Source organism: Cherax quadricarinatus, chromosome 30 (genome assembly GCF_038502225.1).
Source record: "Cherax quadricarinatus isolate ZL_2023a chromosome 30, ASM3850222v1, whole genome shotgun sequence".
In the NCBI taxonomy this organism is placed as follows: Eukaryota; Metazoa; Arthropoda; class Malacostraca; order Decapoda; family Parastacidae; genus Cherax; species Cherax quadricarinatus.
In genome coordinates, this window is record NC_091321.1 from 33,355,818 (window position 1) to 33,427,906 (window position 72,089).

A 72,089-nucleotide genomic window follows, 5' to 3' on the forward strand; every position below is an offset into this window, starting at 1 on the left:
AACTTGAAAAACTCCTGTGAAGGAGTTTCCTAAGGGAAACGCTAGATACATATAACCCGCACGCAGGAGAATGAAACATGACGCTTCGATGTGGCTAGGACCATTAACATTAGTTTTGATGAGAATCCTGGTCTGAAAAGGCGTTTCCAGGTTTCTCAGTGTGTTTCCTTAGCTAGCATGTATCTCCCTCATCAGTGCTGGAGAGAATAATATTGGGATAGGCAAGAGACAGGAGTTGCTGTACAGTACAGGACTTCTATAGATTGAATTATTCCCAGGGGAAGATTTTTTTAGTGTAAGTTGCATTTTGCTTAGAAGAGAAGTGGAAAATTAATGAATTTCTAGGGCAGTTGGTATGAATTGCAGGCGAGGCAATTACTACTAAAAATTTACAATCTTGTTTATTGACAACGGTGATGCATTGCAAATGGGGTTGAAAAGAAGTTGGTACTGGGCCTTTTGATGCTCTTGTTAACTCAATTTATTAGTGCAAATCCTATCCACACAACACTTCAAGCAACTGCAAATAACCTTTAATACTCCAAACCGCTTATGAAGCTGCGAACGACAAATATCACTCAACCATACACATTAATCCTGCCTCAACTTAATCCATACTTCCCCAACACTAGTCTACCTCAGAGCAAAACACAACAGTAACTAGATAAAGGAACTGGTCATTATGTGAGGGTGAAATGAGGTTTCCCTTGGTAGGGAATAATCATTAGGGACATGTATTACTAGGATGATGAGATGAATGGGAAAGAAGTGAGATGAAAGGGGGACTTGATTTTAAGGTCTGGGCGAGGACGCAAGAGAAGACGGGGAAATGATGTGCATGAGATAAAGACTGAGAAGAAATTTATCAAGTTCAAGAAGGCTGAAAAAATGTAAATTGAAACAAACGGGAAAAATGCCAGAAAGAGCGTTAGGGACCCTAAAAATAAAGTCAGCCAGATAAGGCAGGTATTTGGAAAGTTAAGTAGTGATTGAACTGGAAGTATACCAGAGAGAAAAATGTAAATGGAGAAATTAGAGGATGTGAAGAAGTGACATACACTCAGCACATAAGGAGTAGATGGAAAAAATATGACCAGTGATTCTGAGGCATTGAAAGTGGATAGGGAAACTGTGAGATGAGAAAGTGTTTGGGCTATATAAGGCGAGAGAATCTGAGAAATGTAAGAAGGCAAAAGGAACAAAAAATAGAAGACCTGATGAAATAAATGGGAGCTGCAAGTGAGACGTGCAAAATTAGTGAGTACTAAAGAATAGGAATGAAGGAATGTAGAATAAAAGAAGTATATTACAAAAATCAGCTAAGCCGGAAAAAAGGAACTTGCAAAGAAATGAAAATCAAGTCTTCTTGTAAATTTGGCACAGTCTATGCCAAAGACCAGACGGAGGAAGTAAGAAAGGCAGAACGAGAAACATTCGGAAGGAGAAAGATGCAGCAGAAAAATAGAATAAGGACCAGTCTACCTATTTCAGAAGGGAGGAGGGATTGACAGACTAGCAAATCCAAGAAATGCCGCAACTAATCAAAGGGATTCCTTGTTCAGTATCTCCAGCAGTGAAGTACGAAAATAGCTTGTCTAGATTACAGTAAGAAGTAGAAGAATCAAAGTGTGGTACGTTAATATAGATGGAATCACCGACAGATAGATAGATTAGATTTTGCCACCGAAGTGGCTAGTTTATTGTGCACCCCATATCCATCCTGTGGACGGTAGCGCGAGAGCATGTGGATACACAAAAGGCCTAGGAACTAGGCCCCAAAGGGTTAACAGGAATACATATGGATTTATATCTACATATCTATAGTTCACTTATCTGTTACAAGCAAATTTAGGAAATTTGCTTAGTATATCTGGTATCTTATTTTCATTAATAAGATATCTTGACATGTCACATAGGTTATTATACTGTCTGTCTCTGTATTCCTCAATAAGTGGACAATTAAGCACATAGTGTTCAAGAGAGTGACCATATGCCTGATCACATAATTTACATTTAGTTTGATCATCATCTCAAACCGACAGATAGGAAGTCATAAAAGGAGTATAAGTTGAAAATCCTGATATTGTAGCAATTACTGAAACAAAATTCTCAATAACAAATGAGATACTCCCAGAAGGCTACCAGATGATAAGAAAAATAGGAAAACAAAGGAAGTGAAGAAGAACTGATGGTCCGAGACCACTGGAATTCAGAGGAAAAGGGAAACCTAGGAACTTGAGATTTGAAGGATTATGTATAGCAGCTACTGCAATGTCTGGAAGGACAATAGTAAGTTATTTTTTTTTTTTATTATTATCACACTGGCCGATTCCCACCAAGGCAGGGTGGCCCGAAAAAGAAAAACTTTCACCATCATTCACTCCATCACTGTCTTGCCAGAAGGGTGCTTTACACTACAGTTTTTAAACTGCAACATTAACACCCCTCCTTCAGAGTGCAGGCACTGTACTTCCCATCTCCAGGACTCAAGTCCGGCCTGCCGGTTTCCCTGAATCCCTTCATAAATGTTACTTTGCTCACACTCCAACAGCACGTCAAGTATTAAAAACCATTTGTCTCCATTCACTCCTATCAAACACGCTCACGCATGCCTGCTGGAAGTCCAAGCCCCTCGCACACAAAACCTCCTTTACCCCCTCCCTCCAACCCTTCCTAGGCCGACCCCTACCCCGCCTTCCTTCCACTACAGACTGATACACTCTTGAAGTTATTCTGTTTCGCTCCATTCTCTCTACATGTCCGAACCACCTCAACAACCCTTCCTCAGCCCTCTGGACAACAGTTTTGGTAATCCCGCACCTCCTCCTAACTTCCAAACTACGAATTCTCTGCATTATATTCACACCACACATTGCCCTCAGACATGACATCTCCACTGCCTCCAGCCTTCTCCTCGCTGCAACATTCATCACCCATGCTTCACACCCATATAAGAGCGTTGGTAAAACTATACTCTCATACATTCCCCTCTTTGCCTCCAAGGACAAAGTTCTCTGTCTCCACAGACTCCTAAGTGCACCACTCACTCTTTTTCCCTCATCAATTCTATGATTCACCTCATCTTTCATAGACCCATCCGCTGACACGTCCACTCCCAAATATCTGAATACGTTCACCTCCTCCATACTCTCTCCCTCCAATCTGATATTCAATCTTTCATCACCTAATCTTTTTGTTATCCTCATAACCTTACTCTTTCCTGTATTCACCTTTAATTTTCTTCTTTTGCACACCCTACCAAATTCATCCACCAATCTCTGCAGCTTCTCTTCAGAATCTCCCAAGAGCACAGTGTCATCAGCAAAGAGCAGCTGTGACAACTCCCACCCTGTGTGTGATTCTTTATCTTTTAACTCCACGCCTCTTGCCAAGACCCTCGCATTTACTTCTCTTACAACCCCATCTATAAATATATTAAACAACCACGGGGACATCACACATCCTTGTCTAAGGCCTACTTTTACTGGGAAAAAATTTCCCTCTTTTCTACATACTCTAACTTGAGCCTCACTATCCTCGTAAAAACTCTTCACTGCTTTCAGTAACCTACCTCCTACACCATACACTTGCAACATCTGCCACATTGCCCCCCTATCCACCCTGTCATACGCCTTTTCCAAATCCATAAATGCCACAAAGACCTCTTTAGCCTTATCTAAATACTGTTCACTTATATGTTTCACTGTAAACACCTGGTCCACACACCCCCTACCTTTCCTAAAGCCTCCTTGTTCATCTGCTATCCTATTCTCCGTCTTACTCTTAATTCTTTCAATTATAACTCTACCATACACTTTACCAGGTACACTCAACAGACTTATCCCCCTATAATTTTTGCACTCTCTTTTATCCCCTTTGCCTTTATACAAAGGAACTATGCATGCTCTCTGCCAATCCCTAGGTACCTTACCCTCTTCCATACATTTATTAAATAATTGCACCAACCACTCCAAAACTATATCCCCACCTGCTTTTAACATTTCTATCTTTATCCCATCAATCCCGGCTGCCTTACCCCCTTTCATTTTACCTACTGCCTCACGAACTTCCCCCACACTCACAACTGGCTCTTCCTCACTCCTACAAGATGTTATTCCTCCTTGCCCTATACACGAAATCACAGCTTCCCTATCTTCATCAACATTTAACAATTCCTCAAAATATTCCCTCCATCTTCCCAATACCTCTAACTCTCCATTTAATAACTCTCCTCTCCTATTTTTAACTGACAAATCCATTTGTTCTCTAGGCTTCCTTAACTTGTTAATCTCACTCCAAAACTTTTTCTTATTTTCAACAAAATTTGTTGATAACAGCTCACCCACTCTCTCATTTGCTCTCTTTTTACATTGCTTCACCACTCTCTTAACCTCTCTCTTTTTCTCCATATACTCTTCCCTCCTTGCATCACTTCTACTTTGTAAAAACTTCTCATATGCTAACTTTTTCTCCCTTACTACTCTCTTTACATCATCATTCCACCAATCGCTCCTCTTCCCTCCTGCACCCACTTTCCTGTAACCACAAACTTCTGCTGAACACTCTAACACTACATTTTTAAACCTACCCCATTCCTCTTCGACCCCATTGCCTATGCTCTCATTAGCCCATCTATCCTCCAATAGCTGTTTATATCTTACCCTAACTGCCTCCTCTTTTAGTTTATAAACCTTCACCTCTCTCTTCCCTGATGCTTCTATTCTCCTTGTATCCCATCTACCTTTTACTCTCAGTGTAGCTACAACTAGAAAGTGATCTGATATATCTGTGGCCCCTCGATAAACATGTACATCCTGAAGTCTACTCAACAGTCTTTTATCTACCAATACATAATCCAACAAACTACTGTCATTTCGCCCTACATCATATCGTGTATACTTATTTATCCTCTTTTTCTTAAAATATGTATTACCTATAACTAAACCCCTTTCTATACAAAGTTCAATCAAAGGGCTCCCATTATCATTTACACCTGGCACCCCAAACTTACCTACCACACCCTCTCTAAAAGTTTCTCCTACTTTAGCATTCAGGTCCCCTACCACAATTACTCTCTCACTTGGTTCAAAGGCTCCTATACATTCACTTAACATCTCCCAAAATCTCTCTCTCTCCTCTGCATTCCTCTCTTCTCCAGGTGCATACACGCTTATTATGACCCACTTCTCACATCCAACCTTTACTTTAATCCACATAATTCTCGAATTTACACATTCATATTCTCTTTTCTCCTTCCATAACTGATCATTTAACATTACTGCTACCCCTTCCTTTGCTCTAACTCTCTCAGATACTCCAGATTTAATCCCATTTATTTCTCCCCACTGAAGTAAGTTATATTGATATATAATCATACAATACATACAATAGGAGGCAAAGGGAGAAATATACCAAAAATAACAAAACATCAATACACCCCTACCCTCCACCCGGAGGGCCCAAGAAAGAAGACTGAAGAAAGATGATGAACGACACCCCCAACCCGGGGGCCACCGCCGGGTCACCATCTGGAGAAGACCCGGGCCGGAAATACCGGCAAATCCCTAATGAATGAACGAATGAATCGGTACACATACTGAAGACAGGATAGCTAGGACCACCATGCAGCAAAAAAGATACGATGAGCAAAAACTTATGGAAGCAGTAATAAAATTTTCTGAGGCAACACGTGGAGGAAACAGGAGTAATGGGTGGAAATAAGCAGACAAGACTCGACCTAATTTTTAAACAAAATTAATGTGACACAGCCGAAATTACTTTTGTGAACCACTAGGTACCGGTGATTCTGTGGTACTACGTTTTGAACAGGTGATCCAGTTGTTCTAAGTTCTGAATACCTGGTGGGAGGAGAGAAAGACATGGAGAAGTGAAGAGAAAATGGGACAACAGAAGCGGGAGGGTTAAGGGTTATGATGAAAAAAAAAATCTGAGAGAAATGAAATTAGAGAGGATACCGGAGGATAAAATTATATAAGAAAGGGTAAAGATATTAAAGTGTTAATAGGCAAAGGAAAAATTTAAGCATGATGAAAAGAAACGAGAAAGAAAATCGGGAAGTCCCATAATCCCGTAAGAAATACGCTGATAATATGGGGAGGAGCATAAGGGCTTGGAAAAAATAGAGTAAATCATCCCGCAAACTGAGAAACATGCAAAACTATGACTGAATTTGCCAGAAGAAGAATATACTGTCTGAAAATTATATATCAAACACTAAACCAGCACCATCGTTACTCCACAGCAACCCAAAACAAATTTAAAAGGACTAAATGATAAAGCTAAAAAAAAAAGAAAAAAAAATGCTTGCTGACTATGAATAACAGAGAATTATGCGAATAACTTAGCGAAAGATTTAGAGAAGTCTTCACAGAAGAGAGTGGAGAGGTACCAGAAAGCACCAGAGTCAGAATAGATCAACAGGTAACAGAAAGCACCAGAGTCAGAATAGATCAACAGGTGCCAGAAAGCACCAGAGTCAGAATAGATCAACAGGTGCCAGAAAGCACCAGAGTCAGAATAGATCAACAGGTAACAGAAAGCATCAGCACAACAATAGAAGGGATGAGACTACTAAGTGAGCTTGAAGTAACAAAAGCATTGGGACCAGATAACATATCATAGGTGCTGAGAGAAGGAACGAACATGCATACCAACTCTCCAGTCACAACAGAAACATAAGAGCAGAAGTCAGAGAGAGAGAGAGAAATGTGGTCAGAGAAGAACATCAACGTATGGAAGTGACGTCGACTTCTAGCGTAAATTAGGTCGATGGTTCGACCTGCTGTTTTTAATCTGTGTTATTTTACATAAATACATAAAGTTGCCTTGATACTGATGACTTATCCTACCCTTCCTTGGATCGAATCTGAATGCTTGCCATTCCACAGGCACTATATAACCCCTACTGCTTTAACGCTTTCCATTGATTAAAATTAAAATACCGTGAGCAACAACAATGTTTAATGGATAATTCGCATTAAAGATATGGTGTATGTGCACAATTTGTTGGATTCTGAGCAGTAACTGTGGAATGCCTCTTCCGGTAGATTTTAAACTTTAAGTGCTGATGCGTTTTCCTCAGTTTTTTTTTTTTTTTTTTTTTTGCCTTGATTTTATGTTTAGTAAGTTTTAACAAGTCAATTTTATTAATCAAATTGGTTTCTGTTAAATGACTGGAGAATGTCTCTTCTGATAAGAAATAAATCACAGTATTTAACTTCACTAGGTTATTCTAGGCTAAATCTTAATAATATTATTTAATAAAACTAATGGAATTAGTTGCATGCCAACTTACCTAGACGTTAAACACTGGTAAATATTACTTAGAAGTTTGTTTTATTTATTTATTTTGTGCTGTTGTTGCCAAGTTGTTGTTTTTTATGAAACAGGAAAAATCGGAGCAGCTTGAAACTTAATGATCTTGTGTATTTTAGAATGTCAGTCCTCTGATATGACAAGACCGTTCATTCTTAGTTGGACTTCAAAACTGGCGTTTCTTAGTGGTAGGTTTGATTTATTTTAGGTCTCTGTATGTCCTAATTTGCCATATTTATATAGGAAAAATGGGATATTAGTGTCGATGTGATAACTTGTGAATACCACATGTGATATTGACCTGCATCACAAAATTATGCCGCACTCTGCACTAATCTTTTCGCTTGCATTGACGTGCTGTTGTCTGGTGTTAAGGAGTATGGAGATACCTTTCTCAGTTCGCGCAGCTACCGAAATATATCTAATTTATTCCTATTTTTCATTCACACTCTTCAGTCATATCGCCCTTATTCTCCGCATTTACAGTGTGTCAATCCAGCACTGTCAGTCTATCATCATACGAAAGATTTCTGATAATGTGATCAACTTCATCATTCTCGTTTTGTTTTCCAATGCATTTACATCCGTCCTGTTACCTGAAAATCAAAATTTAGTAGCATAATCTAAGTAAGGACTTACAATGAATAAACAAATTTGAAGTATGACCCTCGGACTCCAATTATTTATCCTTGACATGAAGCCAAGTATTGTCTTAAGGTTACTACGATAACTTATGCTCCGTTGTCTTAAGGTTACTACGATAACTTATGCTCCGTTGTCTTAAGGTTACTACGATAACTTATGCTCCGTTGTCTTAAGGTTACTACGATAACTTATGCTCCGTTGTCTTAAGGTTACTACGATAACTTATGCTCCGTTGTCTTAAGGTTACTACGATAACTTATGCTCCGTTGTCTTAAGGTTACTACGATAACTTATGCTCCGTTGTCTTAAGGTTACTACGATAACTTATGCTCCGTTGTCTTAAGTCTTCAGCTACCTGGAACACCTAAATCTTTCTCAGTTTAACTTTGAGATCTACATTATATAGTTTATAAGTGCCATAACTAACTGCATTGGCCACTTCTCTGACCACTACGTTTTCCTGTTAAGATTTTCCTCTAGCATATGTTGTTATTTATTGGTTTCTGTGCCATTTAAGAAGCTTCTTCATTATGATTTGGAGCTGTTATATAAATGGTAGTCTTGTCTGGCCTTTGTAAGCTTTCTAACTTTGGGTTAATGACTAGGTGAGGCAAGCGAAAAATTTCCCTGGGCGCTTAGGCCTACACGGTCTACAAGCAGTATACTACAAAAAGTAATATCAGATGAAGGTATAATACTTCTGATCTCAATGGTAGGAATATTCTTGCTACATAACATTGTTCTATGGAAAAGTTGACTGCTTAGAAGAGTTGGGAATAAAAACTCGTAATTGTACTGAGGATTCAGAGAACGGAAATGCCTAAACGAGCACATGTATAACTGCTCCCAGACAGTATACATACACACACACAAGTTCTTTTGCACACCCGCAGAAGCGTGCATATGCAAACAAACATATGCAAACATACGCCCAGATTTTCACACACAAGTCCTGATTTTGATCAGTGGACGGAGGATAGAGCCTCTAAGACTTGTTGTACTGAATGACCCACATAGTTTGTGCTCTTAGAAAGAATGTAATAAACAGTTAACCATTGAAATGTTGGTGTGTTCTCCTTGCTGCCATGCAAGCTGCCATGCAAACTTGCTGCCATGCAAGCTGCCATGCAAGCTTGCTGCCATGCAAGCTTGCTGCCATGCAAGCTGCCATGCAACCTTGCTGCCATGCAAGCTGCCATGCAACCTTGCTGCCATGCAAGCTGCCATGCTTGCGATAACCAGGGAAATGGTGAAGACTGAGAGAGATCTGGAAGGAGAGACAATAAAAGGAAGAAAGGAGGTCATCGAGGATTTATGGTCTTCCGGAAGCTGTAAGAGGCCCAGCAAGTAGATGGGAGGATAAGAAACACGAGGTTGTGTGTGTGTCATCAGGTGCACTGGAGGAGAAGAGTCGATTGGGAAAGTGTCAGATTTTCAGAGGATCTTCTGAAGCAAACAGCGCCAGAGGGAATCTTGCAAAGATGAGGGAATTTCTAGATACAGTGCAGTGAGGAAGAAAACCGGAAGGAGAGTCAGTGAATGAGATGATAGAGTACATAGCTGGAAAATGTCGGCAGGAGGCCAGGTATACAGAAGGTCAAAAAGAAAAAGCATAAGAGTGCGGAAAAGTTATAAGAAGTGAAGAACAGATGAAAACAGAAGTGAGCAGACTAGCCAGAAATAAATGTGCAAGGGTCAGAAAAGAGGCAGTCAATTTGAGAATGGCACAGCAGCTAACGCCAAGACTAAACTAAAACTGCTTCACAACAGTAAAAGACCAGGTGATTTAAGATGGAAGAAAGATGTCTTCTCAGTGGAAACTGGAGCGGTGGCAGAGAGTCTTAAGTGAAATAGTACACCAACAGGTACTGGACGCTGTACACACAGCAAGGAAGGAGGTGAAAAGAAAAAAAATATTGGAGTGGATATATCAAAGGCAATGAGACCTGAAAAGGTGCCACCATGGATTCTGTGTAGGGACGCAAAAGCTTTGTCCGTACCACTAGCTGAGATCTAAGATTTACAACAAGTCAATGAACACACGACAGTTGCCAGAGATCTGGAAGACAGTGAATGTAATTCTTATATTCAAGAAAGGAGACAGGTAGGGAGCGTTGAACTACAGAAACCAAGCTTACAGGTATGATAACAGATGCCATCTTCCCAACGGGATACCAGATCCTGAGGAAAGACAGAAGGAACAGGGGAGGTGGAGGAGTGGCACTGCTGATCAAACACCGATGGAATTTTGACGAGCTGGAGAGAGGAGACAGTGGAGAAGAAAGTGATTGCATAGCGGGAATGCTTCACTATGGAGGTCCCAAGGTGGTAATTGCAGTGATGTATAACCCACCACAGAACAGCAGGAGGCCAGGGCAAGAGTATGACGAGAGCAATAGAGCGATGGTTGACACACTGACTGCAGTGGCCAGAAGAGCTCATGCATGCAGGGCAAAGCTCCTGATCGTGGGTGACTTTAACCACAAGGAGATCGACTGGGAGAACTTGGAGCCACATGGGGGCCAAGATACATGGAGGGCTAAGATGATGGAGGTGGTACTGGAAAACTTCATGTACCAACACGTAAGGGACACTACAAGAGAGAGAGAAGAGGATGAACCAGCAAGACTGGACTTAGTATTCACCTTGAGTAGTGCAGATATTGAGGACATCACATATGAAAGACCCCTTGGGGCAAATGATCATGTGGTTTTGAGCTTCGAATACACAGTAGAGCTACAAGTGGAGGGGGAAGCAGGAAGGCCAGGACAAATGAAACCAAACTACAAGAAAGGGGACTACACGGGAATGAGGAACTTCCTGAACGAGATTCAGTGGGACAGAGAACTGGCATGGAAGCCAGTTAATGAGATGATGGAATATGTAGCAACAATGTGCAAGGAGGTGGAGGAGAGGTTTGTACCCAAGGGAAACAGGAATAATGAAAAAGCCAGGATGAGCCCTTGGTTCACCCAAAGGTGCAAGGAGGCAAAAACCAAGTGTGCTAGAGAATGGAAGAAATATAGAAGGCAAAGGACCCAGGAGAATAAGGGGAGGAGTCGTAGAGCCAGAAACGAATATGCACAGATAAGAAGGGAGGCCCAACGACAATATGAAAACGACATAGCAGCGAAAGCCAAATCTGACCCGAAGCTGTTATACAGCCACATCAGGAGGAAAACAACAGTCAAGGACCAGATAATCAGGCTAAGGAAGGAAGGAGGAGAGACAACAAGAAATGACCGTGAAGTATGTGAGGAACTCAAGAGATTCAAAGAAATGTTCACAGAGGAGACAGAAGGGGCTCCAGAAAGACGGAGAGGTGGGGCACACCACCAGGTGCTGGACACAGTACACACAACCGAGGAAGAATTGAAGAGGCTTCTGAGTGAGCTAGGTACCTCAAAGGCAATAGGGCCAGATAACATCTCTCCATGGGTCCTGAGAGAGGGAGCAGAGGCACTGTGTGTACCCCTAACAACAATATTCAATACATCTATCGAAACAGGGAGATTGCCTGAGGCATGGAAGACAGCAAATGTAGTCCCAGTCTTTAAAAAAGGAGACAGACATGAAGCACTAAACTACAGACCAGTGTCACTGACATGTATAGTATGCAAAATCATAGAGAAGATTATCAGGAGAAGAGTGGTGGAACATCTAGAAAGGAATGATCTCATCAACAGCAGCCAACATGGTTTCAGGGACGGGAAATCCTGTGTCACAAACCTACTGAGTTCTATGACAAGGTGACAGCAGTAAGACAAGAGAGAGAGGGGTGGGTGGATTGCATCTTCTTGGACTGCAAGAAGGCGTTTGACACAGTACCACACAAGAGATTAGTGCAAAAACTGGAGGACCAAGCAGGGATAACAGGGAAGGCACTACAATGAATCAAGGGATACTTGTCAGGAAGACAGCAGCGAGTAATGGTACGTGGCGAGGTGTCAGAGTGGGCACCTGTGACCAGCGGGGTCCCACAGGGGTCAGTCCTAGGACCAGTGCTGTTTCTGGTATTTGTGAACGACATGACGGAAGGAATAAACTCCGAGGTGTCCCTGTTTGCAGATGACGTGAAGTTGATGAGAAGAATTCATTCGATCGAAGACCAGGCAGAACTACAAAGGGATCTGAACAGGCTGCAGACCTGGTCCAGCAATTGGCTCCTGAAGTTCAATCCCACTAAGTGCAAAGTCACGAAGATTGGGTAAGGGCAAAGAAGACCGCAGATGGGGGTAAGGGCAAAGAAGACCGCAGACGGAGTACAGTCTAGGGGGCCAGAGACTACAAACCTCACTCAAGGAAAAAGATCTTGGGGTGAGTATAACACCAGGCATATTTCCTGAAGTGCACATCAACCAAATAACTGCTGCAGCATATGGGCGCCTGGCAAACCTCAGAACACCATTCCGACATCTTAATAAGGAATCGTTCAGGACCTTGTACTCCGTGTACGTTAGGCCCATATTGGAGTATGCAGCACCAGTTTGGAACCCACACCTAGCCAAGCACGTAAAGAAACTAGAGAAAGTGCAAAGGTTTGCAACAAGACTAGTCCCAGAGCTAAGAGGTATGTCCTACGAGGAGAGGTTAAGGGAAATCAACCTGACGACACTGGAGGACAGGAGCGATAGGGGGGACATGATAACGACATACAAAATACTGAGAGGAATTGACAAGGTGGACAAAGACAGGATGTTCCAGAGATTGGACACAGTAACAAGGGGACACAGTTGGAAGTTGAAGACACAGATGAATCACAGGGATGTTAGGAAGTATTTCTTCAGCCACAGAGTAGTCAGTAATTGGAATAGTTTGGGAAGCGATGTAGTGGAGGCAGGATCCATACATAGCTTTAAGCAGAGGTATGATAAAGCTCACGGTTCAGAGAGAGTGACCTAGTAGCGATCAGTGAAGAGGCGGGGCTAGGAGCTCGGACTCGACCCCCGCAACCTCAACTAGGTGAGTACAACTAGGTGAGTATACACACACACACACACACACACACACACACACAAGTGAAGTAGTGGAGGCGGGAACCATACATAGTTTTAAGGCGAGGTATGATAGAGCTCATGGAGCAGGGAGAGAGAGGACCTAGTAGCAATCAGCGAAGAGGCTGGGCCAGGAGCTATGACTCGACCCCTGCAACCACAAATAGGTGAGTACACACACACACACACACACACAACACACAACACACACACCTACACACCTACAACAGGCCTAGTGTCTAATCGACATGTGCCTAGGACAAAATGGTAACTAACACACACACACACACACCACACACACACACACCACACACACACACACACACACACACACACACACACACACACACACACACAGACACACACACACACACACACACACACACACAGACACACACACACACACACACACACACACACACACACACACACACACACCACACACACACCACACACACACCACACACACACACACACCACACACACACCACACACACACCACACACACACCACACACACACACACACACACACACACACACACACACACACACACACAGACACACACACACACACACACACACACACACACACACACACACACACACACAAAACTATATATAAATATCTCCCCCGTCAAGCCACTCCATGATCACACCTCATTTAGCCAGGGTAACAAGACTCCCGTCACGGATATATGAGCAATATGGGTGGTCGTCTCCATAATGCATGGGCGAGCAATTATAGTCCCTCGGGGCCAGCGGATTAAGGGTGATACGATGCAGTGTTTACATTATTCATGTGGCCGCTGCGGGGTCGGGTCAGCTGATCTCGGCCGGTGGGTCTCTCTCTCTCTCTCTCTCTCTCTCTCTCTCTCTCTCTCTCTCTCTCTCTCTCTCTCTACTCTCCTCTCTATCTTTGTCTTCTCTCTATCCTTCTCTCTCCTCTCTATCTTTCTCTCTTCTCTCTCTCTCTCTCTCTCACTTTTTCTCTCTCTACAAAGCGATTCTTTCAGAAATGACGTGTTCACTGCATTACAATCTTCTGTGTAATTAACTCACTTTTTAGGTACATTGTTATTTATATATTTTTAATGCATACCACATACTTTAAACACTTAAGAGAGCATTTGAAGCAAAAAAAAAAAAAGTTAAGAATAAATCACGTTACTTGTGCGTTAAAGAAACCGAAGGAAATGTGTTAATTTTTATTGTTTTTGTCGTTGGGTTGGCCAAGCACGGCGGTGAGTTGTAAATGTTATGGCCATTTTGTCTCCTCTTCCATCCCTGATCCGCTGACCCCAGGTCCACTGAATCATATCAGTTATGTCTGTAGTGTCGTCTGAGAGTTGTTTATTGGCGACACACACACACACACACACACACACACACGCTGGTCCTAGGACCAGTGCTATTTCTGGTATATGTGAATGACATGATAGAAGGGTTAGACTCGGAAGTGTCCTTGTTCGCAAATGATGTGAAGTTATTGAGAAGAATTAAATCAGATGAGGATCAGGTAGGGCTGGACACCTGGTTCAGCAACTGGCTTCTCGAATTTAACCACGTCAAATGCAAAGTCATGAAGATCGGGGAAGGGCAAAGAAGACCGAAGACGGAGTATAGGCTAGGTAGCCAAAGACTGCAAACCTCGCTCAAGGAGAAAGATCTTGGGATGAGTATAACACCAAGCACGTCTCCGGAAACACACAACCAGTTAACTGCTGCTGCATATGGGCGCGTGGCAAACCTGAGAATAGCGTTCCGATGCCTTAGTAAGGAATCGTTCAAGACACTGTACACCGTGTACGTCAGGCCCATACTGGAGTATGCAGCACCTGTTTGGAACCCACACTTAATCAAGCACGTCAAGAAATTAGTGAAAGTGCAAAGGTTTGCGACAAGGTTAGTTCCAGAGCTAAGGGGAATGTCCTACGAAGAAAGGTTAAGGGAAATCGGCCTGACGACACTGGAGGATATGAAGATTAAGGGAGACATGATAACGACATACAAAATCCTGCGTGGAATAGACAATGTGGAGAGAGACAGGATGTTCCAGAGAGGGGACACAGAAATAAGGGGTCACGCTTGGAAGTTGAAGACTCAGATGAGTCAAAGGGATGTTAGGAAGCATTTCTTCAGTCATAGAGTAGTCAGAAAGTGGAATAGCCTAGCAAGTGAGGTAGTGGAGGCAGGAACCATACAAAGCTTTAAGATGAGGTATGATAAAGCTCATGGAGCAGAGAGAGAGAGAGGACCTAGTAGCACTTAGTGAAGAGGCGGGGCCAGGAGCTGAGTCTCGACCCCTGCAACCACAATCAGGTGAGTACACTCGAACACGCGCACTAACTCTTACACTCAGAGCGCCGTTAGAGTGTAAGCAAGGCAATATAAATGTATTTCCACTATTTTTGTGAACGATGGAATTACATTGGCTGCACTGTTTTAGTCGAGTGAACCCTATGTGGTTCGCTGTATCGCCAATAGATCGTCATGTTGGTTCCCTCTTTGACTCTGACAGAACCAGAGCATAAGTGAGGGAGATGTTTTCTTTTCAGCTCGTGGTGGGACACACCCTGTACACTGTTCACAGTAGAAACACACTTGGGGCGAAGCAATTCCCTGTTATAAACGACCTTAAGCTCAGTATACGTCTTTGGCAAGTCATGAGAGATACCAACTGCCTTTATACTATACCAGTAATAAACTTGATATTAGAAGTATTTTCGTTTTGTAAGACCCCCGGAAAGAATACTGAGATTTCACAATATTGTGAATGTAACAAATTAAAGAGGAATAATGATGCTGTGATTACTCACCTGTCAGTCACCCGAGATACAAGCTTATCATTGGATCCACTGAATGTTGATGTTGTACGTATTTTTTAGACACAGAAAGAACCATGCAGGAAAATATAAAATTAAACTTTGGAATGTCTGCATGTATAGCATTAGGAATAATTTTAGGAAAGAAGTAAATAATGAAACTGAATGCCATTGCTGTGCAGCTGGAAGGCTGAGTCGATCTATCATTCACTATACTCGCATTTTGACGAAGCAACTTGCGGTGTGAAGAAACAGGTGTAGTAAGAGGGTTCAGGCTTGGTTACAAGTGCCTACACATGGAGGAAGTACAGTGCCTACACCTGGAGGAAGTACTGTGCCTACACCTGGAGGAAGTACTGTGCCTACACCTGGAGGAAGTACTGTGCCTACACCTGGAGGAAGTACAGTGCCTCAACCTGGAGGAAGTACTGTGTCTACACCTGGAGGAAGTACTGTGCCTACACCTGGAGGAAGTACTGTGCCTACACCTGGAGGAAGTACTGTGCCTACACCTGGAGGAAGTACTGTGCCTACACCTGGAGGAAGTACTGTGCCTACACCTGGAGGAAGTACTGTGCCTACACCTGCAGGAAGTACTGTGCCTACACCTGGAGGAAGTACTGTGCCTACACCTGGAGGAAGTACTGTGCCTACACTTGGAGGAAGTACTGTGCCTACACCTGGAGGAAGTACAGTGCCTCAACCTGGAGGAAATACTGTGTCTACACCTGGAGGAAGTACTGTGCCTACACCTGGAGGAAGTACTGTGCCTACACCTGGAGGAAGTACTGTGCCTACACCTGGAGGAAGTACTGTGCCTACACCTGGAGGAAGTACTGTGCCTATACCTGGAGGAAGTACTGTGCCTACACCTGGAGGAAGTACTGTGCCTACACCTGGAGGAAGTACTGTGCCTACACCTGGAGGAAGTACTGTGCCTACACCTGGAGGAAGTACTGTGCCTACACCTGGAGGAAGTACTGTGCCTACACCTGGAGGAAGTACTGTGCCTACACCTGGAGGAAGTACAGTGCCTCAACCTTGAGGAAGTACTGTCTACACCTGGAGGAAGTACTGTGCCTACACCTGGAGGAAGTACTGTGCCTACACCTGGAGGAAGTACAGTGCCTCAACCTGGAGGAAGTACTGTGTCTACACCTGGAAGTACTGTGCCTACACCTGGAGGAAGTACTGTGCCTACACCTGGAGGAAGTACAGTGCCTCAACCTGGAGGAAGTACTGTGTCTACACCTGGAGGAAGTACTGTGCCTACACCTGGAGGAAGTACTGTGCCTACACCTGGAGGAAGTACAGTGCCTCAACCTGGAGGAAGTACTGTGTCTACACCTGGAGGAAGTACTGTGTCTACACCTGGAGGAAGTACTGTGCCTACACCTGGAAGAAGTACAGTGCCTACACCTGGAGGAAGTACTGTGCCTACACCTGGAGGAAGTACAGTGCCTACACCTGGAGGAAGTACTGTGTCTACACCTGGAGGAAGTACTGTGCCTACACCTGGAAGAAGTACAGTGCCTACACCTGGAGGAAGTACTGTGACTACACCTGGAGGAAGTACTGTGTCTACACCTGGAGGAAGTACTGTGTCTACACCTGGAGGAAGTACTGTGCCTACACCTGGAAGAAGTACAGTGCCTACACCTGGAGGAAGTACAGTGCCTACACCTGGAGGAAGTACAGTGCCTACACCTGGAGGAAGTACTGTGCCTACACCTGGAGGAAGTACTGTGCCTACACCTGGAGGAAGTACAGTGCCTCAACCTGGAGGAAGTACTGTGTCTACACCTGGAAGAAGTACAGTGCCTACACCTGGAGGAAGTACTGTGCCTACACCTGGAGGAAGTACTGTGCCTAAACCTGGAAGAAGTACAGTGCCTACACCTGGAGGAAGTACTGTGCCTACACCTGGAGGAAGTACTGTGCCTAAACCTGGAAGAAGTACAGTGCCTACACCTGGAGGAAGTACAGTGCCTACACCTGGAGGAAGTACAGTGCCTACACCTGGAGGAAGTACTGTGCCTAAACCTGGAAGAAGTACAGTGCCTACACCTGGAAGAAGTACAGTGCCTACACCTGGAGGAAGTACTGTGCCTAAACCTGGAAGAAGTACAGTGCCTACACCTGGAGGAAGTACAATGGATATGGTCGGCCTTATGGACACTTTTTTGAAGATCATGTGCATGTTATTCATTTAACTTCTCTACGATACTTTTACCATCTCTGTATCGGGATAGATTCAGAGGTGTCCCTGTTTGCAGACGATGTGAAGCTAATGTGGAGAATTCAAGTGGATGAGGATCAGGTAGAAGTACAAAGGATCTGGAGAGGCTGCAAGCTTGGTCCAACAGCCGGCTCCTGGATTTTAACCCCACCAAGCGTAAAGTCATGAAGATTGGGGAAGGTTAAAGAAGATCGCAGACAGAGTACAGGCTAGGGGGCCAAAGACTTCAAGTGTCACTCAAGGAAAAGAATCTTGGGGTGAGCATCATACCGAGCACATCTCCTGAGGTACACATCAACGAAATAACTGCTGCAGCATATGGGCGCCTGGCAAACCTGAGAATAGAATTTCAACACCTAAGTAAGTTCAAGACTGTAGATTGTGTACGTTAGGCCCATATTGGAGTATGCAGCACCAGTATGGAACCCACACCTGGTCAAGCATGTCAAGAAATTAGAGAACGTGCAAAAGTTTGCAACAAGATTAATCCTGGAACTAAGGGGTATGTCCTTCGAGGAGAGGTTAAGGGAAATTAACCTGACGACTCTGAAAGACAGAAGAGATAGGGAGGACATAACGACATATAAAATACTGAGAGAAATTGACAGAGTGGATGAGGACAGGATGTTACAGAGATGGAACACAGCAACAAGGGGTTACATCTGTAAGTTGAAAACTCAGATGTGTCACAGGGTTGTTAGGAAATATTTCTTTAGTCACAGAGTTGTCAGGAAATGGGACAATCTGGAAAGTGATATAGTGGAGGCAGGATCCACACACAGCTTTAAGAAGTGATGCGATAGAGCATATGAAGCAACCAAAGAAGAGGCGGGGCCAAGAGCATGCATGCACGCAGGTACATGCTGGCTCACGCGCGCGAGCACACACACACACACACACACACACACACACACACACACACACACACACATGTTTATAGAGGGGCCACAGATATATCAGATCACTTTCTAGTTGTAGCTACACTGAGAGTAAAAGGTAGATGGGATACAAGGAGAATAGAAGCATCAGGGAAGAGAGAGGTGAAGGTTTATAAACTAAAAGAGGAGGCAGTTAGGGTAAGATATAAACAGCTATTGGAGGATAGATGGGCTAATGAGAGCATAGGCAATGGGGTCGAAGAGGTATGGGGTAGGTTTAAAAATGTAGTGTTAGAGTGTTCAGCAGAAGTTTGTGGTTACAGGAAAGTGGGTGCAGGAGGGAAGAGGAGCGATTGGTGGAATGATGATGTAAAGAGAGTAGTAAGGGAGAAAAAGTTAGCATATGAGAAGTTTTTACAAAGTAGAAGTGATGCAAGGAGGGAAGAGTATATGGAGAAAAAGAGAGAGGTTAAGAGAGTGGTGAAGCAATGTAAAAAGAGAGCAAATGAGAGAGTGGGTGAGATGTTATCAACAAATTTTGTTGAAAATAAGAAAAAGTTTTGGAGTGAGATTAACAAGTTAAGAAAGCCTAGAGAACAAATTGATTTGTCAGTTAAAAATAGGAGAGGAGAGTTATTAAATGGAGAGTTAGAGGTATTGGGAAGATGGAAGGAATATTTTGAGGAATTGTTAAATGTTGATGAAGATAGGGAAGCTGTGATTTCGTGTATAGGGCAAGGAGGAATAACATCTTGTAGGAGTGAGGAAGAGCCAGTTGTGAGTGTGGGGGAAGTTCGTGAGGCAGTAGGTAAAATGAAAGGGGGTAAGGCAGCCGGGATTGATGGGATAAAGATAGAAATGTTAAAAGCAGGTGGGGATATAGTTTTGGAGTGGTTGGTGCAATTATTTAATAAATGTATGGAAGAGGGTAAGGTACCTAGGGATTGGCAGAGAGCATGCATAGTTCCTTTGTATAAAGGCAAAGGGGATAAAAGAGAGTGCAAAAATTATAGGGGGATAAGTCTGTTGAGTGTACCTGGTAAAGTGTATGGTAGAGTTATAATTGAAAGAATTAAGAGTAAGACGGAGAATAGGATAGCAGATGAACAAGGAGGCTTTAGGAAAGGTAGGGGGTGTGTGGACCAGGTGTTTACAGTGAAACATATAAGTGAACAGTATTTAGATAAGGCTAAAGAGGTCTTTGTGGCATTTATGGATTTGGAAAAGGCGTATGACAGGGTGGATAGGGGGGCAATGTGGCAGATGTTGCAAGTGTATGGTGTAGGAGGTAGGTTACTGAAAGCAGTGAAGAGTTTTTACGAGGATAGTGAGGCTCAAGTTAGAGTATGTAGGAAAGAGGGAAATTTTTTCCCAGTAAAAGTAGGCCTTAGACAAGGATGTGTGATGTCACCGTGGTTGTTTAATATATTTATAGATGGGGTTGTAAGAGAAGTAAATGCGAGGGTCTTGGCAAGAGGCGTGGAGTTAAAAGATAAAGAATCACACACAAAGTGGGAGTTGTCACAGCTGCTCTTTGCTGATGACACTGTGCTCTTGGGAGATTCTGAAGAGAAGTTGCAGAGATTGGTGGATGAATTTGGTAGGGTGTGCAAAAGAAGAAAATTAAAGGTGAATACAGGAAAGAGTAAGGTTATGAGGATAACAAAAAGATTAGGTGATGAAAGATTGAATATCAGATTGGAGGGAGAGAGTATGGAGGAGGTGAACGTATTCAGATATTTGGGAGTGGACGTGTCAGCGGATGGGTCTATGAAAGATGAGGTGAATCATAGAATTGATGAGGGAAAAAGAGTGAGTGGTGCACTTAGGAGTCTGTGGAGACAAAGAACTTTGTCCTTGGAGGCAAAGAGGGGAATGTATGAGAGTATAGTTTTACCAACGCTCTTATATGGGTGTGAAGCGTGGGTGATGAATGTTGCAGCGAGGAGAAGGCTGGAGGCAGTGGAGATGTCATGTCTGAGGGCAATGTGTGGTGTGAATATAATGCAGAGAATTCGTAGTTTGGAAGTTAGGAGGAGGTGCGGGATTACCAAAACTGTTGTCCAGAGGGCTGAGGAAGGGTTGTTGAGGTGGTTCGGACATGTAGAGAGAATGGAGCGAAACAGAATGACTTCAAGAGTGTATCAGTCTGTAGTGGAAGGAAGGCGGGGTAGGGGTCGGCCTAGGAAGGGTTGGAGGGAGGGGGTAAAGGAGGTTTTGTGTGCGAGGGGCTTGGACTTCCAGCAGGCATGCGTGAGCGTGTCTGATAGGAGTGAATGGAGACAAATGGTTTTTAATACTTGACGTGCTGTTGGAGTGTGAGCAAAGTAACATTTATGAAGGGATTCAGGGAAACCGGCAGGCCGGACTTGAGTTCTGGAGATGGGAAGTACAGTGCCTGCACTCTGAAGGAGGGGTGTTAATGTTGCAGTTTAAAAACTGTAGTGTAAAGCACCCTTCTGGCAAGACAGTGATGGAGTGAATGATGGTGAAAGTTTTTCTTTTTCGGGCCACCCTGCCTTGGTGGGAATCGGCCGGTGTGATAATAAAAAAAAAAAAAATAAAATATATATATATATATATATATATATTTATATATATATATATATATATATATATATATATATATATATATATATATATATACATGTACCGAATAGGTAAAACTTGGGATTTGGCTTACATAGCAACGCTCTTCTTGCCGAATAAGACAAGCGAAAATTTGTGTATGCAATAATTTCTCAAAAATCATTCTGAACCTAACGAAAAAAATATATTTCATTGTGTTTTTTTTTATTAAATTATTGTAAATTTGCGCTTGTTATAATAAGGTTAGATAAATTTTCTAAGGTTCTTTTGGTACAAAATTATTAATTTTTACATTAATATAAACGAAAAAGTATATCTAAACGTATAAGAGAAAATTTTAGAAAGGACTTAATTTTAAATGAGTTCTTGCTAATTGACCAATTTTACCTATTCGGCACGACGTATATATATATATATATATATATATATATATATATATATATATATATATATATATATATATATATATATATATATATATAATGTGTGTGTGTGTGTGTCGTGCCGAATATGTAAAACTGGCCAATTAGCAAGAACTCATTTAAAATTAAGTCCTTTCTAAAATTTTCTCTTAAACGTTTCAAGATATATTCTTCTCATTAATGTTAATGTATTTTTTTTAATTTTGTACCAAAAGCAACTTAGAAAACTTACCTAACCTTATTATAACAAGAACAATTTATTTTAGCCTAACCCAACTAAATATATTTTAGATTTGTTTACAATAATTTAATACTAAACAAACACAATGAAATATATTTTTTTCGTTAGGTTCAGAATGATTTTGGCGAAATTATTGCGTACACAAATTTTCACTTGTCCTATATAGCAAGATGAGCGTTGCTATTTAAGCCAAGATCGCAAGTTCTGCTTATTCGGCACGACATATATATATATATATATATATATATATATATATATATATATATATATATATATATATATATATATATATATTTCGTCCAACACTACTTACCTTTTATAAGTGGACTTCTAGAGGAGTCTAATGCAATGTTTGCAGCCTTCACAGAGACTCACACAAAAGATCACTTTGACAGTGAAATATGGATAAGTGGTTACAACCTTTTTAGATGCGACAGAATGAAGAGGCAACAAGGGAGGGGTGGCCTGTATGTCAAAGAGTCCCTCATCTGCACGGAGTTGCTGAACACCACAAATGAGGTAGTTGAAGTTCTATCAATAAAGATAGAGAACCAAAACCTAGTCATTGTGGTTGTATACAAGCCACCAGATGCAACCTCACAACAGTTCAAGGAACAGCTACTGAAAATTGATTACTGTCTGGAAAACCTTCCAGCTCCATCCCCAAACATCTTACTGCTTGGTGATTTCAACCTAAGGCATACAAAATGGAAGAATGTAGCAAATAATGTTATAGATGAAACAATCCCTGGAGGTAGTGCAGATGAAAGGTCACACACACATAAGCTACTAAGTCTCTGCGAAAAACACACCTTAAGCCAGCAGATAGTGGAGCCAACAAGACTAGAAAACCCACTTGACCCTATCTTTACAAATAATGAGGACCTGATAAGAGACATAAGAATATCAAAAGCAACTAATTCCGATCACAGCCTAATCGAAGTCCGGACGTACATGCATAGGGGTCCTGATCAGCAGAATGCATGTACCTGTGAAGGTGTCTTCACAAAATACAACTTCAACAACAAGAACATCAACTGGGACCAGGTAAACCATGTCCTAAATGAAACATGTTGGGAAGATATCTTAAATGACATGGATCCAGACCAGTGCCTTGAAATGATCAACTTCCTGGCAGCTGAAGCATGTTCTAGGCATATTCCCTTAAGAAAGAAGAGCAGGAGTAAACTGGAGAGAGAAAGACGCTCCCTCTACAGAAGACGACGAAGAGTCACTGAGCTCCTCAGGAGTGCTAGAATATCTGATACACGAAAGGAGGCGCTGACCAGGGAAGTGGAAACTATCGAACTCAAGTTAAATGACTCTTCCAGGAACCAGGAGAGACAGGAGGAGCTTAAAGCTATTAGTGAAATTGGAAGAAATTCAAAATATTTCTTTTCATATGCCAAAAACAAGGCAAATACCACATCTAGTATCGGGCCCTTACTCAGACAGAATGGGACTTACACAGATGACAAGGAAATGAGTGAAATATTGAAATCCCAGTACGACTCTGTGTTTAGTGAACCACTAATCAGTCTGAGGATCGACGACACAAATGATTTCTTCATGAATGAGCCTCAAAACTCCATAAATGTATGCCAGATTTCCGACATTACCCTAACTCCGATAGATTTTGAAAAAGCCATTGACAACATGCCCATGCACTCAGCCCCGGGCCCAGACTCGTGGAACTCTGTATTCATTAAGAACTGCAAGAAACCCCTCTCGCGTGCCCTAAGTACACTATGGAGGAGGAGCTTGGACATTGGTGAAATTCCACAGTCACTTAAAACAACGGACATAGCCCCACTCCATAAAGGTGGCAGCAAAGCATTAGCTAAGAACTATAGACCAATAGCTCTGACGTCCCACATAAAAATCTTTGAAAGAGTGCTAAGAAGCAGGATTGCAAATCATCTGGATTCCCAAAATCTTCATAATCCAGGGCAACATGGGTTCAGGGCAGGTCGCTCCTGCCTCTAACAACTACTGGATATGGCCTTGGATGCACTGGAAGAAAATCAGAATGCAGACGTAATATACACAGACTTTGCAAAAGCATTTGACAAATGCGATCATGGCGTAATAGCCCATAAAATACGTGCTAAAGGAATAACTGGGAAAGTGGGGAGATGGATCTTCAACTTCCTAACAAATCAAACACAAAGAGTAGTGGTCAAAAGAGTTAAATCGGAGACTGCAATAGTGAACAGCTCTGTTCCACAAGGCACAGGACTCGCCCCCATCTTATTCCTCATCCTCATATCAGACATAGACAGAGATATACACCACAGCACCGTATCATCCTTTGCGGATGATACTAGGATCTGCATGAGGCTGTCATCTGCTGAGAACGCGGTTAACCTCCAAGATATAAACAAAGTTTACCAGTGGGCAAAGGTAAACAATATGATGTTCAATGAGGACAAATTCCAACTACTCCGTTATGGAACACTGGAGGAGATAACTAAAACAGAGTATAGTACAGACTCCGGCCATACAAAAGAGCGGAAAAATAATGTAAGGGACCTGGTAGTAGTAATGTCTGAGGATCTCACTTTCAAGGATCACAACAGTGCCACGATCGCAAGTGCAAAGAAAATGATAGGATGGATGAGAACATTCAAAACGAGAGATGCCAAGCCAATGATGATCCTTTTCAAATCACTTGTTCTCTCTAGGTGCAATTGCAGATCTAGAGAGTGTACAGAGATCCTTTACTGCACATATAAGTTCTATCAAGCACTTTAACTACTGGAAATGCTTGGAAGCACTTGACTTGTACTCGTTGGAATGCAGGAGGGAGATATATATCATAATCTACACTTGGAAAATCCTGAAAAGATTGATCCCAAATCTGCACACAGAAATCACTCCCTACGAAAGTAAAAGACTGGGCAGGCAATGCAAAATGCCCCCAATTAAAAGAAGGGGCGCCATTGGTACACTAAGGAAAAACGCCCTAAGTGTCCGGGGCCCAAGACTGTTCAACAGCTTCCCATCAAGCATTAGGGGAATTGCCAATAAACCCCAGGCTGCCTTCAAGAGAGAGCTGGACAAATACCTAAAGTCAGTGCCGGATCAGCCGGGCTGTGGCTCGTACGTTGGACTGCGTGCGGCCACCAGTAACAGCCTAGTTGATCAGGCCCTGATCCACCGGGAGGCCTGGTCATGGACCGGGCCGCGGGGGCGTTGATCCCAGGAATAACCTCCAGGTAACCTCCAGGTATTCCAATAAAATCATTTATACTCCTATATAAACACTTAAACAAAAATTGATGCAAAAACCCATGAAGATAACTATACCAGAATTTCTAGGAACACCTGGTGAACACCTGGTGAACATATGGTGAACACCTGGTAAACATCTGGTGAACACCTGGTAAACTTCTGGTAAACATCTGGTGAACACCTGGTAAACATCTGGTGAACACCTGGTAAACATTTTGTGAACATCTGGTAAACATCTTGTGAACACCTGGTAAACATCTGGTGAACACCTGGTAAACACCTGGTAAACATCTGGTAAACATTTTGTGAACACCTGGTAAACATCTGGTGAACACCTGGTAAACATCTGGTGAACACCTGGTAAACACCTGGTAAACATCTGGTGAACACCTGGTAAATATCTGGTGAACACCTGGTAAACATCTGGTGAACACCTGGTAAACACCTGGTAAGCACCTGGTAAACACTTGGTGAACACCTGGTAAACATCTGGTGAACACCTGGTAAACATCTGGTGAACACCTGGTAAACATCTGGTAAGCACCTGGTAAACATCTGTTGAACACCTGGTGAACACCTGGTAAACATCTGGTGAACACCTGGTAAACACCTGGTAAACATCTGGTGAGTGACGGATCTCGTACTCATCCCTCACCAGGAATCACTCGTAAGATATTTATGTCCATATTTATGTCTCATTAGAAGACATAAATCTTCTGGTGCGTCACACGTCAGCATAATTACCATAATGATAGTGTTTCTTGGGTGTTGATGTGTGTTTCTTGGGTATTGATGATGTGTGTTTCTTGGGTGTTGATGATGTGTGTTTCTTGGGTGTTGATGATGTATTTCTTGGGTGTTGATGATGTGTGTTTCTTGGGTGTAGATGATGTGTGTTTCTTGGGTATTGATGTGTGTTTCTTGGGTGTTGATGATGTGTGTTTCTTGGGTGTTGATGATGTATTTCTTGGGTGTTGATGATGTGTGTTTCTTGGGTGTTGATGATGTGTTTCTTGGGTGTTGATGATGTGTGTTTCTTGGGTGTTAATGATATATTTCTTGGGTGTTGATTATATGTTTCTTGGGTGTTGATGTGTGTTTCTTGAGTGTTGATGTGTGTTTCTTGGGTGTTAATGATGTGCGTTTCTTGGGTGTTGATGATGTGTGTTTCTTGGGTGTTAATGATGTGTGTTTCTTGGGTGTTAATGGTGTGTGTTTCTTGGGTGTTAATGATGTGTGTTTCTTGGGTGTTGATGATGTGTGTTTCTTGGGCGTTAATGATGCGTGTTTCTTGGGTGTTGATGATGCGTGTTTCTTGGGTGTTGATTGTATGTTTCTTGGATGTTAATGATGTGTTCCTTGGGTGTTGATGTGTTTCTTGGGTGTTAATGATGTGTTTCTTGGGTGTTGATGTGTTTCTTGGGTGTTAATGATGTGTGTTTCTTGGGTGTTGATGATGTGTGTTTCTTGGGTGTTGATGTGTGTTTCTTGGGTGTTAATGATGTGTTTCTTGGGTGTTGATGTGTGTTTCTTGGGTGTTGATGTGTGTTTCTTGGGTGTTAATGATGTGTTTCTTGGGTGTTGTTGATGTGTGTTTCTTGGGTGTTAATGATGTGTTTCTTGGGTGTTGATGTGTTTCTTGGGTGTTAATGATGTGTTTCTTGGGTGTTGATGTGTTTCTTGGGTGCTAATGATGTGTTTCTTGGGTGTTGATGATGTGTTTCTTAAGTGTTGATGATGTGTTTCTTGGGTGTTGATGATGTGTTTCTTGGGAGTTGAAGATGTGTTTCTTGGGAGTTGAAGATGTGTTTCTTGGGGGTTGATGATGTGTTTCTTGGGTGTTGATGATGTGTTTCTTGGGTGTTGATGATGTGTTTCTTGGGTGTTGATGTGTTTCTTGGGTGTTGATGATGTGTTTCTTGGGTGTTGATGATGTGTTTCTTGGGTGTTGATGTGTTTCTTGGGTGTTGATGATGTGTTTCTTGGGTGTTGATGATGTGTTTCCTGGGTGTTGATGTGTGTTTCTTGGGTGTTGATGATGTGTTTCTTGGGTGTTGTTGATGTGTTTCTTGGGTGTTGATGATGTGTTTCTTGGGTGTTGATGATGTGTTTCTTGGGTGTTGTTGTGTTTCTTGGGTGTTGATGATGTGTTTCTTGGGTGTTGATGTGTTTCTTTGGTGTTGATGTATGTTTCTTGGGTGTTGATGATGTGTTTCTTGGGTGTTGATGATGTGTTTCTTAGGTGTTGATGTGTTTCTTGGGTGTTGATGTGTTTCTTGGGTGTTGATGATGTGTTTCTTGGGTGTTGATGTGTGTTTCTTGGGTGTTGATGATGTGTGTTTCTTGGGTGTTGATGTGTGTTTCTTGGGTGTTGATGTGTGTTTCTTGGTTGTTGATGTGTGTTTCTTGGGTGTTGATGTGTGTTTCTTGGGTGTTGATGTGTGTTTCTTGGGTGTTGATATGTGTTTCTTGGGTGTTAATGATGTGTGTTTCTTGGGTGTTGATGATGTGTTTCATGGGTGTTGATGTGTTTCATGGGTGTTGATGATGTGTGTTTTTGGGTGTTAATGATGTGTGTTTCTTGGGTGTTGATGATGCGTTTCTTGGGTGTTGATGATGTGTTTCTTGGGTGTTGATGATGTGTGTTTCTTGGGTGTTGATGTGTGTTTCTTGGGTGTTGATGTGTTTCTTGGGTGTTGATGATGTGTGTTTCTTGGGTGTTGATGTGTGTTTCTTGGGTGTTAATGATGTGTGTTTCTTGGGTGTTAATGATGTGTGTTTCTTGGGTGTTGATGATGTGTGTTTCTTGGGTGTTGATGTGTGTTTCTTGGGTGTTGATGTGTTTCTTGGATGTTGATTTTGTGTTGATGAGTGTGTCACTGTGTGTGTGTGTTTCATCAGTGTTGATGAGTGTGTCAATGTGTGTTGATGAGTGTGTCAGTGTTTTGGGTTTGAGGGTTACACCTATTTTTGGTGGGATTTATTTTTCATTAATAAATAAATTTGATTATATGACTTAACAAAAGAATGTTTTAAACACTTGTCTATGAGAGACAGAAACCCACATGGAGGTAGAAACCCACATGGAGGTAGAAACCCACATGGAGGTAGAAACCCACATGGAGGTAGAAACCCACATGGAGGTAGAAACCCACATGGAGGTAGAAACCCTCATGAAGGTAGAAATCCACATGGGGGTAGAAACCCACATGGAGGTAGAAACCCACATGGAGGTAGAAACCCACATGGAGGTAGAAACCCACATGGAGGTAGAAACCCACATGGAGGTAGAAACCCTCATGAAGGTAGAAATTCACATGGGGGTAGAAACCCACATGGAGGTAGAAACCCACATGGAGGTAGAAACCCACATGGAGGTAGAAACCCACATGGAGGTAGAAACAAACATGGAGGTAGAAACCCACATGGAGGTAGAAACCCACATGGAGGTAGAAACCCACATGGAGGTAGAAACCCACATGGAGGTAGAAACCCACATGTAGGTAGAAACCCTCATGAAGGTAGAAATCCACATGGGGGTAGAAACCCACATGGAGGTAGAAACCCACATGGAGGTAGAAACCCACATGGAGGTAGAAACCCACATGGAGGTAGAAACCCACATGGAGGTAGAAACCCACATGGAGGTAGAAACCCTCATGAAGGTAGAAATCCACATGGGGGTAGAAACCCACATGGAGGTAGAAACCCACATGGAGATAGAAACCCACATGGAGGTAGAAACCCACATGGAGGTAGAAACCCACATGGAGGTAGAAACCCACATGGAGGTAGAAACACACATGGAGGTAGAAACCCACATGGAGGTAGAAACCCACATGGAGGTAGAAACCCACATGGGGTAGAAACCCACATGGAGGTAGAAACCCACATGTAGGTAGAAACCCACATATAGGTAGAAACCCACATGGGGTAGAAACCCACATTGTGAAGGCTTACTCAGCCCTGTAATAACTTCAGACAGTATTACTCAGGCTGGCTCCTCCTCAGGAAAATTAATGAATATAAAAAGAAATAATAACAGACAAACATAAACACTTTATTATACAGAAAATATAAAACACTTAAATATGAAATATTATTATTATAATCAAAAAGAAGCGCTAAGCCACAAGGCCTATACAGCGCTGCAAATATGAAATATTAATCCTACATTAAAGAAAATGAAAAATGAAAAATATAAATAACTGAATTAAACGCTAATATATATATAGTGGTGTCTGGTGTTGGTGACACTGTTGTTGAAATCGTAGCCGTTGCTGATGATGGGGGGGGTGGCAGGTGTTGGTTACGACCCGCTGGCTAGTTCTTCACAGTATAGCCGTGAGTATTATATCCCGATGACAGGAAAGCAGGTTCTTAACCGCTGCAATGATGTGGGGTTACATCCTGCAATTTCATACAGGTGCACAGGTAATTAAATCCAAAATGGGACGTCTCCAGGACGTTAGTCCGTCTCCATCAGTTCTTCTCGCTGATTGACAGGTGACCCTCTCTGTCGTCCAAGCTGAAAAGATAGACAGGTTACCCAGTGCTTAAATAATCACTCTCCATGATAAGTACAATACCTAAAAGATGTGGTGATTATTACAACAGTCAACTTAGAGCAAGGCTGAAAAGACTAAGTTTATTATTGGTCAAAAGTGAAGCTTTCAACCAATAAATCCACTAGAATACAAGGCAGGCATGTACTTACAGTAGTGTTGGGAGCTGTGAGTCGAGTGATTTACTGTTTGACCAGAGCCCCACACGTCACCTTTCGGGGGGGGGGGAAGAGGGAGGGGAAGGGATAGTGGGAGCTAGACTGACCCTACGTTAACAAGCAGCCGGCAATCAAACTATCACTTTAGGGGTGGGAGAGAAAAGGTGAGAATAGCGGGAGCTGGACTTACCCTACCTTAACAAGTAGCCGGCAATGAAACTATTGTTACTATATACTCCCTCGCTACTCCTATCTACTGAACTTTTCCCTCACACTCCCCCATACCAAGACTTATAGTAAAGGAGTATAAGAAGAATAGGCGAGGAAAAAGTTCTAACATATGGAAGTCGCGTAAGGCAAGAAATCTTCTACTGACTGTCACGACTTAACCAGTCAGAGAAATAATTGGATGAACCATTGATATACACAGTATGGAACTTAAAAGCCTGGAGTGCCAATGTCCACCTCAAGAGGCGACTGTTGGTTCCCTTAAAAGTTTCTAGGTATATCAAAGGTTTGTGGTCCGTTTCTAAAATGAATTCTTTTCCCAGCAAATAAAATTTAAGTTTGGAGATACCCCACACAAGAGCCAAACATTCCTTTTCTATGGTGGAGTATCTCGTTTCTGCGGGAAGGAGTTTCCGGCTTAGGAAGCATACAGGGAAGGGAATACCATCATGGTATTGTAGTAACACTGCACCTAAGCCAGTATTGAAGGCATCAGTTCTCAAACAAAATGTTTTATTAATATCTGGAATCTTAAGTATAGGGTCTTTCGAAAAGATACTTTTAATCTCGTTAAACTTTTCCCGAGCTACGTCGGAAAGTTCAAGAGGTTCCTTCACAGACTTTTTAAGGAAGTCAGATAAGATGCCTGTGAGATCAATAAGGTTCGGGATAAACCGTGCATAAAAATTTACAGAACCAAGAAAGCTACGCATGAGCTTCTTGGTTTTGGGGAATTTAAATTCTAATAAAGCTTTGATCTTACTGGGAAGAGGCTGCAGAGAGTTATTAGAAAGTATCAGTCCAAGATATCTAATCTTGTTATACCCAAGGAAGCATTTCTTCGGCTTGGCAGTGAGGCCATGTGAGCGTAACCTACGCAAAACTGATGTTAATGTTTGGATATGTTCGCCCCACGTGGATGTCATTACGTAAATGTTATCAAAATAAACTGAAACATTTGGCATATTACCCAAGACCTTTCTCATCAGTCTCACGTAGGTAGCACAGGCAGTTACCAAACCGAAGGGCATAGTTCTATATTGCCTCAGTCCTTGGTGTGTAGGAAAAGTGGTGTACTGCTTAGAAGAAGGATCTAACATTACTTGATGATATGCCTGCGCAATATCAATCTCTGAAAAGAAGGAAGCGTCATAAAATTTGTGTAGATCGCTATCTATCAAGGGCATAGGTTCAGCATCCCACCGAGTTATAGCATTAAGGCCTCTGAAGTCAATAACAAGTCTATGTGAATTATCCTCCTTCTTAACCATGACTACTGGTGAGCAATATGCAGATACTGAAGGTTCAATGATCTTTAGTTTTAATAATTTGTCTACCTCTTGGTCAAATGCATCCCTAAGGTGAACTGGAACTGGGTATAATTTCCGTTTGATAGGACTGTCAGTCACTAAGTCAATCTTATGGACTACCGTGGAGGTAACACCTGGAATATCAGTAAAGACGTCTGAAAAGTTACTCACACATTGAAGTAGTTCATGTCTCTTATGGTCATCCAGAGATTCATTAATATTAATGTTGGTTGCGTCCGAGTGGTCAAGAGTCACCAAGTCATGTAGTTCTTCATCATAGTCTAAGTTAGAGGTGTCAATTACGCACACTTTACATTCTTCAGTTGTCTTATCAAGTTCGTGTGGAAAAACTAAGTCAAAGTTATTAAGGCAGTTAACCGAATTTCTTCGGTAATATTTCTTAAGGATGTTGATATGATAAAGCTTAGGTTTCCCCTTGACTTCTATGAGGTAATCAACTTTCCCACAAATTTTTAATACTTTATATGGACCTTTCCATGCTACTAATAATTTATTTGACTTGATAGGCAAAAGTACAAGAACTTCATCCCCTACTTTAAAACTTCTCCTCTGACTTTTGGAGTCAAAATAGGTTTTGTACTGGTCCATTGACAAGCTTAGGTTTTTCGAAACTATGTCAGAGGTCTCCTCAAGTTTGGATCTAAGGTCAAGGAGAAACTGGTAAGAAGACTGAACCTCAGCATTTACCTTCTCATTAGTCCATAAGTCATGAAGGATGGACAATGGGCCTCTGGCCTGTCTACCATAGAGAAGTTCAAAAGGTGAAAACCCCAAAGAGTCACTGGGAACTTCCCTCATGGCAAACAAAGCACAGGGTAGGTAACGATGCCACTCCTTAGGTTTAAGGGAGCAAAGTTTCCTTAAAATGGACTTGAGAATCGAATGCTGGCGCTCAATCATCCCATTACAGCTGGGATGATAGGGTGTGGTGAAGAGAGGCTTCACTCCCAGAAGTTGGTAGAGATGTTGCATTAAGTCAGATGTGAATTGTGTCCCACGGAGAGACAAAATTTCTCTAGGGATGCCCACTCTGGAGAAGATGGACAAAAGGGCTTCAGCCACCTCTGTAGTAGTTATGGTCTTTAGGGGAACGGCTTCAGGGAAACTCGAAGCATAATCAACTAATGTTAATATATATCTATGTCCCCCAGATGAAAGTGGAGATAAAGGACCAACGATGTCAATAGCTACTCTTTCAAACGGTACCGTAAAGATAGGCATTTTGACCATAGGTACTCGCATGGTACCTCGGGGGGATGACAGTTGGCAAACTTTACACGATCTACAATAGGTAGTGACATCTGAGGACATTTCTGGCCAAAAATAGGTTTCCCTAATTTTATTTAAGATTTTACGATGCGAGAAATGTCCGGCCACTGGCAGGTCATGAGCCATTTTAAGAACAGTCTCTCTGCATTGACTTGGAACAACTAAGATGGGATAGTCTATCTCATCTGAATTTAATTTGAATACCGACTTGTACAAGATACCTTTTATATATTCAAATTTATATGAAAAGTTTTTCCTTTGGATAACTTGATTTTGTTTAGCGGCATTATGGCAATTCTGAAGAGAAGGGCAATTACGTTGTAAATTGACAAAGGAGTCCTTCGATACATCTAAAGGCTTGAAGTCAGGGAAAATCAAAGGAAGGATAGTAGGAGAAGCCTGGGCTTTGGTCTGAGCCCTAGTCAAGACATTTATAGTATCGGAGGTGATTTCTTCACTTTCATCTAACAAGTGAACCGGTGATCCTACTTCCTCGCTTTCGAGAGTAGCATCACTGGTTTTTAATCCCACATGAATATCGCGAGACATTGTCTCATCTGAACTTTCGAGGGGCTTCTCTGACTCTACAGGATGAGGATCTGAAACACTTATATCCATCTTTGGTGATGAAAGGTCACCCTCAGAAGGAAGAATGGCACCTTTTACATTACCTATTAGTACGGAGCAAGAAGTGATGGGAGCTAGTACGGCTTCAGACCAACCTGTGAACCATTTAGACCTAATGTAACAACGGATGGTAGGAAAAGTGTCCGTACAACCCAAGTAGTCTGAAAGTATAGCAGAGGAATGAGTTTCTTTAAGGTTAGGGAACAGCTTATCAGAAATGACTACACATGTGCATCCAGTGTCTCGTAAAATGGTAGATACATTAAGTCCATTAACTGTTCCTGAACAGAAGGGTGCTTGGTCATTACAGTCTTTAAAACATCTTCCAACTTTTTGGACCTTCTTAGAAGGACAATCTGGACGTTTATGTCCCTTAACACCACACAAATGACAAACAGGAATAAAAGAAGTCATTTTACTTTCTACTAGAGGCTTTGATTTCTTAAGGTCTGATGAACCCTTGCCCTTAGGGTTCGATCCCTTTAGGTCTTTATAGGAATTGTGAGCCTCAGCATACAGGTCAGCAGCCTCAGCAACTTCCTCAGCTTTAATCAGGTCATGTTCTCTAATGAATGTTCGTATCTGGTGAGGAAGAGCTGTCAGGAACTGGTCAGCAACCATGAAGTCTCTAAGAGATTCATAACTGTGATCAATTCCTGAACACTCTATCCAAAAGTCGAACAAACGAAAGAGTGTTACCTGTAACTGCTGAAAGTTCTGGCCCGGCTGTAAGGTGGCATACCTGAAATCTTTCCTGTAAGAATTAGTGGTTTTTTGGTATGCTTTAAGGATTGCCTTCTTCAGTAAGTTATAATTACATATAATATCCTGTGACAAAGTTGCATAGATATTCAAAGCGGTACCAGAAAATAACATTCCTAACCTGGTAGCCCAGGTGTCACTAGGCCATTCACAGAGGGTAGCGGTATTTTCAAACCTGATAATGTATGAAGTTATGTCTTCCCCCTCTGTGAAGGGAGGTAAATTAGGTGTTGGAATATGTGCACTGACTGCACGTTGTTCCATTACTCCTTCGTCTAATTGTTGTTGTGTAAAAGTTAACTTTTTATTCTCTAATTCAAGGCGAGATTTTTCAAGCTCGCGATCCTTTTCTCTCTCTATTAACTCATGTTCTCTAGCTTTTTCCTCAACTTCTCTATCCTTTGCTCTTTCCTCAAGTTCTCTTAATTTAACCTGTTCCTCACGTATCTTAGCTTGTTCTTCACGTTCTCTAGCTCTTTCCTCACGATCAAGTCTATCACGCTCTTTTTGGTCTTCTCGCTCTCTGTCTTTCTCGGATTTCTCTCTCAATTCTCTCTCTCTCCTTTTTCACTTCTCTTTCGATTCTATCTCTCTCCTTATTCTCTTCTCTTTCCCTTTCTAGCTGTCTTTCTTCTCTCTCAATTCTCTCTCTTTCAAGTCTTTCCTGGATCTTAACACTAATGAAAGATTCTAAATTTTTCCCTGTTATTCCTAACTTCCAGCGTTCATCCAAAACTGGTATTCCTCCATGCTTGCAAGAATAACTTAAACTATCAGGGGAAATGAAACGGGTATTAAAGAAAACGGAGGGTTCAATTCCTGCTCCGCTCAAACTGTAAATAAACCAGAGGGCTCGATCCCTGCTTCAATTAAACAATATGTATTAATTAAAACGAAGGGTTCTATGCCGGCTCCGAGCAAACAGTAAGTAGAATGGGGTCATTTGACCATCCAATCTTCTCACCAACAAATCAAGAGTGTCCTATGGCAGTTCCCTTGATATAATAAAGAGCTCAATGAAACAAATTGTCACTGGAAAATCTCAGGTCCCTAGAGTCTAATCCTCCAAAGCGTTGCAAGCTCCAAAAGGTGGTAGAATTAAATATTATATCCTGCCTGACTTGACTTACAATAAATTGAGACTATAACAATCACCAAATCTTTTAAATACCTGTACTGTAGTCCTACCATAGAGAATGATTACTCATGGCTGGTGGTAACCGTCTGTGGTATGTGGCGTTGAAGTTCCAATGGTAGATTCGAGATGGAGTTGAATCTTCATTCAGTCGAGTTGATCCTGGCAAGGTTGCCACTTGTGAAGGCTTACTCAGCCCTGTAACAACTTCAGACAGTATTACTCAGGCTGGCTCCTCCTCAGGAAAATTAATGAATAGAAAAAGAAATAACAGACAAACATAAACACTTTATTATACAGAAAATATAAAATATAAAACACTTAAATATGAAATATTAATGCTATATTAAAGAAAATGAAAAATGAAAAATATAAATAACTGAATTCAACGCTAATATATATAGGGGTGTCTGGTGTTGGTGACACTGTTGTTGAAATCGTAGCCGTTGCTGATGATGAGGGGGGGTGGCAGGTGTTGGTTATGACCCGCTGGCTAGTTCTTCACAGTATAGCCATGAATATTATATCCCGATGACAGGAAAGCAGGTTCTTTACCGCTGCAATGATGTGGGGTTAAGTCCTGCAATTTCATACAGGTGCACAGGTAATTAAATCAAAATTGGGACGTCTCCAGGACGTTAGTCCGTCTCCATCAGTTCTTCTCGTTGATTGACAGGTGACCCTCTCTGTCATCCAAGCTGAAAAGATAGACAGGTTACCCACTGCTTAAATAATCACTCTCCATGATAAGTACAATACCTAAAAGACGTGGTGATTATTACAACAATCAACTTAGAGCAAGGCTGAAAAGACTAAGTTTATTATTGGTCAAAAGTGAAGCTTTCAACCAATAAATTCACTAGAATACAAGGCAGGCATGTACTTACAGTAGTGTTGGGAGCTGTGAGTCGAGTGATTTACTGTTTGACCAGAGCCCCACAAGTCACCTTTTGGGGGGGTGGGAAGAGGGAGGGGAAGGGATAGTGGGAGCTAGACTGACCCTACGTTAACAAGCAGCCGGCAATCAAACTATCACTTTAGGGGTGGGAGAGAAAAGGCGGGAATAGCGGGAGCTGGACTTACCCTACCTTAACAAGTAGCCGGCAATGAAACTATTGTTACTATATACTCCCTCGCTACTCCTATCTACTGAACTTTTCCCTCACACACATGGAGGTAGAAACCCACATGTACGTAGAAACCCACATGTAGGTAGAAACCCATATGGAGGTAGAAACCCTCATGAAGGTAGAAATCGACATGGGGACAGAAACCCACATGGAGGTAGAAACTCACATGGAAGTAGAAACCCACATGGAGGTAGAAACCCACATGGAAGTGGAAACCCACATGGAGGTAGAAACCCACATGGAAGTAGAAACCCACACGGAGGTAGAAACCCACATGGAGGTAGAAACCCACACGGAGGTAGAAACCCACATAGAGGTAGAAACCCACATGGAGGTAGAAACCCTCATGAAGGTAGAAACTCAAATGGAGGTAGAAACCCATATGGAGACAGAAACCCTCATGGAGATAGAAACCCACATGCTGGTAGAAACCCACATGGAAGTAGAAATCCACATGGAGGTAGAAACCCTCATGAAGGCAGAAACCCACATGGAGACAAACCCACATGGAGATAGAAACCCACATGGAGGTAAAAACCCTCATGAAGGTAGAAACCCACATGGAGACAGAAGCCCACATGAAGGTAGAAACCCACATGAAGGTAGAAACCCACATTGAGACAGAAACCCACATGGAGGTAGAAACCCGCATGGAGACACAAAACCAACACATAGAATATATTTAGTTGTTATACTAGCAAAGTGGTGGTGCAGTTGTTATACTAGCAAAGTGGTGGTGCAGTTGTTATACTAGCAAAGTGGTGGTGCAGTTGTTATACTAGCAAAGTGGTGGTGCAGTTGTTATACTAGCAAAGTGGTGGTGCAGTTGTTATACTAGCAAAGTGGTGGTGCAGTTGTTATACTAGCAAAGTGGTGGTGCAGTTGTTATACTAGCAAAGTGGTGGTGCAGTTGTTATACTAGCAAAGTGGTGGTGCAGTTGTTATACTAGCAAAGTGGTGGTGCAGTTGTTATACTAGCAAAGTGGTGGTGCAGTTGTTATACTAGCAAAGTGGTGGTGCAGTTGTTATACTAGCAAAGTGGTGGTGCAGTTGTTATACTAGCAAAGTGGTGGTCCAGTTGTTATACTAGCAAAGTGGTGGTGCAGTTGTTATACTAGCAAAGTGGTGGTGCAGTTCTTATACTAGCAAAGTGGTGGTGCAGTTGTTATACTAGCAAAGTGGTGGAACAGTTGTTATACTAGCAAAGTGGCGGTCCAGTTGTTATACTAGCAAAGTGGTGGTCCAGTTGTTTCTTGATCACTTTGTCTCCACCATAACAATATTAGATTATTTCGTACTGATGTAATTCTGTTTACGAAATAACGAATCTTTGCATGTGTTGCGTTGCATCTTCTGCGTCGCAGTTTAATTCTATTGTCTCACTAAGTTCTTCATGACTGAGTGTATCCAAGTCATTTAATATTTTAAGGGTTTGAAAAAGATTTCTGTCTCTATGTCCTAATGGAAAAAAAGATTGAGTCGTTTATGGCATTTTTCATAAAGTTTGCTTTTGAATGATGGTACGAGTCTGGTGGGTCTTCTCGATACTCCTTCCACTACATCTATGTCTTTCGTGCAACTTGGAGCTCAAAACCGGACCTCACTTTCTAGATTCAGTCCAACATATGTAGTAATGAGAGTCAGTATGGTGTCTGGAGTTTTGAGTTCCAAGTTTCAAGCTATGAATCCTAGCGTTGTGTAAGCCTAGTATTGTGTAAGCCTAGCATTGTGCAAGCCTAGCACTGTGTAAGCCTAGCACTGTGGAAGCCTAGCTGTTCTCAGAAAGTCGTTGCTTTGTGCTTTCCAGGCCGTTTGCTTCTCTAGTGTCTAATAGTTTCTTGACAAACATTTTGTTTTCACGTTTGAGATTGCTATTTTTAAAATGCGTTACACTTATCTGTGTTGAAACTTATCTTGCACGATTTCGAGCACAGCAGCTGCCTCTCCAGATCACTTCGAGCACAGCAGCTGCCTCTCCAGATCACTTCGAGCACAGCAGCTGCCTCTCCAGATCACTTCGAGCACAACGGCTGCCTCTCCAGATCACTTCGAGCACAGCGGCTGCCTCTCCAGATCACTTCGAGCACAACGGCTGCCTCTCCAGATCACTTCGAGCACAACGGCTGCCTCTCCAGATCACTTCGAGCACAGCGGCTGCCTCTCCAGATCACTTCGAGCACAGCGGCTGCCTCTCCAGATCACTCTGACTTACTACAATTTGCAGTCATCTGCAACTCTTACTGCCTTAGACAATATCCCTCCTTGATAGCATTTTTGTACATTGGAAAGAGAACTGGCCCACAGAAGCAGAGAGGGAGAATGAGAGTGAGAAAAACAGAAAAAAACAAGAGTGAAACAGCGTGTGTGTGTGAGTGCTGAAACAATACATGACAGGAAGAGACTACATGCAAAAGTAGAAAGTGCTGAGGGAGGGTGAAGGAGAGGCACCAAGAGAACCATACTAAAGGGGAGATACAGAGAGTGTTGAGTGGATGAGTCGTATAAGAAGCCTATATCTCAGATAAGTTACAGTTTTGCAAGTTTCATCATATATTAAAGGAATGTCCACGTCTTTGCTAACAGAGTCGAGACAAAAATTTACAGATAGTCCGGACAGAGAGTGATGCAAAGATAAAACGTCCTTGTATGGGCCAGTAAGCCTTCTGCAGTGTTTCTTCATTCTTATGTTCTTATGATCTTTGCCTCTATAAACACCTTAACTTCTGTTAGTCAACAATGTCAACTGTTGCAATGAATGTTGTATTATGTTGCAAGAATCATAAGCTAGACTCACAGAGGACAAAGGCAGGAGAGTGTGTATAGATGCTACAATCATTCATCATAACATTAAATAATAAATAACCCGCACATAGGAGAGAGGAGCTTACGACGACGTTTCGGTCCGACTTGGACTATTTACAAAGTCACACTGTGACTTTGTAAATGATCCAAGTCGGCCGAAAAGTCGTCGTAAGCTCTTCTATGTGCGGGTTATTTGTGTATCGTTCCGGTCACGGTATTGTGCCTTTTTTTGTTATTAAATAATAAGCAACGAAATCTTGACATTGCATCACTGTACGCAAAATTATATGCGGTCAGGTCTTGGAAAACTGTCCCACACGTGATCGTGTACATAGTGTGCGTATATTAAGCTTACAGTGTACATTGTGTATCCTCACCTGATTATGTACATGGTGTATGTCTTGACCATACCTTACACATGGTGTGTATACCTTGACCTGATAGTGTATATGGTTTGGTTACATTGAAAGGGTGACAGTACTTTGTCACGACCATTTGCAGTGCGTGTGTACCTTTTCCTACTGCGACCATTGTGTGCACCTTGACTTGGCCATGTATACTGTATGTACACCTTGATTTGGCCATGTACACTGTGTGTGTAGTTTAATCTCAACGAATACATTGTGTGAATCTTGACATCATAAAGTATATTGTGAATGTACTTTGACCTCACAATCTACAGTGCTCACCTAGTTGTGGTTGCAGGGGTTGAGTCACAGCTCCTGGTCCCGCCTCTTCGATGGTCGTTACTTGGTCCACACACTCCCTGCTCTATGAGATTTGTCGTATCTTTTCTTAAAGCTATGCATAGATCTTCCCTCCACTACATCACTCTCCAGATTGTTGCACTTTCCTGACAACTCTGTGACTGAAGAAATACTTCCTAACATCCCTGTGACTCATCTGAGTTTTCAGCTTCCAGCTGTGACCTCTTTTTGTTGTGTTCCATCTCTGAAACATTCTGTCCCTATCCACCTTGTCAATTCCTCTAAGTATTTTAAATGTAGTTATCACGACCCTTCTATCTCTCCCGTCCTCCATTCTCATCAGGTTGATTTCCCTTAACTTCTCGTAGGACCTGCTCCTTAGCTCCGGGATTAGTCTTTCTGCAAGCCTTTGCACTTTCTGTAATTTCTTGCGTATTTGAACAAGTGTGGGTTACGTACTGGTGCTGCATACTCCAATATGAGCTAAACGTACGCGCTGTACAGTGTCGTGAATGACTCCTTACTTAGGTGTCGAAACGCTTTTCTTAGGTTTGCCAGGCGCCCATATACTGTAGCAGTTATTGGGTTGATGTGCACTTCAAGAGATGTTCTCGGTATGATGCTCACTCCAAGATTCTTTTCAGTGAGTGAGTTTTGCAGCCTTTGTCCTCCTAGACTGTACTCCGTCTGCGGTTTTCTTTGTCCTTCCCTAGACTTCATGACATTGCACTTGCTGGGGTTAAATTCCAGGAGCCATTTGTCGGAACAGGCTTGTAGCCTGTCCAGATCTCCTTGTAGGCTTACCTGATCCTCGTCCACTTCTATTCTTCTCATTAGCTTCACATCGTCTTCAAACAAGAAGACATCTGAATCTATCCCTTCTGGCATGTCATTCACATATACTAGAAACAGCACCGGACCAAGGTCAGACCCTTGTGGAACCCCACTCGACTCATGCACCCACTCTGACATCTCACGTACCAGCACACGTTTCCTTCCTGTCAGGTATTCTCTGATCCATTGCAGTAGTTTCCTTGCTATTCCTTCCTGCTCCTCCAGCTTTTGCACTAATCTCTTACGTGGTGCTGTATCGAAATCCTTCTTAAAGTTCAAGAAGATGCAGTCTATCCATCCCTCTCTTTTCTGTCTTCTGTTACCTTATCGTAGAACGCAAGTATGTTTATGATGCAGGATTTCCCTTCCCTGAAACCTTGCTGGTTGTCATGTATGAGCCCATTTCTTTGTATGTGTTCCAACACTTCTGATAACCTCCTCTATGGCTTTGCATACTATACATGTCACCGACACTGGTCTGTAGGTTAGTGCTGCCTGACTGAATTGGGACCACGTTTGCTGTCTTCTACATTTCAGGCATTTGCCCTGTGTGTATGTATGTACTTACCTAGTTGTACCCACCAAGTTGTGGTTGCAGGGGTCGATTCACAGCTCCTGACCCCTCCTCTTCACTGGTCGCTACTAGGTAACTCTCCCTGCTCCGTGAGCTTTATCATACCTCATCTTATGTGTGCGTCACGCGTGTATGTATGTGTGTGTACCTTGACATCATAATGTACATTGTGTGTGTACCCTGACATAATGTACATTGTGTGTCTACCCTGGCATAATGTACATTGTATTTGTAACCTTGATATAATATTGTGTGTGTATCCTGACATCATAATGTACATTGCTGTGTGTACCGTGACATACAATGCGTGTGTACGCTGACATAATAATGTACATTGTGTGTGTACTCCTATAAACATAATTTTTACTTAGGATTTCATCACAACTTCTCAATCATGTTTCAGCCTTTGCATTTCCTTTTGATTTGAAAACACCTGAAGTAATGATGACGGTGATACACAACTCGCACATAGAAAAATACTTATGTTGACGTTTGAGTCTGACTTGGAACATTAACTAGACGCACACTAACACACGAAGGTATTTATTCGTGAGAATGGCAGGGACGGAAGAGAGGTAGAAAATAGAAGAAAGTGGTGATAGTGGAAGAGGTAGTGGAAGTAGTAATAGCAGTAGTAGTAGTAGTAGTGGGTAGGGGGAGTGGCTCAAGAGTCAAAGAGTAAAGAGAAGCAAATGAATAGTAGTAGTAGTTATAGTAGTAGTGGTAGAAGTGGAGGAAGTCTAAGAACATTGCAAGAGAACAAATGTCCCACGAAGGTGGGACAAAAAAAAATATAAGGGGGTAAAAATACATAGGAAAGAACCCACCTAGGCAGAAGACAGGAAAGGCGAAGAAAATATTGGAAAAGAGAAGAGGTAAGGAGAGGAGGAGACAAAGATCAATTTCCAAAGTCTGGAGCATTTGAATATATAGTGAGAAAGGAAGGCATCTACAAAAACAAAGCCAGGACTAAGATTCATATTAGGAAACTTGTGAACATGTGATGATTCAACAAGATGGCGTCTGCGGACCAGTTAATGGGAAGACTGTGATCTCTAACATGACAGAAAGAAACATTATTGGTGTAGGCAAACCTTACACAGGGCCACCAAATCCTCAAGAACCAAGCACCCAGCTAAGCTAGGTGTGTTGCCTTTGGTCCGAGGACATACGGTGATATAGAATGAAATTAGCTCAGAGGCACCCACACCACCGTATGTCCTCGGACCAAGGGTAACACACCTAGCTTGGCTGGGTGCTGGTTCTTGAGGATTTGTTGATCCTCTGGGTTAGAGCGTCATGTGATTTTCGCTCACCATGAGGCGGGCCAACATATCATGAGTTTGAATCCTTGGCTAGTCGCAGTGTTGTTATTGATTATATGTATATATATATATATATATATATATATATATATATATATATATATATATATATATATATATATATATATATATATATATATGTCGTGCCGAATAGGCAGAACTTGCGATCTTGGCTTAAATAGCAACGCTCATCTTGCCATATAGGACAAGTGAAAATTTGTGTATGCAATAATTTCGCCAAAATCATTCTGAATCTAACGAAAAAAAATATATTTCACTGTGTTTGTTTAGTATTAAATTATTGTAAATAAATCTAAAATATATTTAGTTGGGTTAAGCTAAAATAAATTGCGCTTGTTATAATAAGGTTAGGTAAGTTTTCTAAGTTCCTTTTGGTGCAAAATTATAAATCTTTACATCAACATTAATGAAAAAAATATATCTTTAAACGTACAAGAGAAAATTTTAGAAATGACTTAATTTTAAATGAGTTCTTGCTAATTGACCAGTTTTACATATTCGGCACGACACACACACACATATATATATATATATATATATATATATATATATATATATATATATATATATATATATATAATGTTAAACTTGCAATTTTGGCTTAAGTAGCAACGCTCTTCTTGCCATATAAGACAAGCGAAAATTTGTGTATGAAATAATTTCGCAAAAGTCATTCTGAACCTAACGAAAAAAGCATATTTCATTTTGTTCGTTTATTATTAAATTATTGTAAACTTATCTAAAATATATTTAGTTGGATTAGGCTAAGTTAAATTGCGCTTGTTATAATAAGGTTAGGTAAGTTTTTTAAGATTCTTTCGGTACAAAATTATTAATTTTTACATTAACATAAGTGAAACAATATTATATATTTAAAAGTATAAGAGAAAATTTTAGAAAGAACTTAATTTTAATGAGTTCTTGCCCATTTTACCTATTCGGCACTATATATATATATATATATATATATATATATATATATATATATATATATATATATATATATATATATTATATATATATATATATATATATATATATATATATATATATATATATATATATATATATATATATATATAATATATATATATATATATATATATTATATATATATATATATATATATATTATATATATATATATATATATATATATATTATATATATATATATATATATATATATATATATATATATATATATATATATTTGTGTATGACATTCTGTGTGTAAACCAAGAACCAACATGGTTTACGCGGGCCAGTTTCGGCAGACATCATCGTGAGTATCCACCGGAGATCACAGAGTTGTGACAATCCCCTGCATCAGACCGTTGCTTCTGTATCAGTGAAGTGCAGTGTGCATGTCGGGATTTGGGGAGTAGCGGTGGTGAGGGGATCCTGCCAGTGGAGGTGTGGAGGAGGTTTTGTTTACATCTGTGTCCGGCCGGGATCGTGGGTTTGGGGAGGAAGCGGCCGCTCACGACACCGTCATTGGATGGTGAACAGAAGAACACCTCGGTTAATAGTGTGAGCATGGTGATTAGTGTGCCAAATGGCGAGAGTTTTATCTAAATGGAACAATAAGTGTATAACAATTAGCAAAAGTTAGTCAGTGATGTGCATCTTGAGCGAACACACAGGGCCACTCCCTCCCCCCCCATCCCTGATCCCCTCCCCTCATCCCAGCCTAGGGCCACTGACTTCCTGACCAAGGGTGTAGCCGTTTAGTGCCCCACCAATTACAAGTTCCACCGCCCGCTACTCCCCCACCCTCATCCCCCATGCATTCATACTGTCCTTCACCCGTCAACCCACAGCTTGCGCCCTCCCACCCCCACGATATCAGCAATGTCACAAGTAGTCGCGGGTTCCCAGGAACCTTCACGACAGAGCCAAAGCTGTCGTTCACGAGGCACCTGCCGGGTGTGCTACAGAGAATGTGCACTCAGTCCCACAACTGGCAACATCCGTGCCCACAATGGAAGTCTGAGCTCCAGGATAGCTCCAAATGAGAACAACCAACAGCCTCCCCCAGCAGACAGGGCTGACAGCTACCGTGACTTCACCTCTACAGTGGACCTCAAATCTGCAATCAAATTATCATCCACCAGGACTCTGACACACACCCCCAAAGCAGCTCGCCCTCAAGCTGCTAGCAAATTCACTGACCTGAAGAAAGTCAACGATGCTCCTTCAAACAACAGATCCTGGCACAACTTGCTGCTTTTTGGCAATGCATGTTTGGCTGTCCCACCAAGGAGGGACAAGTCACTAGCAACACATGTTATTAGGGCAATAAATGCATTCCCAAGGGATGACAACCTCTCCGACGCCTCAAAAATCAGAGCCCAAATTAGCAAAAAAATAGAAGAGGGTAATACTATTGGAGCTCTGAGGCTTATAACCAGTGAGGGTACCATCACTCCCAAGGACGTCAGCACGGCGCAAGCTCTGAAGGACAAACATCCACCCAGGGCTCCCAGTACCAACATTGACCTCCCTGACATTGCAGCAGGTGAAGAACATCTAACCTTACAGGATGCTGATGTGTATAAAGCTGCTAGGTCATTTCCACAGGGCTCAGCAGGAGGTTTCATCGGTTTAAGGCCTCAACACTTAAAACAAATACTCAATCCAGCACTTGGTGAGGTTTCAGAGAGGCTGCTGTCTGAACTCACCAAATTTTCCAACCTGTGCCTGGCTGGCAGTGTCCCAGAGACCATCAGACCCCTTTTCTTTGGTGCATCACTGTGTGCCCTCCGGAAAAAGGATGGCGGAATCAGACCAATTGCAGTGGGTAACACCCTTCGGCGCCTAGTCGCCAAGGCTGCAGTAAGAAGGGTGAGTCAAGAGGCTGCTGCAATGCTGAAACCAACTCAACTCGGTTTCGGCGTTCAACAGGGCTGTGAAGCAGCTGCCCACGCAGCACGAGTATATATCAAAAACATGTCCGATGAAAAAGCCTTGGTCAAATTGGACTTTGCCAACGCTTTTAACTTAGAAGGGATGCTGCTCTCCAAGCAGTTTATAGAAACTTCCCTTCCCTTTATCCCTTCATAGAATCGTGTTATAGTGTGACTTCCAAACTATTGTTTGGGGACCATGAAATTGTCTCATGTGAGGGCGTGCAACAGGAGGACCCTCTCGCCCCCTTTCTATTTTGTTTGGTCATCAAGGAAGTCACAGAAGCACTCTCCAGCGAGCTCAATATCTGGTTCCTGGACGACGGTACCCTAGCTGGCACAACAGAATCTCGCCTAGAGGACATCAGTAAAATTAAAGACATGGGAGAAAGCCTGGGCCTTTCTTTAAACCCCACCAAATGTGAAATAGTTTCTACCAATCAACAGATGATCAAGAATATCAGTGCCATTTTACCATGAGCATGAGCCATTGATCCAGCCAATAGCACTCTCCTTGGTGCTCCTCTTGGGTCCAATGCCATCGATCTGATCCTAGGAAAAAAAGTCTCAGACCTCCGGACGATGGAAAGCAGGATGAAAGACACAGATGATGCCTTCTACCTACTCACCAGGTGCCTGTCAATCCCAAAACTTACCTACTTTCTGAGATGCTCCCCAGCCTTCAGCAGTCCAAAACTCAAGGAATATGACTCTCTCCTTAAGACCATGCTAGAGAGTGTATTGAATCTTTCCCTTGAAGATAGACAGTGGTTGCAAGCCTCACTTCCGGTCAGGCTTGGAGGGCTAGGAGTATGCAGATCCTCCCAGATTGCTCTATCAGCTTTCCTATCCTCTTCCATAGCATCAAACGAGTTGATAAGACAAATTCTTCCTGATACCCTCAGTGACTCAGCAGGAATAGAAGACCCTAGCTATGCCAGTGCCATCAGTGAATGGGAGACTTGCTGCTCCAGCACCAAACCCTAGTGCAGCACTGGCTCACAAACAGTCAAGCTGGGATGGCCCGATCGCTGAAAAGGTGCTTGCCAACATGCTCAGGGCTGCAACATCAGATAGGGAGATTGCCTGTCTCCAGGCTGTGAGCGCACATCACTCCGGGGACTTCCTCCAAGCAGTTCCCATATCGGCAATGGGAACGCGACTCGACCCTAAGATCCTCCGTATTGCAGTGGCTCTGCGCCTTGCTGCCCCAATTCACACAGAATATACGTGTATTTGCAGTGAAGCACAAGCAGACCAATACGGTCTACATGGTCTTAACTGTTCCAAAACCGAGGGCTGGCATGCAAGACACAATGAGGCCAATGACATTAAGAGAACCCTTGCTACAGCTGGATGCCCAGCCATCCCAGCATAGCCATCCAGAGGGGAAATGCTTGCTGCATACTTGGCTCGCGTCCAGCCTCGGAGGAGCTCGAGGAAATTCATGATCTTTGATACATTGTATTCATGTTTGTTTTTCTGTAAATGTATTCTGTTTATTAATAAATGTTCACATAGAATATCAAATATAGGGGGTGGTAGGAGGAGAAAATATTCAAACAGCTCCGGGGAGAACCTTGAGCTTTCCCTGAGGTACATTTATTGTCTTCTCTGAGGTTGAGGGTCCCCATTCCAGCCATAGAGGTGGTACTTCCCTCATATATACATATAATATATATATATATATATATATATATATATATATATATATATATATATATATATATATATATATATATATATATATATATTAATGTCGTGCCGAACATGTAAAACTGGTCAATTAGCAAGAACTCATTTAAAATTAAGTCCTTTCTAAAATTTTCTCTTATACGTTTAAAGATATATTTTTTTCATTAATGTTGTTGTAAAAATTTATAATATTGCACCAAAAGGAACTTAGAAAACTTACCTAACCTTATTATAACAAGTGCAATTTATTTTAGCCTAACACAACTAAATATATTTTAGATTTGTTTACAATAATTTAATACTAAACAAACACAGTGAAATATATTTTTTTCGTTAGGTTCAGAATGTTTTTGGCGAAATTATTGCATACACAAATTTTCACTTGTCCTATATGGCAAGATGAGCGTTGCTATTTAAGCCAAGATCGCAAGTTCTTCCTATTCGGCACGACATATATATATATATATATATATATATATATATATATATATATATATATATATATATATATATATATATATATATATAATATAGTCACACATATATCTACATATACAGTATGTATTTGCATACAACTAAGGCAGCACTAGGTTGCTACTGATTACTGGCAAATTCAAGGTGTTTCAATATGATTTTCAACCATCCCCGAGTACAAAACGTTTTGACACAGCTCTAAATACCCCATTCCACCAGACCTAAAGTCACTGACAACACGACACTCGCTTGTATAATAGCAACAGTCGTGTACCTTCTCGTTCCACAGAACTAAAATGCAGGGATGAAAGTCTGACCAGGGACTGCATACATCTGCCACTGGTCACAATATCCCAACTTGATTCTGGCAGTCACCGCGTCATGCAAACTAGTGCACTGTTTATGATGGCCATACCCACAAATTTCTGACAGGACGAGATCATAGTGCCTGATGTTTTCTTGTCTACCATAGCTGATGTGCTGTAGCAGGATGATTTTAATGTAGAAGAGGAGAATGCCCTGCTGTAACTCCATTTTCGGCCAGTGACAACTTATCTGTGTCATGATGATCACGGGGCGGTCAAGAAAGGGTGAGGTGAAGGGGTCAAGAGGAGATGAGGCATGGGAAATGAGAAGGCATAAAAAGCATCGAGGTCAGAGTGAATGAGAGGGGAAATCAGGGGGTAGGGGTCGTCGAGCCACGAGGGTAAGAACGGTCGTTAAGGCATGGAAGTTAAGGGTGTTAATCAAGGCGTGGGAGCTTAGGGTGGTCGTCGAAGATTGGAAAGTTAGGGTGATCGAGGTATGGGAGGTTAGGGTTGTCAAGGTATGGTAGATGACGGTTGTCGTCAATGTATAGTAGTTAGGGTGGTCAGCGAGGTAGGGTAGTCACCGAGGCATAGTTACTATTATAAGTCATTGATAGACTGGTTGATCGTGTCTAAGTACTGTGAAGAAGTGGCTGATCACTGATACCTGGAGTATACCTGGAGAGTCAACGCCCCCGCGGCCCGGTCTGTGACCAGGCCTCGCGGTGGATCAGGGCATGATCAACCAGGCTGTTATTTCTGGCAGTAATAAGACAAAAAAAATATCAGTAGTATAAATTAAAATATTACAATAATTCATTTGATCCAGAAGAGTTAAAAAATAATATATTAAATATATTTATTAGACTTCAAAGCATAACAGGTTTAATATATTTCATGGTTAAGATGTCAGGAAATTAAGTAATTAAGTGAGACTAATTTTCTCAGGATAATGTTATAAAGTGAATATCTTCGCAAGTATATATTTCTGACTGTAAAGAATGATTACCCAGGCACTAATTATCAATTCCACCCAGTGAAAGACCTTGATCTGATAATGACTTAAACAGTTAATTGATACGACAAGTTTATTAAGTCATATCCCAGATATCGCAAAACTTATTCATGATATCAGAAACACTTCCTTGTCTCACCCACATAAGTGTAACAACACCACAGAAGATAAGACAGCAGCAGACAGGAAACGGAAACTGCTAGCAGCCGGAAGTCACAAGGTTGGGAAGCGTAGAAGAGACAGGCAGACAGGAGCACACACGTTGATGTAATCAAGACCTTCCATCAATTTTCTTCATTCTGGAGGCATCTCTCTTTCACTAGAATTACTCTATATACTGTCGTTTATTAATCAAGACAGATCAAGGGTGAAGGTGAAAGTGACATGACTTAGTGAATGCCATACATCAGGTCATTCAACACAGCTAATCTAAATTTGAGGACTTGGCACATACCACATAATGCAACACTGATGTTACACTATTTCCGTATGTTCTTATAGTAATGATATGGTAACAATGACATCAGTAAACATCTTACTGTCTGTGCACAGAATTATACTCCTAGCAATGCTTAATAAAAATAATATTTCTAGTATTAATAATAATATGTAAAATATGATGATATTGTTTGTTGGTTTGTTATAGTTTGTATACTACACTGAACACTAACATCTGTCTTCATGACAGAGTGGTCGTTGAAGCATGGGTTGGTAGTGAAGGTCGTCGAGACAGTTGTCAGCATCAGTGACGTGAAGACGAGTATTGACACTGGTCTTCCCTCCTAAATTCCTGTTCTGCTTACCTTCCTGAAGTTAACTGTTAATTCTTTTATGTGCAAGTTAATCAGAACAATCCTGACGGCTGTTTTCAATCCTATGGGATACGAACTGTAAAAATAGTATAATACTACCTCCAAGAGTTGCCTCCCAGAAGGGTAAGACGGAAATCAATAATTAAAATGTCAATTCCTATTAGTATTATTATCATGTCTCTGGAAATTTACTTAGTTGGACTACAAATCGGGTCAGACATTTTATCTTTTGAACCTCAAAGGTAAATGAACATCTGCTTTTCTGCCAGGAATGATGTATATCAGAAAGTCTTCAAACATGATCAGTGGTCAACGCACGTAACAAAATAACTGAATGACTTCCGATCAATTAATGCCTGACATCTACAGTTCTGAAGCAAATTCCCGCGTTTTATCTTGTATAATCGTATGCATTTATTTTCCTGCTGTCTTACGAAATTCTATAAAATTAGCAACAGCGAGACTCAGCACTTTTGCATTTTAATTACTTTCGACCTCACACAACCAGAAATTCAGCGTAATGGAATTTGGGCTAAATAATTATACTCTTTAGTGTGTGTGAGTAGCCGAAGAAATGTTATGCCTGTGGCATCTCACTGTAGACTAAATAATCATGCAATATTTATTAAAATATCGATTGAACATACAACACGAAAAGTCTCTTGCCATTTCTTTCTCTACACATTCACAAATGCGAGAAAATTCTTCATGATAATAGTCACAGGGCAAGTTAAATCAAAAGGGTCGCATTACATCACAGGTCACCTTAGAAGTTACATCGCATATCGAGTCACATCATAAGTCAGGTAATATATGTCAGGTCCTGTCACATAATTCATGCCACAGGTGAGGTCATGTAATATATTAATTCTTTTCACAGATCATGACAAATTTCGGATCATATTACATATCTGGTGCGATCAAACTGCTCATGAACATATTGTTCAGGTCACACTACTCAGGTCACGAAATGCAGGTCACATCACACACGTCATGACACATGAGGACTTATTTTAATAAATGTTAGTAATAAGTAAACACTTTTGAGTCACAAAGAAGACGGTTTAAATGCTTAAGCAGGTACACCCTCCCCGTAAGTGTCCACTGGGAAAACATGTAGGAGCTAGGATTATGGCCTAGCTTCTATTCGACTTCCATATCGTGAAGGTTTTTGGATGGGAAGATGGTAGCGAGGAAAACACTGTAGACTGTTGTATGGAGACGTTATTATCGTGAATATCTGGAGAGCAACCCAGCCTGTGTCTGCAGTCTGGTCGGCCTCGGAGGAAGTAAGAATGAGCGCTCTAGCCGGCCTGTGTGAGGAAGTACGTGACGTCATGGTTTGGCAAGGGACCATTTTACTGTTAACATCCGCTATTCCATGGTTGCTTATCTGAGATTCTGTGACACCCTGAACAGATTGTTGTAGTATCCTTCCGAGGCATGGGTGTTAGAAATTCAGACTTGGCTCTTGTAGCTCTGAGCCATTTGACACTATCGTATACTAGCATGTGACCCGAAAATGTTTTGAATGAAGTTGCAGTGTTTATTCCACTATGATTCACAGGGAACGTCGTCCTTCCTTAACATCGCTTGAAGCAGAGTTAAACATTTTCCTTTGGTGTTCAACAGTCTCTTGACTCGTAAGTCGCTGCACACGCTATTACATGGTCAAGTACACTTGTGGACTTTGTTCAACGTCACCCGACTTACCATAAGTCGTTTTTCACGATTTTTCATTAGCAAACAGTTATTTAATAATATTCGCGGTTACATAATGTACCAGAGGAGAGAGTTAATTACTGGCAGGGCCAGGGTGACGGGACTTGGTTCTGAACGTAGCGTAAAGGTTTTTCCAGGTATATAGAACAAAAGTCAGAGATAAGATAGGACCCCTTAAAAATAGCTATGGGCATCTTACTGACAAAGAGAATGAAATGTGCTCGATTTTAAATAATTATTTTCTCTCGGTTTTTACACAGGAAGACACTAATAATATTCCGGTAATTGAATTTTATAGCGGGTCAGAAGAAGATAAATTATGTAATATCACAGTCACTAGTGAAATGGTTGTGAAGCAGATAGACCGACTGAAGCAAAATAAGTCACCGGGTCCTGATGAGGTTTTTTCAAGGGTTCTTAAGGAATGCAAAATGGAAGTCTGTGAACCATTAACTAATATTTTTAATTTATCTTTTCAAACAGGTGTAGTGTCTGATATGTGGAAGATGGCTAATGTAATTCCTATTTTTAAAACAGGGGACAAGTCGTTACCGTCAAATTACCGCCCAATAAGCCTGACCTCAATTGTAGGCAAATTACTAGAGTCAATTATAGCTGAGATTATAAGAAGCCATCTCGATAAGCATAGCTTGATTAAGAATACTCAGCATGGATTCACAAGAGGCCGATCTTGTCTAACTAATTTATTAACTTTCTTTAGTAAAGCTTTTGAGGCTGTTGACCACGATAAAGAATTTGATATTGTTTACTTAGATTTTAGTAAGGCATTTGATAGAGTTCCGCACCAAAGACTGTTGAAGAAAGTAGCAGCTCATGGCATTGGGGGAAGGGTGCTCTCGTGGATCGAATCATGGCTCACAGACAGGAAGCAGAGCAGTGTCCATAAATGGGGTTAAATCCGAGTGGGGATCAGTAACAAGTGGCGTTCCACAGGGATCAGTCTTAGGCCCGTTGTTGTTTATAATATATATCAATGATCTTGATGAAGGAATTACTAGTGATATGAGCAAATTCGCCGATGACACGAAGATAGGTAGGATAATTGATTCAAACGTAGATGTTATAGAACTTCAGAAGGATTTAGACAAACTCTACTCTTGGTCAGAAAAGTGGCAGATGCAGTTCAATGTAGATAAATGCAAGGTTCTGAAGCTCGGGAGTGTCCATAACCCTAGCACTTATAAGTTAAATAATGTAGAACTTAGCCATACAGATTGCGAAAAGGACTTGGGGGTTATGGTAAGCAGCAACCTTAAACTAAGACAGCAATGCCTAAGCGTACGTAATAAGGCAAATAGATTACTGGGATTTATATCAAGAAGTGTAAGCAACAGAAGTCCAGAGGTCATACTGCAGCTTTATACATCATTAGTAAGGCCTCACCTAGATTATGCAGCTCAATTCTGGTCTCCATATTACAGAATGGACATAAATTCGTTAGAAAACATTCAGCGTAGGATGACTAAATTAATACATAGCATTAGAAATCTTCCTTATGAAGAAAGATTGAAGACTCTTAAGTTACATTCACTTGTTAGACGAAGAATGAGGGGAGACCTGATCGAAGTGTACAAGTGGAAGATAGGTATTAATAAAGGGGATATTAACAAGGTCTTGATGATATCTCTCCAAGAGAGAACCCGCAGTAATGGATTTAAATTAGATAAGTTTAGATTTAGAAAGGACATAGGAAAGTATTGGTTTGGAAATAGGGTAGTTGATGAGTGGAACAGTCTACCTAGTTGGGTTATTGAGGCTAGGACTTTGGGTAGTTTCAAATTTAGGTTGGATAAGTACATGATTGGGAGGGGTTGGATTTGAGAGGGACTTGCACATCGGAGCTTGTTTCTTGGGTGGCATTGAAAATTGGGTTGGTCAAGTGTTGTTAGTGGGATGAATTGTAAAGGACCTGCCTAGTATGGGCCAACAGGCCTGCTGCAGTGTTCCTCCTTTCTTATGTTCTTATGTTCTTAACCTGTTAACTGTGTCATCAGCACCAGCTCCTGGGAAGCACACTAACGTTCTAACGTTCATATCTCTATTATAGAAAGCACGGTCCATTTATCTTACCTGTGATTCACCCACAGCAGAATGTTCTTACCTTGAATAGCAGGGGAGTTAATGGTACCTTTACCTCACTAACCACTGAAGTACACTCATCCTGGAGAACAGAGAATCGATTTCCTACCTTCAGATGCGTCCGTCACCTCCACTAGTCCCACACAACTCTCAGCATCTCTCTCTCACTTCCTCCTCCCCCATCCCAGTCCTCCCTTCAGTAGAAGTAAACACTTGGACAAAGAAGAAGAAGGTAGGTCCCCGAGGGCAGGAGAGCAGCCAGGATCATCCAGGATAAGTTGTTGAGGATTAGTCATCAGGACAGTGCGTGGCCATTAGCGAGTGTTTTAGTTGCAAGGACCAGAGGCCACACTCTTGACGGGGGGATGGGGGTAGAAGAGGTAGGGAGGGGAGTAATGGTGGGGACCAGAAAAGAGGAGGGGAGGGGAGGAGATTGAGGAGTAGGGAGAGAGATGGAGGGAGGCAAAAGAGGAAGGGGAGCAGAGTGGAAAGCAGAGGTGAGAGAAGAAATGAAAGAGGAGTGAAAAGAAGTCTAGGAAAACAGAGAGAGGAGCAGAGGTGGGAGGACGGAAGGAAAAGCAGGGAAGAGAATATGAAGACGATATGGAAGAGGATAAATGGATAAAAAACGAGAAAAGTAGGGAATATGAAAAAGGTAGGGAAGATGAAAGTAGAGAAGATGAGGAACGTAGGGGAGACGAGGAAGATATGGAAGAAAATGATGATAGAGATGAAGAACGTAGAGAATAAGAGGATAGAAAAAAATGGAGAGGGTAGAAAAGAAGAGGAAGGTAAGGAAGAGGGGGTAGGTAAGGAAGACAACTCATCCATTCTTAGGAAAATTATAGATGGACAAAACATATGGAAAAAAATGAAAATAATTACAAGTGAATAATTCAATATGACACAAAATTGATAAAATTTACTTAATAAAACATACAGACCTGAAATATTTCCTAAATGAATCAAAACAATGTGAGCATTAATCAAAGGAATGCAAGATATGCCAATATGCAAGAGCATAGAACAAGATGCTCGATGCTCTTGTATAGTTGCATGTCTTGCATTCCATTGATTAACGCTCACTGGATTGGTCCACAGTGATCCCGAGTAGAATAGTCACAGAAGGAGCAGAGGTTTCAGTCACCACCATAAACTGAAGACAGACACCCGTGGTGTCACGACTCTCAAAATCGTAATTACTGATTCCAAACAAATCAGGGAACGGGTGGGGCCTGAACCCATGGCAGGTGAGTACTAAAACTCACTGGTCAGTGTGCTAACCACTGGACCAACTGGATCTAATAAGATTCATCCAGCTGGGTATATTTATATGAACCATAAGGAGATTACCATGGGCCACCACTGTCACCACAAATGCAGATTTTTACAGACAAATCCCACACCAGCGTGGTATACCGGGCCTGAGCCATAATGAGAGAGATACACGGTAGTCAACACGGTGTAGTGTACCGTGAACCAGGTTGGCTGGAGTCTCTGAGGTGAGTCGGTATAGAAGAAACATCTCACAGACAGTCACAGTAACACACACAGCCTTCTATTAATAATGAAGCTAAATTTGAGTAAATCAGTCACGACTTTTCGCCAAAGTCACGCAGCTCATCCCTCTGAGTCTTGCTGGCCAGATCCAAGCGCAGGAATCTTCAGACAGCTGGGTAGAGAAGCGACCCTTTCACAATACCCAGGACCACGCATTACCTACCACCTGAGAGAAGTGTGGCGAGAGGTAGGCGGCGCTAGAGGAGAGTACCCTCTGTAACTAGTTTTTCCACACGCAAACAACTCGAACCACAGTCATACTTACATGCACACTGAAACATTTGCGTATGCATCAACTTTTCTCTTACAAGGAGGGTAGAACTGAGGAACAGAGTGATGAGGCTTCATGAATCCTGGTATTACGAGGCTGAGCTCAGTAGACTGAAAAAAAAGTGAAAGCTGAATAAGAGGGAGAAAAAGGAAGAAGAATGAAGTACAGAATGAGAGACAAATACTAGTAGGCATCATGAAAGAAAGGAGGACAGGTAATAAACGAAAGGCAGAAAAAATAATAGAAATGGAGAGAACGAAACTATAATTGAGTTTACAGCCTAACAACACACGGGGTCACTACGACTAAATGTTATGTGTTTACCACCAGTCAAGAATACACTAACTCTCAAGTATGAATTAAGGCAAACTTGAGTACATACACTGAGATAAATGTTTCCCAGTGTACATAACCTGCATGAACACGAGTATAAAAATGATAAAAAAAAAAAAATACTAGAGGCAATAATAATTAAATATCCCCGAAGTGGCACCTTTAATTGATTACCTGTTTATGTTTTATTGTCTACTAGGTTTTTTTGTTTTTATCTTGAGAACGCCTCATCTCACTGACTTCAAATTTTCAACGCTAGTGCACTGTAACTAAGGAATGCTTCGTGCAACTATTGGCATGTGAAGGCGTCCTCGGATCAGTTATATATGTACGTCATTCCGGGATTTTGTTACATTTCTATAACTTGAGACAACCTCTTTATTGCTAGGCCTCAAATTTTTAACATCGATTCATCTCAGAAGAAAGTTAAGATTGTTAGTGGAATGTATAAGTGCTCAGTTGACAAATTTATCTTAGTGGTATATCTTTTTTCTTAGGAGCGACTTCACTTTTGAATGCTGATGTTTCTTTAGGAGCAGTTTTGACTATGTATATGTAAATAAAACAATTTCCTAGCATAGATAATAAATTTGGAATGGTCGGATTCCTATAAAAATATGGAGAATACCTCTTCTGATCGACCTTAAACTATCAGCAAAGAAAGATTCACATTGATTTTGGGTTGTCAGTATTATAACAAGCTAATTTTAATAAACGAATTGGTTTCCATACAATATCTGGAGAATGTCTCTTCTGATCGATGTCTCTACTGGCCAGTAATTGAACCCAGGTCCTTCAGCTGTGACCTGAAGGCGCTGACACTAAGCTACAAGCCTCCTAAATAGGTTGCAGAAGATTTCCTGTTTCTTTGCATGTCAGGGGAGTGTTTAAAAGCATATGTTTATCTTCTTAAGACACCTATGAGACTGTGTGTTATATAGGAGGACCCCACAGTCACAGTCATATAATGTTTATATAAGACTGTTTTCCAGTACCTTGGGGAAGAATACTTTCATATTTTCTAGATGCGCAGGGCCGGTTTTAGCCACCAAGAATATGGAATATCTCAAGAATTACATCGTCTTTCCACATCCCGTCCTCCTCCGAGCGATGGCTTAGTTTGTGCTTCTTTCTGCACCTCGATGTTGTCACTGCTTGCAGATTTTTTTGTTATTTTTCTCCAAATTTGTCGACAGCGTCGTCTCCTTGTCATGGTATCCAGGACGTCGGTAGAATCGTAAGCAAAATCATGGAAATTGTTGACTTCATGGTAAAAATTTCACCAACGGTAATTAATTTACTTAATTTATTGAAAGCGAATCCCTGTTAAAGTGTTTTCAAATTTGCTGTTTTTCCATTTTTTTTTTTTGGTGAGGGGAATGTTTTAGGCAATTATATTTTTGGATCATCTCAAAATTGCTGTCATTTAAATAAAGATTACATATGTAAATAAACGTTTTCATATCTACATTCAGCTTAGGCCTACTTTTTTTTTAATAACAAGACTATATTCATCGATTTTGAAACCGTACTGATTCAAAGTAGTTTTTATTACAAACTTTTAAGGTAAAACATTATTTAAAAACTTAGCTTTTGGACAAGAACTTTCAATAGCACAACAATGACAAATATTATTATGACCCGAACACCTTAACAAGTTTCAGGGTAATTCTTCATTTTTATGCAAAGTCTAACATAAAGGTTGGTAGGTAAGACACACAGGCAACAGTTAGGCAACTTTATTCCGAAACGTTTCGCCTACACAGTAGGCTTCTTCAATCGAATACAGAAAGTAGGCAGGAACAGTAGAGATGTGAAGACGATGTAATCAGTCCATCACCCTTGTAGTCGTAGAATTTGAGGTTGTCAGTCCCTCAGCCTGGAGAAGTTCAGTTCCATAGTCAGGAACTATCTGAAGATCAAGCGACAGTGCGGAGACTTAAATACTGTCGGAAGGAGAGGTGCAGAGTAGTAGTAGTAGTGAGAATGTAGCCACTGAGAGGTCATGTCCCTCTCAGATCCAACAATTCTCACTTGAAAAGGTTGTCCAAGGTGTTTTCTGTACCAAGATGCCATGTGTTGCAGTGTCTGACAAGATGAACATCAAAATGGTATATAATACCAACCTGTCGGTATTATATACCATTTTTATGCTAAGTCTAACATAAAGGTAGAGTATAAATCTTTATATTCTACGCGCTGCTTCCTCTTTATTTTCACCAGCCTGTTCGTGGCACAGGAATTTACCAGTTCAATACAGAAAATAATTACTGAAGACGGTGGAAGATGTGAAGGGATGATTTGAGGTGCTGTGATCGTCAGCCTTGATAGGGTAAATTCAGTCACCTAGCCATGACATATCAAGGCAAAACAGATTTATCAAGGCTGGGGGACTGATTATCTACTGTCAGAACTGAAGAATTGCTCACCTCAAATTACCTCCACACATTTTCCACACGTCTACAGTGTGCGAAACGTTGCAGTCAATAATAAAGATTTCCAACTGCTGCACATGTCTTATTTTTGTTTTTCTCTCTCTTTTAGACTGATAAAACCTCTGGCTGGTGGAACTATTACTCAGTGTACTCAAGTATTGCAAATGTCTCTTATTAATGTACTACCAATGCTAATACTACTACTAATACTATTAATAAGTCTGACTTAGTCCCATGTTGTAATTGTCCGTTTTAAGAGAGCACGATGACCCAGTGTGTGTGTGGATGACCCAGTGTGTGTGTGGATGACCCAGTGTGTGTGTGGATGACCCAGTGTGTGTGTGGATGACCCAGTGTGTGTGTGGATGACCCAGTGTGTGTGGATGACCCAGTGTGTGAGGATGACCCAATGTGCGTTGATGACCCAGTGTGCGTGGATGACCCAGTGTGTGTGTGGATGACCCAGTGTGTGTGGATGACCCAGTGTGTGTGGATGACCCAGTGTTTGTGGACGACTCAGTGTGTGTGGATGACCCAGTGTGTGTGGATGACCCAGTGTGTGAGGATGACCCAGTGTGCGTGGATGACCCAGTGTGTGTGTGGATGACCCAGTGTGTGTGGATGACCCAGTGTGTGAGGATGACCCAGTGTTTGTGGATGACCCAGTGTTTGTGGATGACCCAGTGTGTGGATGACCCAGTGTTTGTGGATGACCCAGTGTGCGTGGATGACCCAGTGTGCGTGGATGACCCAGTGTGTGTGGATGACCCAGTGTGTGTGTGTGTGTGGATGACCCAGTGTGTGTGGATGACCCAGTGTGTGTGGATGACCCAGTGTGTGTGGCTGACCCAGTGTGTGAGGATGACCCAGTGTTTGTGGATGACCTATTGTGTGTGTGGATGACCCAGTGTGTGTGTGGATGACCCAGTGTGTGTGTGTGGATGACCCAGTGTGTGTGTGGAAGACCCAGTGTGTGTGGATGACCCAGTGTGTGTGGCTGACCCAGTGTGTGAGGATGACCCAGTGTTTGTGGATGACCTATTGTGTGTGTGGATGACCCAGTGTGTGTGTGGATGACCCAGTGTGTGTGTGGATGACCCAGTGTGTGTGGGGATGACCCAGTGTGTGTGTGTGGATGACCCAGTGTGTGTGGATGACCCAGTGTGTGGATGACCCAGTGTGTGTGTGTGGATGACCGAGTGTGTGTGTGGATGACCGAGTGTGTGTGTGGATGACCCAGTGTGTGTGGATGACCCAGTGTGTGGATGACCCAGTGTGTGGATGACCCAGTGTGTGTGTGTGGATGACCCAGTGTGTGTGTGTGGATGACCCAGTGTGTGTGTGTGGATGACCCAGTGTGTGTGTGTGGATGACCCAGTGTGTGTGTGGATGACCCAGTGTGTGTGTGGATGACCCAGTGTGTGTGTGGATGACCCAGTGTGTGTGTGGATGACCCAGTGTTTGTGGATGACCCAGTGTGTGTGGATGACCCAGTGTTTGTGGATGACCCAGTGTTTGTGGATGACCCAGTGTGTGTGGATGACCCAGTGTCTGTGGATGACCCAGTGTGTGTGTGGATGACCCAGTGTGTGTGGATGACCCAGTGTGTGAGGATGACTCAGTGTGTGTGGATGACCCAGTGTGTGAGGATGACCCAGTGTGTGAGGATGACCCAGTGTTTTTGAATAACCCACTGTTTCTAGGTGTGGATGACCCAGTGTGTGTGTGGATGACCCACAGTTTGTGGATGATCCATTTTTGGTTTACCAATTTCAGGTGTTTATTGAATAAGAAGCTTACATGAATCTCAGGATGGGATGGAAGTACACACAAACACAATAGCGATAAGTGTACTTGAATTATTTTTCCTTTTTTTTCTTTACACAGGGTTTGACAAGGTTAAGGATCCCTAGCTTTATTGACAAGTTATTTACAGTTTAAGGATTCCTAACTTTATTGACAAGCTAAGAGCTGTTACCTACATCAGCTTATTTGAAAGCATTTTTATTGCTATGAAACATACAAGTAAGGAACAGGATGAAGTTGGAGCCATCTGTGGGCCAGCATTTTCATTTGATCAACTGACTTTATCTCTTTGACATCATAAGTGTGTTCCAGACTCGAGTCATCGTGGGGATAAATGATCTCAGATGAGGTGATGTTCTGGAGAAGGGTACAGTCAGAGTGAAGTTACTGCTTGCTGCCGTCTTTTGGTATAGAAGCTTGCTTCACGCTGTCCTCGAAGTGGAGCCAAGTGTGGTACTTTGACAATGTTGGCCTTGTACATAACAGTAAGGCCACCCACATCCCTCCTGTGTTGAAGGCTCTGCTGAAATGACAGATTCTCTCTCTCTCTCTCTCTCTCTCTCTCTCTCTCTCTCTCTCTCTCTCTCTCTCTCTCTCTCTCTCTCCTTTTCTTTCTGTCTGTCTCCCACACACACAACAGCACTAATACTGCCACACCAGTAGACTACCACAATATTCGTGCCTGCCTACCATACCCACAGCCAGCACCAACTCCGCCCACCTCCCAGAACACATTTCCAGAAAGGAAACTGAAGCTGTGGTACACCAACGCAGATGGAATTGCAAATAAGAATGAGGAGTGGCAGGAAAGAATCACCGAGGCATCCTCGGACATCATAGCAATCACAGAGACAAAGCTCATGGAAGTAATAACAGACGCAATCTTCCTGTCTGGTTTTCAGATCCCGAGGAAGGACAGGGATGAGGGCAGAGGGGGAGGAGGAGTTGCACTGTTCATTAAGTGCCATATGACTTTTGAGGAGATGGGAGGACTAGTCAGAGGGGTAGCAGATAACTACACAGTAGGAGCACAACCTGCCACTGAACAACAGGAGGCCAAGACAGGAACATAATGAGAGCAACAGAGAGATGGTGGATACACTAGCTGACACTGCCGGAAAGGCCCACATGAGCAGGGCGAAGTTACTCATCATGGGAGACCAGAGGCACGGAGAGCCAAGATGCTGGAGGCAGTACTAGAAAACTTCATGTACCAACATGATAAGGACAACCAGAGAGAGAGAGAGAGAGAGAGAGAGAGAGAGACGGTGAACCAGCAAAGCTGGACCTCGTGTTCACCTTGAGCAGTTTAGACATTGAAGATATGACACACGAAAGGCCCCTAGGCGCTAGTGACCACGTGGTCTTGAGTTTCGAATGCATAGTGGAGTTAACAATGGAGACTGAAGCAGCACGAGAGGGACGGGAGGAGCCAACTTCCAAAAAGGGGACTACTTAAGTATGAGACAATTCCTGCATGAGGTGCAGTGGGTAAACAAGCTAGGGAGGCAATAGAGAAGTTAAACCATACCCCCGGCCGGGATTGAACCCGCGGTCATAGAGTCTCAAAACTCCAGCCCGTCGCGTTAGCCACTAGACCAGCTAGCCACAATAAGATTCATCCAACTAGGTATATTTCTACACCATAGGAAAGTTAGCACAGGCACCTCTGTGACCACAAATGCAAGTTTTTACAGACGAATCTCCAGCTAGCGTGGCCGTGACGAACTCTAGCTCAAGTCCCTTCACTGCCGTCAACATGACTCAAGAAATCGTAATGACACGATTGCAAATAAACCATACCCCCGGCCGGGATTGAACCCGCGGTCATAGAGTCTCAAAACTCCAGCCCGTCGCGTTAGCCACTAGACCAGCTAGCCACAATAAGATTCATCCAACTAGGTATATTTCTACACCATAGGAAAGTTAGCACAGGCACCTCTGTGACCACAAATGCAAGTTTTTACAGACGAATCTCCAGCTAGCGTGGCCGTGACGAACTCTAGCTCAAGTCCCTTCACTGCCGTCAACATGACTCAAGAAATCGTAATGACACGATTGCAAATAAACCATACCCCCGGCCGGGATTGAACCCGCGGTCATAGAGTCTCAAAACTCCAGCCCGTCGCGTTAGCCACTAGACCAGCTAGCCACAATAAGATTCATCCAACTAGGTATATTTCTACACCATAGGAAAGTTAGCACAGGCACCTCTGTGACCACAAATGCAAGTTTTTACAGACGAATCTCCAGCTAGCGTGGCCGTGACGAACTCTAGCTCAAGTCCCTTCACTGCCGTCAACATGACTCAAGAAATCGTAATGACACGATTGCAAATAAACCATACCCCCGGCCGGGATTGAACCCGCGGTCATAGAGTCTCAAAACTCCAGCCCGTCGCGTTAGCCACTAGACCAGCTAGCCACAATAAGATTCATCCAACTAGGTATATTTCTACACCATAGGAAAGTTAGCACAGGCACCTCTGTGACCACAAATGCAAGTTTTTACAGACGAATCTCCAGCTAGCGTGGCCGTGACGAACTCTAGCTCAAGTCCCTTCACTGCCGTCAACATGACTCAAGAAATCGTAATGACACGATTGCAAATAAACCATACCCCCGGCCGGGATTGAACCCGCGGTCATAGAGTCTCAAAACTCCAGCCCGTCGCGTTAGCCACTAGACCAGCTAGCCACAATAAGATTCATCCAACTAGGTATATTTCTACACCATAGGAAAGTTAGCACAGGCACCTCTGTGACCACAAATGCAAGTTTTTACAGACGAATCTCCAGCTAGCGTGGCCGTGACGAACTCTAGCTCAAGTCCCTTCACTGCCGTCAACATGACTCAAGAAATCGTAATGACACGATTGCAAATAAACCATACCCCCGGCCGGGATTGAACCCGCGGTCATAGAGTCTCAAAACTCCAGCCCGTCGCGTTAGCCACTAGACCAGCTAGCCACAATAAGATTCATCCAACTAGGTATATTTCTACACCATAGGAAAGTTAGCACAGGCACCTCTGTGACCACAAATGCAAGTTTTTACAGACGAATCTCCAGCTAGCGTGGCCGTGACGAACTCTAGCTCAAGTTCCTTCACTGCCGTCAACATGACTCAAGAAATCGTAATGACACGATTGCAAATAAACCATACCCCCGGCCGGGATTGAACCCGCGGTCATAGAGTCTCAAAACTCCAGCCCGTCGCGTTAGCCACTAGACCAGCTAGCCACAATAAGATTCATCCAACTAGGTATATTTCTACACCATAGGAAAGTTAGCACAGGCACCTCTGTGACCACAAATGCAAGTTTTTACAGACGAATCTCCAGCTAGCGTGGCCGTGACGAACTCTAGCTCAAGTCCCTTCACTGCCGTCAACATGACTCAAGAAATCGTAATGACACGATTGCAAATAAACCATACCCCCGGCCGGGATTGAACCCGCGGTCATAGAGTCTCAAAACTCCAGCCCGTCGCGTTAGCCACTAGACCAGCTAGCCACAATAAGATTCATCCAACTAGGTATATTTCTACACCATAGGAAAGTTAGCACAGGCACCTCTGTGACCACAAATGCAAGTTTTTACAGACGAATCTCCAGCTAGCGTGGCCGTGACGAACTCTAGCTCAAGTCCCTTCACTGCCGTCAACATGACTCAAGAAATCGTAATGACACGATTGCAAATAAACCATACCCCCGGCCGGGATTGAACCCGCGGTCATAGTCTCAAAACTCCAGCCCGTCGCGTTAGCCACTAGACCAGCTAGCCACAACAAGATTCATCCAACTAGGTATATTTCTACACCATAGGAAAGTTAGCACAGGCACCTCTGTTACCACAAATGCAAGTTTTTACAGACGAATCTCCAGCTAGCGTGGCCGTGACGAACTCTAGCTCAAGTCCCTTCACTGCCGTCAACATGACTCAAGAAATCGTAATGACACGATTGCAAATAAACCATACCCCCGGCCGGGATTGAACCCGCGGTCATAGAGTCTCAAAACTCCAGCCCGTCGCGTTAGCCACTAGACCAGCTAGCCACAATAAGATTCATCCAACTAGGTATATTTCTACACCATAGGAAAGTTAGCACAGGCACCTCTGTGACCACAAATGCAAGTTTTTACAGACGAATCTCCAGCTAGCGTGGCCGTGACGAACTCTAGCTCAAGTCCCTTCACTGCCGTCAACATGACTCAAGAAATCGTAATGACACGATTGCAAATAAACCATACCCCCGGCCGGGATTGAACCCGCGGTCATAGAGTCTCAAAACTCCAGTCTAGTGGCTAACGCGACGGGCTGGAGTTTTGAGACTCTATGACCGCGGGTTCAATCCCGGCCGGGGGTATGGTTTATTTGCAATCGTGTCATTACGATTTCTTGAGTCATGTTGACGGCAGTGAAGGGACTTGAGCTAGAGTTCGTCACGGCCACGCTAGCTGGAGATTCGTCTGTAAAAACTTGCATTTGTGGTCACAGAGGTGCCTGTGCTAACTTTCCTATGGTGTAGAAATATACCTAGTTGGATGAATCTTATTGTGGCTAGCTGGTCTAGTGGCTAACGCGACGGGCTGGAGTTTTGAGACTCTATGACCGCGGGTTCAATCCCGGCCGGGGGTATGGTTTATTTGCAATCGTGTCATTACGATTTCTTGAGTCATGTTGACGGCAGTGAAGGAACTTGAGCTAGAGTTCGTCACGGCCACGCTAGCTGGAGATTCGTCTGTAAAAACTTGCATTTGTGGTCACAGAGGTGCCTGTGCTAACTTTCCTATGGTGTAGAAATATACCTAGTTGGATGAATCTTATTGTGGCTAGCTGGTCTAGTGGCTAACGCGACGGGCTGGAGTTTTGAGACTCTATGACCGCGGGTTCAATCCCGGCCGGGGGTATGGTTTATTTGCAATCGTGTCATTACGATTTCTTGAGTCATGTTGACGGCAGTGAAGGGACTTGAGCTAGAGTTCGTCACGGCCACGCTAGCTGGAGATTCGTCTGTAAAAACTTGCATTTGTGGTCACAGAGGTGCCTGTGCTAACTTTCCTATGGTGTAGAAATATACCTAGTTGGATGAATCTTATTGTGGCTAGCTGGTCTAGTGGCTAACGCGACGGGCTGGAGTTTTGAGACTCTATGACCGCGGGTTCAATCCCGGCCGGGGGTATGGTTTATTTGCAATCGTGTCATTACGATTTCTTGAGTCATGTTGACGGCAGTGAAGGGACTTGAGCTAGAGTTCGTCACGGCCACGCTAGCTGGAGATTCGTCTGTAAAAACTTGCATTTGTGGTCACAGAGGTGCCTGTGCTAACTTTCCTATGGTGTAGAAATATACCTAGTTGGATGAATCTTATTGTGGCTAGCTGGTCTAGTGGCTAACGCGACGGGCTGGAGTTTTGAGACTCTATGACCGCGGGTTCAATCCCGGCCGGGGGTATGGTTTATTTGCAATCGTGTCATTACGATTTCTTGAGTCATGTTGACGGCAGTGAAGGGACTTGAGCTAGAGTTCGTCACGGCCACGCTAGCTGGAGATTCGTCTGTAAAAACTTGCATTTGTGGTCACAGAGGTGCCTGTGCTAACTTTCCTATGGTGTAGAAATATACCTAGTTGGATGAATCTTATTGTGGCTAGCTGGTCTAGTGGCTAACGCGACGGGCTGGAGTTTTGAGACTCTATGACCGCGGGTTCAATCCCGGCCGGGGGTATGGTTTATTTGCAATCGTGTCATTACGATTTCTTGAGTCATGTTGACGGCAGTGAAGGGACTTGAGCTAGAGTTCGTCACGGCCACGCTAGCTGGAGATTCGTCTGTAAAAACTTGCATTTGTGGTCACAGAGGTGCCTGTGCTAACTTTCCTATGGTGTAGAAATATACCTAGTTGGATGAATCTTATTGTGGCTAGCTGGTCTAGTGGCTAACGCGACGGGCTGGAGTTTTGAGACTCTATGACCGCGGGTTCAATCCCGGCCGGGGGTATGGTTTATTTGCAATCGTGTCATTACGATTTCTTGAGTCAATAGAGAAGTTCGTACCAAATGGCAACAGAAGCAATGGGAAGACCAGAGTGAGCCCATGGTTTACCAAGAGGTGTGGAGAGGCCAAAGCCAAGTGTTCAAGACCATGGAAAAAGTATAGAAGGCAAAGAAACCGGGAAAACAGGGAACTGAGTCAAAGAGCCTGAAATGACTATGCATGGCTAAGGAAAGAGCCCAGTGTCAGGCTTGCAGCAAGCGTGCGTGAGCATGTTAGATAGCAAGTGGAGAAAATAGTTTTTATGACTTGAAGTGCTGTTGGAGTGTGAGCAAAGTAACATATATAAAGGGATACAGGGAAACCGGTTAGCTGGACTGAAGTCCGGCTAACCAGGAAAGTACAGTACCTGCATTCTGGAGGAGGGATGTTGATATCGTGCAGTTTTTTAACTGTAGTGTAAGCACACCTCTGGCAAGACAGTGAAGTGAATGATGATGAAAGTGTTTCTTCTTTTACAGGTCGCCCGGCCTTGGTGGGAAACCGTCGATGTGTCAATAAAAAAAAATATTTTTCAAGTACCTGACAACTCTTCCTATTTCCCTTCTATCACTGTTTCTCATCTCTCTCATCCACTCCTGAGACACAATAAACTAAGAGTGTATAACTTGTCTCTTGATTCTTGGTTTTCTTATTTAGCTCGAGTTGACTCTCATTATCACATCCTTTATAGTTAAACAAGTCATGTCTTTCACTTCCTCCTCTTCTTCTTAAGCCTCCTCTTCATTTCCTCTAATCTACACTGCATCTAACCGTTATTTCCCATCGGTCTTCCTCATCCTTGCATTATCTTTTGCATCGATCTCAATTCTATTCCCTAACAACTTTATTCCTCTGCAATACTTCGCTCATTCTGCATTTTTTCCTAGTAATTGAAGGTAAGATTCACGTTGCATACTAAACATTTATTAGAACGATGTTTCACTGTTAGAGCAATATTAAGCTAAGCTCCAGCCAAGCGAAACGTTGCATCAACAAGAGCTTATTCTACGAAGTGTCGCTCTACTTAACACTGTCTACACAATTCCATTTGGATCTAGAGATATAATTAACAATTCTGTTCACTGCTGTACGACTACCTTTCCCTTTAGTCTGTTATTTTTTCTGTTGTTTGTTGTACGGTGGTTACTGCTATGTTTCCCGTGTGTGTGTGTGTGTGTGTGTGTGTGTGTACTCACCTAATTGTGGTTGCAGGAGTGGAGTCAAAGCTCCTGGCCCCACTTTTTCTCTGGTCGCTACTAGGTCCACTCTTTCCCTGCTCCATGAGCTTCATCATATCTCTTCTTAAAGCTATGTATGGATCCTGCCTCCACTACATCACTTTCCAGATTGTTCCACTCCCTGACAATTCTATGGCTACAGGAATACTTCCTAACATCCCTGCAGCTCATGAGTTTCAAACTTCCAATTGTGACCCCTTGATGCTGTGTTACATCTCTGAAACATTCTGTCCCTATCCACCCTGTCAGTTCCTTTCAGTATTTTATATGTTATTATCATGTGGCCCCTATCCCTCCTGTCTTCCAGTGTTGTCAGGTTGAGTTCCCTTAACCTCTTCTCGTAGGACATTCCCCTCAGTTCCGGGACTAGTCTTGTTGCAAACCTTTGCACTTTCTCTAATGTCTTGACGTGTTTGACCAGGTGTGGGTTCCATACTAGTGCTGCATACTCCAATATGGGTCTGACGTACACGGTGTACGGAGTCTTGAATGATTTCTTACTTTAGATGACGAAACGCTATTCTTAGGTTTGCCAGGCACCCGTATGCTTCAGCAGTTATTTGGTTAATGTGCGCCTCAGACGATGTGTTCGGTATGATGCTTACCCCAAGATCCTTTTCCTCGAGTGAGTTTTGCGGCCTTTGACCTCTTAGATTATTCTCCGTCTGCAGTCTCCTTTGTCCTTCGCCACTCTTCATGACTTTGCACTTAGTGGGGTTAAACTCCAGGAGCCATTTGTCAGACCAGGCTTGCAGCCTGTCCAGATCCCCTTGTAGGCTTACCTTATCCTCTTACGCTTGCATTCTCCTCATCAATTTCACATTGTCTGCAGTCATATCAATCACATATACAAGAAACAGCACCAGACCTAGGACTGACCCTTGTGGAACCCTACTCGACACATGCATCTACTCTGACACCTCGTCTCGGAGCAAGACACGTTGTTTCTTTCCTGTCAAGCATTCCCTGATCCTTTGCAGTACTTTCCCTCCTATTCCTGCTTGCTCTCTAGTTTTTCAATCAGTCTGTTGTGTGGACCTGATTCGAAAGCCTCCTTACTGTCCAAGAAGATGCAGTCTACCCATCCCTCTCTCTCTCTCTCTCTCTCTCTCTCTCTCTCTCTCTCTCCTTCTATTATCTTGTCATAGAACCCCAGTAGGTTTGTGATACAGGATTTTCCTTCCCTGAAACCCAGCTGGTTGTCTTCTATTAAGCCATTCCGTTCTAGGTGCTCCACCACTCTTTTCCTGATAATCTTCTCCATAACTTTACATACAGTACATGTCAGCGACACTGGTCAGTAGTTTAGTGCAGCCTATTTGTCTCTTAAAAATCCTCGACCTGATTACCTGATCCCTGAGTGTTGTTTTCTTCCTGATGTGGCTATATAACAGCTTTGGGTCACCTTAATCCCCTCCCTAAAACCTTTCTTAGAACTACCTTTACCCCCGCCTACTTTCCACTACAGATTTATATGCTCTCCAAGTTATTCTATATTGTTCCACCCTCTCTAAATGTCCGAACCACCTCAACAACCGCTTCTATGCCTTCTGCATAATACTTTTAGAAACCACGCATCTCCTCCAAGCTACGGATTCTCTGCATTATATTCACACCACACATTGCCCTCAGACACGACATCTTCACTGCCTCCATCCTTCTCTTTGTTGCAAAATTCACCACCCATGATTCACACCCATATAAGAACATTGGTATAACTAGACTCTTCTACATTTCCCTTTGTGCTCCCATGGATTAGTTCAAACATTGAGGACATCACAGACACCTCAGTGCACCATTTTCACTCATCACTTCTCTGCTTCACTTCGTCTTTCATAGACCCATCTGCTGACAAGTGCACTTCCACATATCTGAATACATTCACTTCCTCTGTACTCCCTCCCTCTTTCATTACCTATTTTTTTTTTGTCCTCATAACCTTGCTCTTTCCTATGTTCACTTTTAGTTTCTATCTTTAACATACCCTTCCAAACTCGTTCACCAGTCTCTGGAGCTTCTCTTCAGAATCTTTCAAAGGCACAGTGTCATCAACAAAAAGCAACTGCGCTCCCACTCTGTTATTTTTTATCTCTTAATCCCACACCTCTCGCCAACATCAGAGCATTCACTTGTCTTATAACCCCATTTATAAATATATTGACTGTCCATGGTGACATCAAGCATCCCTGTCTAAGGCCTACTTTTACTGGGAAATAATCTCTCTCCTACATACTCTAACCTGAGCCTCACTATCCTCATAAAAGCTCTTGAACTGCTTTCAGTAATCTACCACCTATGGCATACATTTGCAACATCTGCCACACTGTTCCCCTGTCCAGCATATCACATGCGTTTTCCGAATGTATAAACGCAACGAAAACCTCTTTACCCATATCTCAATACTGTTCACCTACATGCTTCACTGTAAACACTTGGTCTACACTCCCCCTACCCTTCCTAAAGCCTCCTTGTTCATCTGTGATCCTGCTCTCCGTCTTACTCTTAATTCTTTCAATAATAACTCTACCATACACTTTACCAGGAATACTCAACAGGCTTATTCCCCTATAATATTTAAACACTTTTGCCCCTTTACCTTTATAAAGGTAAAGGGGCAAAAGTGTGTTTAAATATTATAGGGGAATAAGCCTGTTGAGTATACCTGGTAAAATGTATGGTAGAGTTATTATGCATGCTCCCCTCTTCCGTACAATTATTATATAAAAGCACCAACCTTTCCAAAGCTACATCCTAACCTGGTTTTTAACCTTTATATCTTTATCTCATCAATCCCAGCTGATTTGCCCCATTTCATTCTATCTACTACCTCACGCACCTCCCCCACACTCACTGCTAGCTCTTCCTCACTCCTACAAGATGTTGTACCTCCCACAGCTTCCCTATCTTCATCAACATTTAACAGTTCCTCAAAATATTCTCTCTATCTTCCTGATACTTACAACTCTCTGTCTAATAACTCTCTTCTCCTATTTTTAACTGTCAAATCCATTCGTTCCCTAGGCTTTTTCAACTTATTAATCTCACTCCAGAACTTTTTCTTATTCTCAGTAAAGTTTGTTGATAACATCTCACCCACCCTCTCATTTGCTCTCTTTTTGCATTGCTTCACCACTCTCTTAACCTCTCTTTTTCTCTCCATATACTCCTCCCTCCTTGCATCACTTCTACTTTGTAAAAAACTCTTTTGCTAACTTTTTCTCTTTTGCTTTTCTCTTTACCTCATCATTCCACCAGTCGCTCTTCCCTCCTGTACCCACTTTCCTGTAACCATAAACCTCTACTGAACACACTAGCACTATAATCTTAAATCTATCCTATACCTCTTCAACCTCATTGTCTATACTCTCACTAGCCCATCTTTCTTCCAGTAGTTTCATATATATTACCCTAACTACCTCCTCCTTTAGTTTATAAACCTTCACCTTTCTCTCTCACTTGCTGTTGCCATTCTCCTTGTATCCCATCTACCTTTCACTCTCACTGTAGCTAAAACTAAAAAAATGATCTGATATATCTCTTGCCCCTCTATGAACATACACATCCTGAAGTCTACCCATCAGACTTTTATCTACTAATACATAATCTAACAAGCTACTGTCATTATGCCCTATATCATGTCTTGTAAACGTATCCTTTTTTTTTTAAATATGTATTACCTATTACCAAACCTCTTTCTATACAAAGTTCAATCAAAGGCCCCCATTATCATTTACACCTGGCACCCCAAACTTACCTACCACAACCTCTGTAACCGTTTCTCCCATTTTAGCATTCATGTCCCCCACCACAACTACTTTCTCACTTGGTTCAACTCTTTCCAGATGAGTTTGTAGGAATATTGTGTTGCCACTCAACACTGAATATTCCGACAAAAATCTGAGCTGAATACCGGAGAGATATGTTCGTGTCTACCATCTTCCATCGATCTCTCAAAGAGAGGTTATCAGGTACTGGGATAGAAGCATACATAATGGCAGGGAGCAAGAGATCGGTCATGGCAGCAGGAAACCTGTATTGTTGTACTATCACAATCCATCGACCCTCCTTTCACCTTCCACTACAACACCTCCCCAGCCCATCACTCTTACTGTCACCTTCCACTACAACACCTCCCCAGCCCATCACTCTTACTGTCACCTTCCACTACAACACCTCCCCAGCCCATCACTCTTATTGTCACCTTCCACTACAACACCTCCCCAGCCCATCACTCTTACTGTCACCTTCCACTACAACACCTCCCCAGCCCATCACTCTTATTGTCACCTTCCACTACAACACCTCCCCAGCCCATCACTCTTACTGTCACCTTCCACTACAACACCTCCCCAGCCCATCACTCTTACTGTCACCTTCCACTACAACACCTCCCCAGCCCATCACTCTTATTGTCACCTTCCACTGTCACCTTCCCATTTAAAACCCATTAAACTCAATTAAATATTTATTACCTTTTTTTCCCACTTTCAAAAGCTTACTTATCTTCTCCCC